We start from the raw sequence: 54,611 nt of genomic DNA on the forward strand, positions 1-54,611 counted from the left end.
TGTTAAAGCTTAAATGCATGGAGACATAGTAGCGTTTAAATGCATGTAGCGTAAGATATATTCTGGAATATTAAAAATATTTAACAATGTAGGAAACATGGTTGATAAACCACATGAAGATAGGTATGGCAACATGTTCAGTGAAATAATAATAATAATAATGGAAAGTGAGCTTTAACTTCGAAATATTAGGTACAGGAGTAAAAGTGGGACCCAGAAGAGAATTTTGTTTTGGGTACAGGAGAAAGACCCTGGAGTGTTGATCCACCAAGAAAACACCAGCAATGATTAACACTATTATTTATTTTGTTTATTGCGTACACACACTTTCCACTTTGCTGAAACCATATCTTATTTACTTATAGGTCACTAGTTGAGTATTGTATTATGAGTTTGTGACTTGGGCGGAATAGAAATTTTATTTCCAAGTCAACTTACTTCCCTCACCAAATCAATTTGGCATTTCTAATTGCAATTTCAAGTTTAAACTGAAAATAGAATATAAATTCTTAATTAAAGAACTCAAGTATCAAACTTGTTTATATCAGCTTCTATATACAATAATGTGATAACTTCGTACATCCATCTCAAAATAATTAACCTAATTATTTTACACAAATTAAGAACAATAAATGTTATTTAATGAAATGATTTTACTGAATTTTTTTACCTCATAAATACAAAACTTTTAGTCTCTGAAGGGAAACATTAGTTTAATTTATTTAAGAACAAATTGAAACAAATGAAAAACTAACGTTTAATTGAAAATTTATAATTTAACCCATTTTACAGATTAAAATTACAATCATTTAGGAATAATGAAGCATTAACTAACAAACTGCAAACCTAACCACCATTGACAATAGACAGATTCACCTTATAAGCCAAAAAAGACTAACTATTACTCGTTGAAAATTACCAATTCTGAAAAATGGGGAATTGATCAATTGCATTCATTATGGGCATGGATTTGGAAACCTCGAATGTATCTTGTTAATTTCATCAATTACTTCAGATGTGAACTCGATTTTGCATGCATCTAGAACCTCCTGGAGTTGCCATGATCTAGTAGCCCCAAAAACAACACTAGCAACAAGTGGGTGTCGCAAAACAAAGGCTGCTCAAAACAAAAGAAGAGAGGATAAAATAGAAAAGAAAATCTGACACGCAACAAGCAAATAAAGTAATGCCCCAAAAGTTCATAACCTCAAACAGATAAACTCAAGGACCACAATCAATAGCATAGACAATGGGGGTTTGAAAAAGAAAATGACAAAGCATTAGTTAAATGTAAACGTGGATAAAACTTCATTATTCGTGGGCATGAATAATAACAACATCCAGCAATGCTAAGATACTACTAAATTAACCATTTTTTGGCATCCTTTTAAAGTAATAAGATAAAAGAAAACCCATTACATTCTTGTTTATTTAGAAGAAGCCAATGCATGGCATCAAACAATATCAAGAAGCGAGAACGCCAACTTCGAAGGCATGCGAGACTTGGAGATGTGAGTTATAATAAGATGAAGGCAACGATGAGAAAATAATGTTAAGGGGTCTACCAAATTTAGAGATAAGAGACAATATTATATGTGCAGGATGTGAGTATGGCAAAGCTCACGAGCTTCCTTATGAAGAGTCAAGATATAGGGAAAAAGCACCATTGGATTAGTGCATTCAGATGTTTTTGAACTTGTGAAACAACTTTCAATCACCAAAATTCGATATATGATAACATTTAGCGACAATTTCTCAAGATATGTGTGGATGAATTTTATTAAAGAAAAGTCAGAAGATGTCACAAAATTCAAAGAGTTTAAATAAGGAAAAGATTGAGAAGGAATTTGGACGTAACATTTGTTGTTTGTGTACTGATAATGGTGGAGAATTCACTTCAAAGGAATTTAAAGAGTATTTGCGTAGGTGTGGAATAAGGTGATAATGAATTGTCCATATACTCGGCAGCAAAACAAAGTAGTTGAAAGGAAGAATCGACATTTAGCATAATTTGTAGGAGCATGTTGCATGCTAAGAATGTGCCGCCTAAATTTTGGGCAGAATGTATAAAGACAGTTGCTTATGTTATTAATAGGCGGCTACCTCATGTTAGGGTTGACTTCATTTCACCATATGAGAAGGTACGAGGTGCAAATCCATCAGTGAGTTAGTTTCGAGTATTCGGATGTGTTTGCTATGTTTTTATACCAAGTCAACAATGTAGCAAATTTGATAAGAAGGCAATTCATTGTATATTTGCTGGCTATGATAGTCAACAAAAAGGATGGAGATGTTGTGACCCAACAACAGGATGTTATGTGTCCAAGAATGTAATATTTGATGAAGCATCCTCTTGGTGGTCTTCTCTAGCAATAATGTTACCAGATTCCAAGGAAATTGAAGAAAAGGTACAAGGGCAACTGAGGAACAACTAGAAACGAAGGAAGATTCCTCAACACGAGAAGAGACGGTAGTTGTTGATCAAGAAGGAGAAAGGTCACTAGATAAATGGAAAATCCCTTGGCAAACAAGAGTGCACACCGAGTCTTTAGAAGAGGAAAGACCAAGCCTAATAAAAAAAATCATAGCGCAAAAAGTCAACGAGAATTCGAAAGCCAAATCCAAAATATGCTATTGTGGCATTAATTGAAGATAATGGTGTTAAAGAGCCAAGTATAGATGAAGAAGCAGCTTAGTCTAAGGAATGGGTACAAGTTATGGAGGAGGAGCTAAAGGACTAAAACAAAATGAAACTTGGGAGTTAATAACAGCTTGTGGAAGTAAAACCCATCTCTAATAAATGGGTATACAAGGTGAATACTCGTCCAAATGGATTGTTGGGAAGGTACAAGGTTCGTTTAGTTGCTCAAGGTTTTTCACACAAGTATGAACTGGACTCCGATGGGAAATTTAGTCCAGCCGCAGAGATAACTACGATATGCACATTGTTAGCATTAACAGCTAGCAATTCTTGGAAGTTATGACAAATGAATGTCAAAAATGCATTTTTACATAATGAGTTAGATCGAGAAATATATATATATATATATATATATATATATATATATATATATATATATATATATATATATATATATGGAACAACTCAAAGGGTTTGAGAGTAACATTCACCCAAGTTATGTGTGTAAGTTGAAAAAAGTATTTTAAGGATTAAAGCAAGCTCCAAGGGCATGGTATGAAAAATGGCCAAAGTTTTAGAACAAAGTGGATATGTAGTGGCATCAGCAGATTCAAGCTAGTTCACAAGAGAATGAGGTGGTAAGTTACCTATAGAGCTAGTTTATGTTGATGATCTCATTGTCACAAGAGATGATGTAGAATAAGTTCACTAGAAAAGATTTTCAAATGAAGGAGCTTGGAGACTTAAAGCACTTTCTAGAACTTGAAATTGAGAGAACTAATGACAAGATATTTTTGTGTCAACAAAAGTATGCTCAAGATTTATTAGAGAAATATGGTTTGTTGGATTGTAAACCATGTCAACTCAATTTGAAAACAATGTTAAATTGTGTTCAATTGAAGGAAAGGATTTAGAAGATAGCACCATGCATAGGAAGCTAGTAGGTAGCTTAATTTACCTTACACTAAGTCGGCTAGATATCATATCCAGTAGGTGTGATAAATCGATTCATGCAAAATCCTAAAAAGATGCATTTTGAAGCTGGGTGCCTAATTTGAGATATGTAAAAGGTACTATGGATAATGGAATATTATTCAAGAAAATTGTGAGTTGTGATGTGATAGGATATTGTTATATGTTTTCACTAGGATCAGGAATTGTGTCTTGGTGTAGCACAAGACAACCAACAATTTGTTTATCTAGTACAAAGGCAGAGTATAAAGCAGAAGCTATGGCAACTCAGTAATGTGCATGGTTGATGCAGTTGCTACAAGATTTACATCAACCAACAGATTATGCAATCAAATCATATTGTGATAATCAATCTGCAATTCATTTGGCAGAGAACCCTATCTTTCATGCCAGAACCAAGCATGTTGAAGTGCACTATCATTTCATTAGAGAACAAGTGTTACAAGGTGAAATCAAAATGAAGTATATCAACACTGAAGGTCAAGTTGCAGATGTTTTTACCAAAGGTCTAAGCAGTTCAAAATTTGAAGAGTTTAGAAAACAACTCGGTATGACAGCAAGGCCTATATTGAAGACAAAATAATCATTGAGGGGGAGTGTTAAGAATAGCAATGATTATTTCCACTATTTACCTCCATTTAAGGAGAAAATTTTATTTTGTCTTTATTATGTTTTTACCATATTTGTTTACGGTAAAAGTATATTTAGTTATAATATTTTTAGAAAGTTTAATTAGTATAAATACTTGTAATGTTTATGTAATACAATCACGTATAAAATACAAGAAGAAATATTTAAGGTGTTGGGCACCAAAATTCTCTCTCTTCCATTATTTGATATTCAACAACCCACCCCATATCACTCAATATTTAAGGTAAGGGAAGATTGGGAGGGGTGATTGCAGTTGCACATGAAGATATAGGAAAAGATTATCAAACCTATAGCCAAAGATACAGGATGAAGACCATATGTTTTTGCAGTATTAAGGTATTCCTGTAAAAGGGGAAACATATGAATATTGAAATTAAAATCAGTAAACAAAATAAATACTACGAAATTCAAAGAATTTTAAGACCTAAGGGGACATTCAAATATAAAGGTAAGTTAAAGTATTAGCATTGTAACAATGTTGAGGATAATCCACTTACCATGGTAGCTGCCTCTATAATTTTATTGGACAAATTGTATCTAGATTCACCTTCTGAATACTTCCCTGTGAATAATAATAATAGTATCAGTTGGATAAACTCATGCATACCATGTCACTTTTCACTTTCCTTCCTTCATGTTGGGAAGGAGGATACGAGATGAAAATGCTTGATAAAACAAAACGTGTCCCAAAAGATGTCAACTGACCTTTAAAAAGATTTAAACGAGCATCTGTTGGACCACCGCCCAGGGAGAAATATTTACCTGAAAGTATACCCATTGCCAGGGGACTGTAGGCTAACAAGCTAATACTGAAAAGAAAAATCAATTATTCAACAATGAGGCTTTCACTGAAAACAGGAAAACGATTTAAGGCTGACAAATGTAGCAAAAGTTATAAAATTTCAAGCATTAAGCTTTTATTGTCCCATCCATCTGAATGAAATGGAATTTTAACACTATGCTTGTATTAAAGCTGATTTATATAACATAAATCTTCTAGTTAATGTTTAACTCATTATGCCATCTTGTTAATCTTCTAGTTAATTCTAGTTAATGTTTAACTCACAACATTTTATATATTTTTCACAAGCTTCTTTAAAGAAGCCCAAATACGATGTTAGAACTTTTATTTTAATAATTGTTATGAACCAACCATCATATAAATTATTGTTGGTTGAAGAAACACAAATTATTTGTACGAAACATGTCCCCCTCTGATACCTTAACCTTTGAGCTTGAAGTGTGGACAATGTACTAGTCCACCTTGTAATGAAATTTTACTTTTATCTAAAAGAATATGGTCAAATATCAAACTCTAAACCACTAAGTCATAGAAGGCTATATGTTTTCATATTAAACGATAAGATTAAATACCTCTCCTGATGGCAGCATTCAGCCATTGCAGAATCAAAAGTTCTACAAAGAAGGCTATATGAATTCTGTCACTAAACAGAAGAAAATTAGTGTCAGGAATACATTTTGCTCCTACGAATTGTTGTATTGAGGATGAGACTTCCATGACGAAAAAAAAAATACAGCAGGAGTTGAACGATCGTAAGTAACCAAACCTGCAGAGATACTATCTTCAGGTGTGAAGCATATTTTTCAGCAACCTGAATAAACTTCATCAAGCCATAAGGTGTTTCATTACTGAGACCAATGTATCTGATCTGCAATTGCGTTCATTTTCATACTCACGGACAACGATTCAGGAATCACAATAGTGACAAGTTGACAATTGAAACTATTTAACAATACCACTTGCCTTCCCAGCTTTCACAGCTGTGCTGAGAGCTTCAAGTTGTTCATCTATACCAACTGAAGCATATTGTCGGACTGGGTCATACTCGGTTTCTCCAAACATTGGAACATAGCTACAATGATTGGTGTAACATTTCAAGAGTTAAGATCCATATATTCATTGGGCAGAAAATGAGAAAGCCTACCAACATGAAATATTCAAAAACAATTTAAACAAACGCCTATATACTTAAACTAACAAAACATACAAACCGATCAGGCCAATGAATTTGATAAAGGTCGATATAATCCATCTGCATCCGCAACAAACTGCACAAACCCAGTTGCATAAGCTATCAGCGTTTATTACTAGACAGAGAATCAAAAGATGCAAAACTTAATATTATCTTATATATCTTCGAAACAGCACCCCTCCTCCCCCCTTCCACCCGGACCCACATATTTCTCACGAGTGTATATTATGAGCCTCAGCAATCTAAATCTCCAGATCATTTTTTTTCTTTCTTATTTGACAGTCCAGCTGAAACTAAACAAGTTAAACGAAAAAGCTTCTATAAAAGTTAAGTGCATGAGTTAATTTTAACCTATGAAAGAAAATCAATTCATTTTAGCTTTGTTAATTTTTAACTTTTCTTTATGGAACAAAAAGACCTAAAAGAGTGTCTATTGGTATTATTTATCCACCATTTACTTATAAACAAGAGACAGTCATTAGGATCGTGACTGTAAGCACTATTACCTTGACTCTGCATATACGATACAAAAATGACTCTGTAGAGAAAGAGTTAAGAGATCAACTAACCTACTATCAATAGCTTCAATAATATTAGCGGCGTCCAAACATTTAGGACCACCTCTAATCCAAGTCATCTGCCCCGATGGTCCAGCAACCTGTTCTTGCGACAACAAACATGAATTAATATGTCACATAACAACTTCAGCAAAACAAATTGTAAAACACCGAGTTTAGTTTCTGGAATTGCAAGCCAATGCCACATTAGTCCTTCAATCAATCAAAAAAAAAAAGAAAAGTCCTTGAATGTTTAAATAAATAAAAGTTAATCCAAAATTCAAAAACCGAGTAACTTTTATATAATTCGGCACGAATAAAACAGTAAGTTTTAGGGCATTATTAGTGATGTTCAGAGTTTTATATAGACTTGATTATACATTTTATTACAAATTTCACCGTTCTAGGTCCGATTTTCAAAATGTGTAATGGAGTGAAATATATTGTGAAAAAGAAAGTTAAAGAAAATTACACAGCACCAATTTGAATACTAATCTAATCGCGCATTCAATTTTAGGAACTACGATGGCTTTTGATGGCGAACAAAAAAGAGACATCAACATGCATAGCGAAGGAGAGAGAAGAACGGAACCTTAGTGGCAATAACGACACTATCCCTGGGGATATTCCGGTGAGCAATCCAACGGCCGAGATACTCCTCGCTCCTGCCGCACGTACGACGACGCTGAGGCACGGGATACATTTCGGCGGAGTCGAAGAAATTGATGCCGGCATGGAAGGCTTGGTCGAGAAGGCGAAAGGATTCGCCCAGCGTGTTCTGCTCCCCAAAAGTCATGGTTCCTAAGCAGAGCCGTGAAACGGTGAGATTGGGAGCGAGGTTGAAGAGAGGAACACCACACATTGCCTTCAATTACAGAATCAGATGGTTAACGGAATTTATCGTGAACGGTTGAGGAAGAAGATGAAGAGTGAGATGATTGAGTTACCTGTGTGAGTGAATGTAGCACAAACGAAAGTGCAAACAAAATCGATGGATGGATAATGTGATAGCTATTCAGCCATTTCAAGCACAATTCAAAATAAAGGATTAAATATATTAATAATTAATTAATCTAACTCCTATTTAATTTTTATTTTAATGTTATTTAATATATCCTACCATTGGATCTTTTATTAAAAAACTACAGTGATATTTATTAAAGTAAAAAAAATATAAATATTATTTTCCAAAACTAATTTTAATATCTTCAAAACTTAAACATATGTATAAATTTAAAATACAAATAACTAAATATATCATATTATATCTTCGTAATAGTCTAAATTATGCCACATTTCTGTTGTGGAAAACGAAATTATACAATATTATCCTTTTGTGGTCGTGAACAAAAAAATATATATATCATTATTAAAGCTATTCAAAATATTCATCAGCGACTATAGCAAATAATTAAGACAAATTAAATAAATATACATTTTATTTTTCATTCTTAATCATTTTCATCGTCGGAAGTTTTAATTTAATAGAGACAAGCCTGAATAAATAAAAAAAACTTGCAAGCCAGAATAGAAAAGGAGGAATTTTTAACTATCAAACAATTCTTACATGCCATCCTTCTTTGATTTGTATTCAAGGTACTTTGTCAGAATTTCATCAACACAGTTGGTGAACGAGGAAGTTTTACAAGCTACAGGGACCAACAAAAGAAAACATTATGGAATGATTCACGCATTAAAATGGACTATGATATTTTGCTTTTTGTCTAGGGCCAACTGTTTCATTACATTCTCTTCTTCTCTTCTGTATGTTTCATTAATCCATTCGTCCCAACGGTTGAAAATACCCATGATAATGATTCTTTGTAACCTTTTGCATGTAATAATAATAATCTATAGCAAATACTTATGGTCAAAAATATGAAGATGATTCTCTTCAAAATTAATAGATTAAACAAAATCCTTCCAACAAATACCTCGTAATCTACTTCCATTGCCATTTAAAATGAGAGCTTCACTCGAAAATTTTGCAAGTACTAACTCTGATTCTCACTTGATGCTTTTTTTCTTAAGCAGTTTTGAGTCACACCATGTACAAAATAAAAATTACAATGTTTTATAATCACACCTTAGCAGCGGCGAAGTTTCCCTTTGTTTCGAAAACCGTAAATATAAAATTCGAAAAGGAAAGAACAAGGAACACTGGAAAAATAAATAAAGAGAACCGTTGAAAAATAAAATTGAAGGAGAAGGTAAGGGGAGAGGTGAACGGTGCGTTGGCTTCGTAGACGCCCTAATTATTGGTTGCAAGATTCATTACTTTTTTTAGTTTTCCCTTTTATTTATTCTTTTTGACATTTTATTCCCAAAGCTTTTTAACAGAATCTAACTTAATCTTTCTGCTAACTTTAGTTCATCATTTGTAGATCTTCCATTATGGTTTGGTAATTCTGATGTGCTGAATTTTTTATCTAATTCACAATGTAAAGTTTTAATGGGTGATGTAAATTAATTGGAGTTAATTTTCAAACCTATTCAACTCAATTAGTGGGTTGGATTCCAATTCATGTATCTAATTAAAATTAAGCTGCATAATAAAATTTTGAATGTTAAACAAGATAAATTTATTTCTTGTAAAAGAGACGATTAGTTTTTAAAAATAAAAAATTAACATAACAAATTTAAGGAATAGTATTTTAAATTGAGAGGAGAATTAGATTTTTCACTATATTATGTTTATTATTATTTGAATAATTTTTATTATTATTATTATTTATTACTATTACTATTATTATGTTAATTATAATTTAATATGTATTAATATATTTAAGATAGGTTATACACTTTTATTTAAGTTTAAAACATTTTATAGTCAACTATAGGAGTATTGGAAGTTGATAAAGTTGTTAAAAGAGGTTATGGGTGGTCTAAAAGTTCTAATTGTGTAGTTTTTAGTGTTGTAGAATTGTGAAGTCTAGTTAGGTGAGCATAATTGGCTAGTTGGGCGACCTAACTCACTTAACTTAAGGAGTTTAATGTTTTGACTCTAGGTGGGCGAGCACAATTGGCTATGTGTATGGTTTTAAAGGATATATTGGTTTGTTGTACGATTTATGGAAATGTGAAGAATTTATGCTTAAATGGAAATAAAATTATGTCTATGATTATGTATATGATTACGTATGATATATGATGAAGATGATGAGTATGTGATTGATCAAGTGAAATGTTTTAACGTGGGTTTTGTTATGATACATAAAGTTGTGTGTGTATGTATTTTTATTGAATGGAAAGTTATGTAAATGAGTTCCAAGGAACTTCTTGGTGATGGTTTTCAAGTATTTAGTATGGATGGTCGGAGTTAAACTAAGGTTTATCCTGACATTCTAATGATTATTCATGTTTAATTAAAGAGTAATAAATCATGTTGTGACATGGGGCTTATCTCTAATTGGCAAAGGGCGTTTAAAGGACCAACCTTGTGTGGTAGCTTGGGGTAGTCTTGTTGTTCCACCACACAGGTGCAAGAACATCTGTAACTCGACATTCCATACAATATCTGGATAGACAGTCTAGGTCATTGCATGTTAAGATGTTTGGGTTAATGTATGTTATATAAATGATTTATGTATGCTATGTTATAAATGTTATATGACTTGTCTTGTATCTAACTTATCATTGCTTTTGTGTTGTCTGTCACTGTGTATGTTTCTATTTTGTGATGATCACTTTGGTGGGAGGTTATGGAGGGGATATCTCTTTGGTCGTTTCAGTGTGAAGAAGAAAATAAAACATTTATATAGATAGGTTCGTTCTTCAAATGTATAATCTCCTTTACTAGAATTTTTTTGTAAATTTTAACTATGACTACTACAATGGCTGGTAATACCAACAAACATATTATGTCGATAACTAACAAATTCTGTCAATAATCTGCATTTATCGATGGATTAGCGACGACCAATAATCTATTGGTAATACAGGTGTCGGTAATCATTACCAATGGATATTAATTGTCGATAATTACCGAAAGATTGTTCACTAGTAATTAGAGAATGATTTATCCACCAATAATTACCGAAGAATATATCCTTAGGTAATTAATGAAAAATTTGTCCATTAGTAATTACCAAATGATATATCCTTCGATAATTAGCGAATAATATATCCTCCATCTACCCAACAATTAAGTAAATGATTGATCTTAATAGAATATATTAAATACAGTTAGTGCAAAATTATTAAATGTTTCACTTATATGTTGTATTTATAGAGCCTTAAATGGTCTTAATAAGAATGTAATAGTAACCTAAATAACCTCATTTATCATGATAATCATCTCATTATTTTTTAACGTTGCTTATATCTATCGGTCAGGTGGTTGGGTACCGATGTACCGTCACATGCTTATCAGTAGTAAACGGTATTTGCTAAAATTAACATATTTCATATGTTAAGGGGAAAAAGTATGGTGAAATGTTTTTTAGAAATGAAATTAAAGGTTTAAACCCTTTAGTTGTTCAAATTTATGTGGGTTTTTTCCATTTTGATCTCATTCTTATTAGAATCCCCAATTGAGTCCTTAAAAGTGCTAACTTGTATCAATGGAGCACCTGCCGTTAAATTTATTTAACGGGGTTAAGTTTGTGCACACGTTGACGTGGCAAGTTTTTGCCACATCACTCATGCTATGTCAGAGTCATCTTTTCCAACAGCACAAACCTAATTACCCTAGCGATCGCAACCACTGCAAAGCCTTTAGTCTCGTCGGCCGTCACCACCTTGCTACGCTGCAACCGTGAAGCCATCGTGAGAATGCAAGTATCGCCTTCGCTGCACCGCCACCTTCTTCACGCATCCACCATCTCACGCCTCAATGTTGAAGGACTTTAGTGGTCTACGATGGTAACCCATGACGCCACATTCGTCACTGTGAGGCCACCGGGATCGCCATTTCCAGCTGCGGAGGAACAAAAACGCCAGCCAAGGTGGCACCGAAGGCGCCATCGCAATCTCGTCGAGGTGGTACGCCACCACCACTCCTCTGACCCTAAGCGACACCACGTCGATGTCGTCGGCCATAGCAGCGTCGATCGCGGCGAGAATGAACCCAAGATACTGTGCAGGGGAGAAACAATAGTAGGCCCAGAGTTCCCATTCGAATCAGAAAAATTTTGTTGTTGGCACAAGGAAGAGATAGCTTGTTGAAGATGAGCCTGAGTTTGTAGTTGAGATTGTGGTGAATGTTGATTCTCTTGATTATTTCCAAAAATCTGATGATGTTGTGGCTGCTGCGACATCTAGGCCTGCACAAAAGCAGCTGTCCTGTTTGGGAAATTCTGCAGTTGTTGAAATTGAAGTATGGAAGCAGAATGCTGTTTGGAAGGATCCAAACCCCTCATCTCCTGAAATTGAGTTTCCATCCACATATAAACGAAAGTCTTTGAAATTAATTAGCTAGGATTTTAATTTGATTCCGGTATCGAATACGCCTATAACGAGATCCGAGTTGAAATCAGTCTCGTGTAGGAACCCGACGCGCCTCAATGAATATTCTTATGGTGGTTCTCATCATCAACAATCCAACAACAAAATCAATATCCATTCTTATTATTTCTCAGTCACTCTACAACACTGAAACTGACATCTTTACCTTCTACCTTAATGCCCTTCAACTTCAAGGTATCATTTTTCGTTTACCTTTGGTTCCAATTTTTCAATCGATTCACTTTAAAGAGGGTATCTTTTTTTTAAATTAGCATTAGTTAAAGAAAATTAAAACAAAGAAGGATAATAGGTATGGTAGGAGATTTGGAACCAATGTGAGTGGATTAAAATATAGATTAGAAGAAAAAAGTTAAATGTTATTATTGAGAATGTCTTGAAGAAGAATAGTTTTGTGGGTTTTGATTTGAATGTTAAATGGGGTTGTTGGATTTTGATTTGAATGTCTTGAAGAAGAACAATTCTGTTGGGGAAGATAATTTTTCTTGATTTACCCACATAAATATTAAATTATTATATTTTACCAAATTTCAGGTCTCACCATGTCACGTTTCAACTCTCACCATGCCACGTCTTAGAAAATAGACACATCAACCTTTCACGTGTGTACAAACTTAATCCTGTTAAGTAAATTTAATGACAGAAGTTTAATTGATTCAAATTAACACTTTTAAGGACTCAATTGGTGATTATAATAAGAAGAAGATCAAAATAGAAAAACTCGATATAAATAAGGACAACTAAAGGGTTTAAACCTAAAATTAAATAAAACAAGAGAGACTAACACGTATATGAAATAATCCAGAAAATTAGGAAGAGGGTTTGCATTGCATATTTGGGTCTTTGGTTCTGTGTTTTCGGGTCTTGGTTAGGAGATGAGAGTGGGATCCACCTATGGATCACGTAACGAGTGACTCTACATGCATTCTTGTAAACAAGTAATGAGCTAATTAAAGAGAAGAGAGCAACACGAACAAATTTCACTAAGAGAATGTGAGTGAAGATGAGTGGCTATCTCTGTCTCAAACTCTCGCCACCGCCATCGCCATCGCCGCCACCCCCTTCAACTCTCTCCAAACATCATCTTCCCCTCCGCAACACTCTCCTCGGCGCCGCCCTCTCCTTCGGCCTCCTCTTCTCCTTCCCCTCCGTCTCCGCACTCCAACTCCCTTCCCAACCGTGTCCTCACCGCCAGCCTCCGCAAGAGACGCTCCAAACCACTCCCGAGGTTGTCACCAACCAGGGCCTCGTCGAGGAAGCGTGGCAGATTGTCAACGACACCTTCCTTGACACTGGTCGCCACCGGTGGTCTCAGGATACGTGGCAGGTAACAAACTTCAACTACTCATACTGATAATACTCTCGCAGAGTCTGTTACTGCGTGATGGTTTGTTGATGCTGATACAGCGCTTCTTTATCGATTCCAGCTGAAGAGAGAAGCTATTTTGAGCAATTCCATTCAGACGAGATCGAAAGCGCACCAAATCATCAAACGAATGCTCTCCAGTTTGGGCGATCCTTATACGCGCTTTCTCTCCCCTGATGAGGTAATCTGTTCTTCAATTTTGCATGGGTCCTTTGTTGGACGCTATTGGATTCAGTTATTGGAGTGCTGCTGCTTATATACTTATATTAGCACGCCTGAACATTTGCATGTATTTTGCTGGAAACGAGTGAGTTGAGCTAAATCAAACTCGATTTAATAAGAATGTATTTAAGTGAAAAACTCAACTCGAGTTCGATATGAACCTCTTTTAGCAAGTAGTTGATTCGATTCAAACTCATGAGTGACTCGGTTAAAATAGTCTGATTCAAAGATTATGGTGCATATTCTTATTTGTATCTTTATTATGTGTTGTGTAAGTATGTTGAGTTGAAGTTGAACTCATTTGAGTCTCATACTAATTTTGAGTTGCTTTGATTATTGTTGGTCTTAGGTGACACAATGAGCCCAACAACAACTACTAGGATGGATATTGATACTATCATAGAATTTGGGTTTGAGCCTAATATAGCCTGAAAAGCTAATCTTATAGGATAAAGATTATTCTCACTGATATGATATGTACGATTTTGTCATATCATTAGTTAGTACGGGTTTTGGAGCAATAGGTGAAAGGGCCACATGTGCAACTTCTATACATGTTGGACAACTTCACTTAATGCAATTAGTTTTAAGATGAAAGCTAATATTTCGTTTAAAGAAAAACTAATACCCACACAAACCACATATTCATCTTCCAAAACATGTAATCATCAAAAATATTGCTTCCCTTGCATTTTGTTGGAGAGAATAAGAAACTAGGGATGTGTTTTTTGTATTATTTTATTATTCACTGCTCTTTGTTTTGATTATGTATGATTATGTAGACTGGTGATTTCTACTGCTGTGCTTCTCATGTTTCTTATTGAATTGCATGCGGACTTTTTCTACTGTTGAAAGTTCTCCAAGATGGCGAGGTATGACATGACTGGTGTTGGAATAAACCTCAAGGAAGTTCCCGATGAAAATGGTAACCTCAGACTGGAAGTACTGGGAATTATATTGGACGGTCCTGCTCATTCTGCTGGTGTTAGACAGGTAGACAGAGTTGATGAACATTCTTCAAAATTTGCGGATCTTCAAATCATCATCTGCACATTCAAAAATCTGCACCTACAGTGCTTGTCTTTGCTTTATGCTTTTTGTCAATGAAATAAATATGTTAAGTTAAGCATTCTATGCATTTATAATTGCTACATAAGCAATCTATCATATTCATTACTTCTACAAACGGAGTTTAATATATATTTTTTTTATTTGCAAGAGTATTTGTAGTCTGTATACTGCTAGATAGAAATAGGTGAACAACTTTTTTGGGTTCTTTTGACCATTCAAAAAATTTCCCTTCCCCACCTTTACCATTTATAAGCATATACTCTGCCTTTCAGCTTATCTCCTGTTGCAAATGGGGTAGGCACAAAGAACTATTTTGGATAATATAATATGTTTATGTTAGACATATAAGTTAACATCTTTTGACATTTGCTACATCTCCTCTGATTTATTTCCTTATTTAATTAGGATCTTTATAATTATAGGAATATCTAATTAGATTAAGGTTTATTAGAATATGATTTATAGACATATCATATCATGTATACAGGAATAAAATATCCCAGAATTATTTGTAGAGCTTATACAAAATGAATTTTGTTGTTTAGTCCATACACAAATTCCTACAGCTTCCTTTATCTTTTTCCTTCTTTGCTAGGGTGATGAAATATTGGCTGTCAATAACATGGAGGTAAAGGGAAAATCAGCATTTGAAGTATCATCCCTGTTGCAAGGCCCTAGTGGAACATCTGTGGCTATTCAGGTTTTGGATTCTAATTCCAAGTTAGTTTGGTACCTGCTCTAGCCTTCATTTTTTGTTGTTAAGAATGTTTTGATGTTCTAGTTTAATATTTGGATTACTACTATCAGGTCAAGCATGGTTACTGTGGACCTGTTGAATCAATAGAAGTTCAACGGCAACTTGTTGCTCGTACACCAGTCTTTTATCGGCTGGAACAATTGGATAGTGGTGGTACTCCTGTTGGGTACATACGCCTCAAAGAGTTCAATGCATTGGCCAGAAAAGATTTAGTCATTGGTCAGTTATTGCTATCTTCATGTCTATTTCTTTTTCAAACTAAAATAATGGTACTTTTTCAATAAGAACATTTTTTTCTTACGTTTATGTATTTTGATTTTAAAAGCAGTGGAGAAATGATTAGCAGTCCTCTGTTACTAAATAGCAACTTTTGCCTAACTAACTTGACATTGATCTTGGAGGGGGTTTTATTTGCGTTATTTTGTTGGTAGCTTAAAAATTTGTTATCTGGGCTATGTAGTTCATGCAAGAATGAACACCATATATTATAAAAAGAAAGTTAAACAGTGAAAGCTGCCACTTTTCTTCATCCTTATATTCACGGGTATTAGAAAAGAATATGGGAGAGAAAGGTAATCATAAAACTGACTCAAAACAGAAAAAGGAAGGAAAACAGAAAATAACTGAATGTTTTTACATCTCTCTAATAATGAGGATGGTACAATTACCTCTGGACTTTCATTAGTTATTTCCAGTTTCTTAAACATGACACCAGACCAAATAATGTATTTTGCAGCAATGAAGCGACTTCAAGACATGGGTGCTTCATATTTCATATTGGATCTTAGAGACAATCTTGGTGGGCTAGTACAGGTTGTTTTTCCATATATCCCTTTTTACCTTTCCTACATGCATGACACTCGTCATACAGGCTGAGTGCTGGCAACTTGTAATCCTCTGTATAGTTTTGTCAATGAAACAGTCAATGAAACATAGAAATCAGTGTTCAGTTTTCAGAAAAATTATTTGCAAATCTGTCATTGTGCGAGTGATTCCATCATTATAATGAGGTATATGGCTTGGTCATATTCCATCATTATAACTTTCAAAAGTTTCACATAACATGATAATCTGGTTAATGTCTATACTAAAATATTTTACTGCATACCTAATAATCAGTAAGCACAAATAATGGATCAAGTAGACAATCATTAAATCATTTCTGTTGTGAAATTGACTCCATTTTTTTAGCAGGGCCCCACATATAGCTTGAACATATATCTGCATATATTTTGAATTTGAGATTTTTAAGTATGTTTACCGTAGAAGATTTAAGAACTGATTTAGAGCTTTGAAGCTCTTTACTTTTGAGTCTGTTAATGTGAACAAAATGAATTTGTATCTTTTCACTTGTAGTGTACATATTTGTCTGTTTACGTATGTAAAACGCATGCTTTTTGCAGGAAGATACTGTGGCACCGTAACACCCTAACAAGAATTTCTGTTCTCTTGTTTTTTAAAATTTAAGTAAATTTGTATTCTTCTCCCATGTTGTGGATATGCTTTGGTTGTTTTAAGATGACACTATAATGATGCCTGCATTCTGTTGATTATAGTTTTTATTTGCCTTAAAATTGCCTAATTTAGTTGCAACTTTTAACTTATTCAGGCTGGAATTGAAATTGCAAAGCTTTTCTTAAATGAAGGAGACACGGTATGTCAGTTTTTGTGCCGTTACAATGTTTTGATTAAGAGTAAATTGTTGCTTACCTCCTTGAACTTATGCTTACTTGATGATTATACCTTAGGGTTTGAAAAGTTGCAAACAAGCTCCTTTCTTCACATTTTATAGGAAAAACACTCTCCCTTAAGAGACAACATCTAATATATAATAGAATTATCATTTGACACCCAAAACAATGACTTTGGACGTTACAAATGAATGAGGTGTTTATTATGTCAGGTATCCACTTAAATGTTGTTTTTCCCAAAAATGATATAATGAGGTTAAACATGTTTTTATCGCTTAACTTTTCTTATTTACTTTTTTTTTATTTTTTATGATTTGTTTTTTTCCTATGATGGTATTGGTGTCATGTGAAAGTCTCATGATAATTTTTCCTTAGATATTTATTGGTTTACAAGTGGGGTCCCATGCCCCACCCCTTTTCTTGCATAATGAGGAGATCACATTTAGGGATTATAGATTTATTTTCAAATTCTAACATCTCATCCAAACATATGTCAAGTTTGAAGGATGTATACTCCAATGTAGCCTATTATTATTATTATTGTAGTTGTTATTATTTTCAGCTTGTCCAAGGTTTGACATTTGCTAATTTTGAATTCTGAAGAAAACATGAACCATAATTGAATTGTGTATGCTTTAATTTTCTCTTTTATTTATTTATTATTGTTATTCTTATAATTATAATTATTATTTTTATTATTATTACTACTATTGTTAATAATAATATAGTCCATCTAGCAGAGCAAAGCACTTGGTTATTCTTGGTGTGATTGTACAATGGTAAAAGGCCTTTTTTGGGCAGTTCAATTGCTTTGGCATCCTTTTCTAATTGCTTCGTTTTCAATAATTTATTTTCTATTGCATGAACTCAGTTCAGAGTAAGAAATTGTATTTATAGCTGTTACTTAATTTTATTATACTGTAGGAAACATTGATCTTAAAAAGGTCTGCTACGTTGTGATACTTAGTCAACTGTTCTTTTGAACATCTTAAAGATTTTTTTTTAATGCCTTCATGACAGGTGATCTACACTGTTGGAAGAGATCCTCAGTTGCAGAAGGCTATTGTTTCAGATACTTCACCATTGATTCAAGCTCCTGTTGTTGTAAAAACATTTTCTACATCTTAATTTTTGTCATTGAATTAACCTTGAATTAAATTATTTTTACTTCTCAATTTCTTTTTTGGTTTATCATCGGGACAGGAATAGTTCAAGGACATTTCTTTGTCTGATTTGACGAAATTATTGATAATTTGACTGATAAATGGTGACTCTAGCTGCCAATTTGATGTACTTTGGTAACATGAACCTTAGAAATTACAAATGTTCCAAAATACAAAGACAGTAAAACACCTACAATTCATTTATTTATTGTGGATTATTTTCTCTTTAAATACAGGAGAAGATAAAACCTTGAGATTTGTTCAATAGGAAAAATAATTTATGTTGTATCTTAACTATTAAGATAAACCGAGATTGCCCAATATTGTTATGGTTTGTTGTGGGAAAATAGATTGAGCTAACTCGGGTCTAGTACTCTAGTTTTCTGGGACATAACGTATGATGAAGCTATATGGTGGATATGCTATATATAATATTGATAGGTAATGATTTGAGTGCAAACACATTGAGGGTATCGGAATTTACTGCTATTGAAAACAATGATGGATGTGTTATGTATGATGGGTCAATGATTTGTTTGAACCATTTGAGTAAATATCTTTCACCTTAGTATTGAAGCTTCATAATTGGCACATTCAGAGACAGTGCTCAGTTTATGCTTTTTTGTAGATTTTGGTAAATAAGCTTTCGAATCCAAGTGTTTTTATTAAGAATACAGAGTTTATTTTAAATTCAAAGGCAAATTTTGTTCAATAGCTACAAGACTCGCCTTGCTTTATGATAGCAAGGGTTGAGCGAAGTGAAAAGAAAAAATAATAAATGTATCACTAAAGGTGATGATGTCTAGGGGACGAGTGACGTCCAAGAAAGTTTAAGAATAAGAATAGAACAAGTGTGTATCTAGTAGAATAGTGGAGCAGAACCCAGTGATGAGATGATAGAAACTCATCTGAGATAATTGTTTTATGTGAGGTCAAAGGAGAAACCCAGCAAGTGACCCTGTGCAAAAAGTGGATCAAATGGGAGATATCTATAATAAATGATAGACAAAGACTAAAGGAAAAATTGATAGGATTGTTAAGGTGGGCTTGGAAATAGGAGAGAGGGCCAAGATATGGAAGGTGTTTGCTTGGAGAAACAAGGATGAGGAGCGAGGGATTGAGCCATAATTATTTTGCCAAAAACTTGAGAGGGGGAATTCAAGGTATTTAGGGGATGTGTGTTAAGTGAGAAGGGGTACCAGAATATCAAAATTCTATTAGGGAAACATTAGCCTTTGTGATGACGGTGAAGCTAATGGAATCCACACCTAAGAAGATGGAAGCTAAGGTTGCAGCACTGGAAACTAGATTGAGGCATTAAGAACACCTTGCAAACGATGTAAATTCGTGTTAAGGAGAACTACAAGAAGTTTATTGAGATGTTGTCTATAGCCATTGGAACCTTGAGTGACATTGTTTCTGCTAGGTAGCCAACAATGACGCTCTTGGATTTAGTGTTGGGTAAGTTCTGTCAATGAATGAAGAAGGTCAAGTTGCTGATGTTCGACAAAAATCCTATAGGTTGGTTTGTGTCTGTTGAAGTATATTTCTAGATTTAGGGAACCCACCCTGACATGAAGGTGAGTTTGGTTAAACTTTTATGACTATGATCCATTAGAATTGGGCCAAGCTTTTGGGATACAGGTTTGACAAGCGCAAATCAGGGCTGGAGAGTAGTGGTGTACAATGAGAATAAGTTGGTATCTATCATTGATGGTTTGAAGAAGGGAAATCTATATAAACTTGGTTCTCTAATCAAGAGAGGTACTCTTTTGTATGAGGGTGTATTTGTGTTGTCTTCAATTTCCTTACGAAGGATTTTGAAGATGATAAAGGAATTTCATGAGATACCACAAAGGGCCCACTCAAGATATACGAGTGTGGAGGAGACACTACCCTCAGAGTTGGATAGGGACAATGTTCTGCCACTTGATCTTGAAATAGTGTGGCTAGGAGGTGCATCAAAGAAGGTGGAGAATCTGTTATTCAATTGCTCATCTAATGGAATGGGTAAAGCATGGAAGATGCAACTTGGAAGAGGGATTCAGCATTAAAAGTCAATTTCCCCAGCCGAGACTTGAGGACAAGTCTAATATTGTTGGATTGGTAGTGCGTGCTTGGAAATAAGAGAGTGGCTCAATGTGGACTGTTCTAGGAGAAACAAGGGTATGTGAGAGGGGTTCATAACTGTTTTACCAAGTATGTGAGAGGGGAGTTAGGGTAGATACGGGAATTGTGATGAGAGAGTAGGGTACCAGAATAATAGAATTTTGTTGTAGACATAGATCATTAGCCTCTTTGATATGTTAGAAATATTATATCTTTTATCTTTCAGTTAGTTTGTTATTATTTATTATTTGTATTTTGGGCTTAGTCCATATTTTTTCAATTATAAATAGAAAACCCTATGTGTGTTTAACACAAGGGAGATTAATCCCATAAATAATTTTCACTATATTTAACATGGTATCAGAGCAGGTTTTCTAATCTCTTCCGGTGGTCTTTGCTGTCTGTCGGCGGTCGGCCATCATGGCCGCCGGTAGCCCCTAAAAATTTCATAAGATTCATTTTCTCTTCTTCTTAAATCTCAGTACCCAGAATTAAAGAGACAAGTCTCCTGGGAACCACTGCCTCCTCTGAACCAGTCGCCGCCTTCTCACCGGCCACGGTCACAGTTTCAACTGGTGACCAGTGGATCTGGACCATCTCTTCAAGCGCGACCTAACCCTGGCGGTCGCCGTCTTTGTCTCATTTGCATGCACTGTCACGCACCTCCACTCTTCGGAAGTAGATCTCGAACGCGTGTTCATCACGCGCCGCCTTCTCGGCGTCAGTATCAAACCGCGCCGCTGCCAGTCGTCTCACCGAACCTCCCTCTCTCTGTTCATACCTTCCAGAGCAGCCATTGCTGCCATTGACGTCTGTCTTCTTCTCGCCGCATGCTTCCGCATCTTCGGACCTCCTTCTTCTTTCTGCGTTTTTTTGTGCTTCGTCTCTGTTGTAGAGGGTTTCGCCTCTGTATTGCTGTTCTTGCCTTGTTCTTCCTTTCTTATTGTATCTGCCGCACAGATCTGCTGCGTTTATTGCCTCCTTCTCCGCTGCTCTTCTTCATCCACTTCTGAAGTTGAAGTGTTTATTGCCTCCTTCTTCGCTGCTCTCCTTCATCCACTTCTGAAGTTGAAGTGTTTATTGCCTCCTTCTCCGCTGCTCTTCTTCATCCACTTCTGAAGTTGAAGTGTTTATTGCCTCCTTCTCCGCTGCTCTCCTTCATCCACTTTTGAAGTTGAAGTGTTTACTGCCTCCTTCTCCGCTGCTCTCCTTCATCCACTTCTGAAGTTGAAGTGTTTATTGCCTCCTTCTCCGCTGCTCTCCTTCATCCACTTCTGAAGTTGAAGTGTTTATTGCCTCCTTCTCCGCTGCTCTCCTTCATCCACTTCTGAAGTTGAAGTGTTTATTGCCTCCTTCTCCGCTGCTCTCCTTCATCCACTTTTGAAGTTGAAGTGTTTATTTCACACTCTTGAAGACAAATCATCTAGTTCAAAACCAAGTTAAATTATTTCAAGCTTGGTTCATACAATTTGTATGCTCCAGCTTGAGGGGGAGTGTTAGAAATATTATATCTTTTATCTTTCAGTTAGTTTGTTATTATTTATTATTTGTATTTTGGGCTTAGCCCATATTTTTTCAATTATAAATAGATAATCCTATGTGTGTTTAACGCAAGGGAGATTAATCCCATAAATAATTTTCACTATATTTAACAGGAGCTCAGCTCTCAGTGGGATCATCTCCTGTAATTTCTTTTTGTCAGTGATTAATACTAACATTCCCTTAATTACTATTCCATCGTTATTTTTGTTTGTTTGGACCCTAAGAAAATACTTAGGAAATTGTTCGAAAGGGATGTATTGAAAAAATGGGTTTTAATTGGATCCAATACTTCAATGACATCATTTGGTCAAAAACATCTTACTTGCTCAGAGATGGCTTGATTGTTAAAACGTTCCACAAATTCATTATAAATTGTGGGAAATCAAATAGTATTTTAGGAAAGAATAAATTAGGAAATTTGTGTATTTCATAACAAGTATATATTTTATTGTAATCAGTACAGATTTGAATAAATAGGGACAATCCCATAAATCAAGGGATTCTAGAATAGAATATAGTTATTATATTTCCTAAAATAGCTTAGGTCTCCCGTATATATCTTGTATGATCTCTTTGTAATAAACATATCAATTTCCATTTAACCTAATTTCCAGATGGTATCAGAGCTTCCGATCTAGGAAGCTCTGTCTGCGCATTGTAAACCCTAAGACGGCAGCCTGCATTGCTGCTGCATTTTTCTTAACCCTAAGACGGCAGCCTGCATTGCTGCTGCATCTCTCATAACCCTAAGACGGCAGCCTGCATTGCTGCTGCATCTTTTCCTATATTCATTACATTTTTTTTCCCTTGCTATTGCAACCTTCTCTATCGCTCAATCTTCTGTTGCTGCTGTCTTCTCTGTGCCTTAATTGCACAGCCTTTCCTTTTTTCCGCTCAGCCATCTTCTTGCTATGATGTCAAGGGAAGCGGAAGTTGTGAACCCAACCCCAGAAACAGGGAATTCCCATTCCCAGCTTCCTGGAGAACTGCAGAATATCCATTCTGCATATCGACTCAATGGAAGAAATTATTTGAAGTGGGCCCAACTTGTTCGTACAGTGCTGAAGGGAAAGGGGAAGTTGAGTCACCTGATGGAGTCTGGACCCAAACAGGAGGATCCCAAGTTTACTACATGGGATGAGGAAGATTCAATGATCATGGCGTGGCTGTGGAATTCAATGATTCCAGAAATCAGCGACACATGCATGTTCCTTAATTCGGCAAAAGAGATTTGGGATGCTGTAGAGCAAACCTACTCTAAAGCCAAAGATGCTGCTCAAGTATATGACGTAAAGGTGAAAACTTTGGCAGCAAAACAAGGGAACAAGACTGTTACAGAATATGCCAATCAGTTGAAATCATTATGGATGGAGCTAGACCATTATAGAGTCATAAAAGCCAAATGTACTGAAGATTCAGCACTTCTCAAGGAATATATCGAACAAGACAGAGTTTATGATTTCCTTGTTGGTTTGAATCCTGAATTTGATCAAGTTAGGATTCAAATATTGGGGAAGCAAAAGGTACCATGCTTCAATGAAGTGGTGGCTATTGTGAGAAGTGAAGAAAGCAGAAGGGGTCTCATGTTGGAGAGTCCAGCAGTAGTAGAGAACTCAGCAATGGTGGCTGACCATAAAGGAGAACAGACGTTGGCCATGGTAGCCGAACAGAAGAAAGGAGGATCAGCAAATGTGGAGAAAAAAGGTGATGGTCTCTGGTGTACCTACTGCAATAAGCCTCGTCATACCCGAGAGAAGTGCTGGAAGTTGCATGGGAAGCCTTTAAATCGAGATCGAGAAGGGGGACACAGAGGAGGCCCCTCAAGGAAAGGAGGACAAGTTTATGTTGCTGCTGGAACAAATGAAGGAAATAATCCAGAAGCTGCTGCCCATCTTAATCAAGAGGAGATAGAAAGGGTGAGAACCTTTCTTAGTAAGCTGGAAAAACCTACAGGTGTGTGTTCTTTGGCATATTCAGGTAAGTTTCCACTTTCTTTTGGATTAAATGTCTCAGATACACCCTTTAACAATTACTGGATATTGGACTCTGGAGCCACAGACCACATGACACCATTAGCCAAATACTTCTCCACATATTCCCCATGTCCCAGCAACAAGAAAATTGCCACAGCAGATGGAACCCTTATAACTGCAGCTGGTCAAGGAAATATCCAAATCAATTCTTTAATAACCTTAAAAGATGTTCTCCATGTCCCAAAGCTGTCCACCAACCTAGTCTCTATACGAAAACTTATAAAGGATTTGTCATGTAAGGTTGTTTTTTACAACGATCATTGTGTATTTCAGGACAAGGATTCGGGGAGGATGATTGGACATGCTAGAGAATGGAATGGCCTTTATTATCTTGAAGATCCAAATCTGTCCAACAAAAACAGAATCTCTCATTCCTTCATATCTGAATCTTTGATGACCAACAGAGAAAAAATCATGCTTTATCATTGTCGGTTGGGACATCCCTCCTTTGGAGTGATCAAAATTATGTTTCCCTCTCTGTTTACAAAGTTAGATGTTGAGAGTCTTCATTGTGAGGTGTGTGAACTTGCTAAGCACAAGCGTGTATCTTTTCCAATAAGTAATAAAATTAGCAATTTCCCCTTTTATCTTGTTCATACTGATGTATGGGGACCTTCTAATGTTTCAAATGTGTCTGGTGCTCGATGGTTTGTCACCTTTATAGATGATTGTACAAGGGTCACTTGGGTTTTCCTACTTAAACAAAAATCAGAAGTCAGTTCTGTCTTCCTAAACTTCCACTCCCTGATAAAAGGTCAGTTTGGTGTTAATATTAAGAGGCTTAGGTCAGATAATGCCAAAGATTACTTCAATCATGTCCTTAATTCTTTTTGTCAAAAAGAAGGTATAATTCATGAGTCCTCTTGTGTCAAAACACCACAGCAGAATGGGGTCGCAGAAAGAAAAAATGGGCATCTATTAAATCAGACTCGGGCATTGTTGTTCCAACATAGTGTTCCAAAAAATCTCTGGGGGGAAGCTGTTCTTACAGCAACACACCTTATCAATAGACTACCCTCTAGAGTCTTAGGATCAAAAAGCCCTATGGAAGCTTTGTCGTCTTTCTATCCAAACCTATCCACTACAAATAATCTTAAACCAAGAGTTTTTGGGTGCATCTCATATGTCCATATTCATAATACAGACAGGGGGAAACTTGATCCTAGAGCCTTAAAGTGTGTCTTTGTTGGTTACTCACTCACTCAGAAAGGGTATAAATGCTACCACCCCCCATCCAAAAAATTCTTTGTGTCTAGGGATGTTACCTTCAATGAACAAGAGGGCTATTTCCATCAACCTTATCTTCCGGGGGAGAGTTTCAGGGAAGATAAGGAAAGTAGTAATTCTGGTTTTCCCATTCTTCCAGACCTGATATTTGAACCTAAACTAGATCAAATTGAAGCTGTACCAAGTGAAATTAATTGTGAAGCTGATCAAGGAGATGTTGAAGCTGGAAAATTTGGTAAGAAGCTGGTATACTCAAGAAAGACTAAGGCCATTCCAGGATCAAGCAATGTTCAAGAATCCAACTCAAATCCACAAAAAGAGGTAACAATTTTTTCTCCAGCTGTGCAGGCTGAAATTGAAACCCAAAATGATCTTGAAATTGAAACCCAAAATGATCTTGACCTCCCAATTGCCATTAGAAAAGGGCCAAGAAAATGCACCAAACAGCCAATCTACCCTCTCTCAAATTACCTGTCCTTTGAAAATTTCTCTCCTACCCATAAAGCCTTCCTAGTAAACCTAAACACTACACTCCTACCTAATACCCTATCTGAGGCATTGTCTGACAGAAAATGGAGGCAAGCCATGGATGTAGAGATGGAGGCGTTAGAGAAGAACAACACCTGGGAGTTAGTCACCTTACCAATAGGAAAGAGGCCAGTTGGATGTAAGTGGGTTTATACAGTGAAATACAAGGCTGATGGATCAATTGAGAGATATAAGGCAAGACTAGTTGCCAAAGGGTTCACCCAAACCTATGGAGTTGATTATTTGGAGACCTTTGCTCCGGTTGCCAAAATGAACACAGTTAGGGTGATATTGTCTCTTGCTGCCAATTATGGCTGGAACTTGGAACAATTTGATGTTAAGAATGCTTTCCTACATGGAGACCTTGAAGAAGAAATTTATATGGAGATACCTCCGGGATACGGTAGAGACGTTGTAACCAACACTGTTTGCAAGCTGAAAAAGGCATTATATGGGCTAAAACAGTCCCCCCGTGCATGGTTTGGCAGGTTTACTAAAGTTATGACAGGTCTAGGTTACAAACAAAGTCAAGGGGACCATACTTTGTTCTTTAAACATTCCAAGTCAGGGGGAGTAACAATATTATTGGTGTATGTGGATGACATAATATTAACTGGAGATGATAAAGAAGAGCAGCGATTGTTGAGCCAATGCTTGGGCAAGGAATTTGAGATCAAGACCTTGGGAAAACTAAAATATTTTTTGGGAATTGAAGTTGCCCACTCCAAGAATGGGATATTTATATCCCAGCAGAAGTATATCACTGATTTGCTCAAGGAAACTGGCAAGGCAGCGTGCAAACCTGCTAGTACCCCATTAGAACCAAACATAAAGCTTGGAAATGCAGAAGAAGACGTTGCTGTTGAAAAAGAGATGTACCAGCGATTAGTGGGCAGACTTATATATTTGTCTCATACCAGGCCAGATATTGCCTATGCAGTGAGTTTAATTAGCCAATTTATGCATAGCCCAAAGGAGACCCATTTACAAGCTGCCCACAGAATTTTACAGTACCTTAAAGGAACTCCAGGAAGAGGGATTCTATTCAAAAGGAATGGTAATGTGAAGCTTGAAGCCTATACTGATGCTGATTATGCAGGGTCAATTGTGGATAGGAGGTCAACTACAGGTTATTGCACCTTTCTTGGAGGAAATCTTGTGACTTGGAGAAGTAAAAAGCAGGGTGTAGTGGCTCGGTCCAGTGCTGAAGCGGAATTCCGAGCCATGGCACAAGGTATATGTGAGTTGCTATGGCTTAAAATCATCTTAGAAGACTTGAGGATAAAATGGGAAGAACCTATGAAGCTCTATTGTGATAATAAGTCAGCAATCAGCATAGCCCACAATCCAGTGCAGCATGATAGAACAAAGCATATTGAAGTGGACAGACACTTCATCAAAGAAAAGCTTGATAGTGGCTTGATATGCACTCCATATGTGTCCTCTCAAGATCAAATTGCAGACATTCTTACCAAGGGGCTGGGCTGCCACAATTTTGAGAAGATTGTATCCAAGCTGGGAATGGAAAACATCTATTCACCAGCTTGAGGGGGAGTGTGGGAAATCAAATAGTATTTTAGGAAAGAATAAATTAGGAAATTTGTGTATTTCATAACAAGTATATATTTTATTGTAATCAGTACAGATTTGAATAAATAGGGACAATCCCATAAATCAAGGGATTCTAGAATAGAATATAGTTATTATATTTCCTAAAATAGCTTAGGTCTCCCGTATATATCTTGTATGATCTCTTTGTAATAAACATATCAATTTCCATTTAACCTAATTTCCAGATAAATAAAATAAGTTAAAGAGCATCTGAGATTTGAGATTATGCTCTAGTTTTGTGGACATTTTCATTACCCCTTGCACTTAACTAGATAAAAGTGTCAAATAAGTTGAGATCTTATATGTTTGAGTGTGTAATTACATGTTTTCCCGTCATATTGAGCAAGGCCATGTAAGCTAACATCAGATTAAGTCTCCTTTTGAATGGCCATAATATAATGTTTTACATGATGGCAAGGCTTATGATTCTTTTTGGTTTGAACCCTTGCAGGTTTTAGTAAATGACAAAACTGCCAGCGCAAGTGAAATAGTACGAAGCTCAGTTTCTTAATGCATTTGTTTTATTTTTCACTGTTCTTGTGATGACACAATTGGTGTTGTGCTTATTTCAGGTTGCTTCTGCACTTCATGATAATTGTAGAGCTGTTCTAGTTGGAAAACGGACATACGGCAAGGTTCATAAATCTATGATTTTTTTTCCATCGCTGCTGTATGGTTCAAACCCTGTAGACTTTGATCTGCATGCTTCTGAGAATCCCATTTGCATCTGAATGCATTTTCTATTGAACACGTTAGCTTTCTTTTAAGGTGTATATCTTTTTGAAGGAGCACCACGAAGACAGTGCAATGTTTTATTTGCTTCCATAAACGGGTTTCTTTTTTGGTTCTGCTTCTCTTACTAAAGGGAAGATAATAGAAAAAAAAAATCGTATAGATATCTATAACTGACTTGTCATATTTGCAATGGTTTTGCTCTCACACAACCTCTTCTTGACAATTTAATGTGCAATACTTTAAACAGGGTTTAATCCAATCTGTATTTGAGCTTGACGATGGATCTGGTGTGGTTATCACTGTCGGGAAGTATGTAACACCACATCACAAGGACATAAATGGCAATGGAATAGAGCCTGACTTCCAGAAACTTCGAGGTACAATTTTTTTCCTGTCTTTTCTCTTTCACCTGCATAGTCAAAAATTGTAATATGGAACGTGATCAGAGCTCCATTGTTGCAGCATGGGATGATATCAGCCAATATATTAAAAAATGCAGTATGCCACAACAGGGATAAATCAGTTTCTTTGGTATTCCATGCAATCTTTTGCTTTGGTTTATCATTTAATTTGAAACTTTTGAAGAATCTGCTTCTGGAAGTTGCCATGTATATCTCAAGAGTTTCAGATTAATATGGATATATATATGCATGAAAGATCTACCTAGCCTTTTTGGCTACATGGACATTTAATTTAACATACATTGGCTTAACACCCAAGATTGGCTTGGAACATTTGTAAGTGTTCCGTTCAAGATGAAGCGTATAGTGGATTTGACATGAGAAGAAATGACGTAGGAAGCATGCAAGAGTTTGCATTAAAGCAGCCAGTGCAGCATTGAAGTGACTTGGGTTTAATACATACTAACAAAGAGAAACTTTGTTATCAATTTCTATAAATCTTTTCATACCATGTTTCTATTTTTGCCTTAACTCTCGATATTAAATTGTATCAGAATCAATTAGTGCATGGAAAATGCCATTTCATTGATAAAGAAACTCATTACATATTGACAATGATGAAAATAGAAATTGCGAATTACTTATGCTTCTTCTTTCACTATCCTCAGTTATCATATTTGATTTTGCTAATTTCTTATATTGAGACAGCTTTGAAAATTGTATTGAAAGGTCTGTCTCTGTGTTTATAAATAATTTATTTAATTTTAAAAAATAAATTTAAATGTTAAAAAGATGTAATGATAAAATATTTATTTTAATTTAAAAAATAACTAAATTTAACTTTTTAGTTATTTAAAATATAAAAATAATAAAGTAATTATTTTAATTTAAAAATATTACTTAAAAAGGTGAAATTGAAAAAAAAAAATTGTAGGAGAATCTCTTATGGTATAAATGAATTTACATGCCATTTCAAATCAAATCTCAGAAGTGCCACATCTACATGACAAAAACGGATATCATATTGTCTCCATTGATGATTCAATTCAATTGAAATTGATAACCCATAACTGATAAAACACTAGAAACTAAATAATTGGATTGATAAAGCACTTAAAATTGATTTTTTTATATTTGTGTTTTAATTAAGAACAATTTGAAAGTGTTTTAGTCATAAATTTGTCATTTAATTATAGTAATAATGATTTGAGCATATAAATCTCACGTTCTTAGTGAAAATGTGGACACAACACTCCCAAGGTTTAAGCAAAAACAACTTCAGTGTCTCCTCTCCTCTGCGTTTGCAGTATCTTCCCATTCTTAAACAAGTTTTTTAACTTTTTCTTTTATAGAAAATCTCTGTTTTACTCTCAAAAAATGTTTATAATTTTATATTAATTCTTCTACGTTTGTAAAGATATGTTTTAAAAAAATCCTCCTTCTAAAGTCTAAGTATATAGCATTTTTGTATTCATCGAGGATAAAAAAGATACCATGGTATTTAGTAGACACGTTAATAAAACACAACTCCTCTATTTTTTTATTATTATGAAGTAACTTGTTCCTTTTCTTTATTTATTGATAACTAGAGTGTTTCAATTTAGATGATCCCCAACAATTTCCTTTTCATTTTTTCAATTTATACGACTATATTTAATTCCAATTTTATATACTTGATAAATATCATATTCTTAGAGTAACTATTTAAAATTTGTTAAAAGGACAAATTTTAATAGGTTGAATGTATAGTTTTTGTTTAATATTAAAGGTGGATCAAAGTTAAAATAAAATATCATATGTGTTGTACTTTTCCTATTATTTTTATTTCAGAGTTTATCTTCATTATTTCATAAATGATATTTTTTTAGTGAATAAAACACAATGACATTATATGATGGTATATAATCTTAATTATTTTGTTTTTAAATTCATAAAATACTGTGTTGCAGAGAATCCCTATCCCTATCCTGTTAACATACCTAATCAATACTCTACATTTTCCTTTTTATTATTATTAATATTATTATATTTTTGTTGTTGTGCTTTTCACTTGTTTTTCTTTTGTGATTCAGGCTTCTTCATGGATGTTGTAAAAACTATTGCTTTAGTAGTACAATATCAGTAGATGTAATATTTGTCAATTTTTTTAATTATTTATAAAATGCATGTTTATAAAATTAAATAATGTTATTCGTGCAGAAACTTATATTTTATTAGATTCTTAATAATTTAATATAATATACTCAGCTGTAAATATTATATATATAACAAAAGCACCAAACGTGAAATAAAACATATTCCAAAACCAGTATATAGGACATCATTTGACATTTTGTTATTGACTTCCTACTTACACAATTCATACCCTGAATGAATTCTTTGCTGATATAGTAATAATGTAGTCTTTATGAAATTTCCCTTGTCATTTTTTGGAAATTAATGTTTCCATATATAATTCTTTCTCATAATAATCAGGGGCTGATCGTACTGATACTTAGTTGCAAATTCCTAACACAAATCTTCTCTTCAATGTTTTTATTATTGCGTGGATAACAAGAAAAATGCTAAAGATGACAGACATTTTACGAAATCTTACACAATTCTACGTATAAATTTTTAATAAACCATTTCTGATAAAACCGTTGGTTACATTTTTGGTAGCCCTTATTTAATAAAGGTGTGCTTTGTAGCATAATTCATTCGATTCTTTTACTGTGTCTGGTTAAACTTGATAGCGTTACAACCATACTTCTCTCTAATTCATGATTATGGCAAATGTGAGTCGTTAATACTGTTATATGTTGGGAATTTGACATACTCGTGCAGCATTGTTTTAAACAGTATTTTTTTATTATTATTTAACTGCGTGAAATAATAGAAGTTATGCGATAGAGAATTTGATTGGGTAAGAATAGGCAACATAAGCATGACAAGAGTATTCAGAGTTCCTGTTGGAGAAGGCAGCAGAAGCAGCAGCATAATAGCTTAGAGTTTCTTAGGAAAGGAATCGTACTTGGAAAACATAATAGATGAGTTTTGTGTTGAGCGGTGAAGAAAAAAACAATAGAAGGGAGACAACTTTCTTCATTACAAACCTGAAAGGCAAAACCACTTGTTCAGGCTTTACTTTTGGGTTCAGTCCCATGAAACAGTAGAAAAGAGTCGCATAAAAGACAAAGGACGTTGCAGAGATGTCACCGTCACATTAGTTATATAAATATTGCACCTCTTAAGCATCTGATCACCCTTTCACCTTTTTCCTTACCCATGCACCTTTCCCCCCCTCAGTTTGCACCTTCTCTTGCTTGCTTATTTCAACTATCCCATGTCTCCTTTCTCAAGTTTGCTTATATTCTTCCTTCTCTCTTTGATCCAAGAAAGCTATGATTCTTCAACATTTTCTCATTTTTAAAATATAAAAAGATGTAATCAAATTCCTCTTCACAGGAACAGACAAGGTGCTGGCCTAGTTTAATAAGTCTTAGCACGTAAACATTTCCCCAGAACAAGAAGGAAACACCCGCAATCTAAAGCACAACCCAACCTGCAGTAATGGGTACTAGAAGCTGCCACTTCGTGTTATTCTCCTTGTGTCTTTTCTATGGTTCAGGTAACATTAATAAGGAATGGCATTTTACTTTGCTTTTCTCCTTCACGCAAAAACCAACTTTTCATTATTAAGAGCCGTTTAGTTTTGAAGATAGAATTTACCAATCGAAAACATGATCGAAGTTTATCTTCAGGCACAAATGATGACAGTTTCCAAACCTAAGAGATGGTAGTCATGCATGCACTCTTATTAGGCCCTACTGTATGAGCTTGACTAGGCGCACTTTGCAAATTGACAGTAGCTTTAGAAAAGGCTATATACCTGTAGCTCATGTGCATCACAAAATTATTGAATGAACGTGAGTCCAAGAATCACATCAGTTCATCTAACCCCGTCACCTTCAGTGGCAAATATAGAGAAAAAAAGAAAACATTGGGGTTATCTTATATCAATTGACCAGTTCAGTTTCAGCATGGTTATCTGATATCAATTACCATTCCTTTTTCAGGTTTAGGAACAGCAAATATATTAACGAATAACAAAAACCAGGAAATATTCTCATCATCGGAATTGGGCACTCAATTGGATGATGTTCCTATCGTCAATCCCACAAATCCAGACACAGGAAATCCGTATATGGGAAACCCTACAAATCCTCAACCACCTGACATGTCAGGACAAAACCCCACAACCCCAAACACAAATCCAACCACTCCAAACACAAACCCAACCACACCAACCACAACCCCCACAACACCAACCACGACTACTCCTACATCATCAGGTGGCCAATGGTGTGTCGCTAACCAAGGAGCTTCGGACACTGCTCTACAGGTTGCTCTTGACTATGCTTGTGGATATGGAGGTGCAGACTGCTCAGCAATACAACCAGGAGCAAGCTGTTATAACCCCAACACTGTCCGTGATCATGCTTCCTATGCATTCAACGACTACTACCAGAAGAATCCAGTACCTACTAGTTGTGTATTCGGAGGGACGGCATCGCTTACAAGCAATGATCCAAGTAAGAATTGCTTCCAACTTAAAAGCACAATTATCCTCTTGCGATCATTTTCTTGCCTGTGGTTATGATATTTAAAATGTTTTACGTTCTTAAAATGGACAAATAAAATTTGCATACAAAATTTTCGAGTCTGCACAGCAAGGATAACATGTCGATTCTGGTACATATCAAGTATCTATCCAATGAATACCATCAGACAACCAATATCTCAGATCCGTTGGGAACTTCGGGTACAGCTGGATAGCTGAAATCACTATTTTTTCATATAAAATGCGGATTCTTATGGAAACTTTCTAGAACACGAGAGCCAGTTTAAGGACTTCAACAAGCACCTATAACCCACTAGTTGGGTTACCCCATCTCCAGCTCTAGGTTTAAAAAATTAAACTAAACATCTTGACATGCCTATAATAATATTTTCTAAATAACAGTATCTTCGTACGCATAACTTACCGGGCCAGGAACTAACACTTTCATTTCACAAAATCTTTAGTTTTATTTATTAGAAGTAATGAATACCCTTCCAAGTAACCAACTAGAGTAATGGCTCTTCTTTCAGTTGCTGCTGAAGGTCCAGCCACTGTGTTGAACCCCTTTCTCCGCAAGGGATAAATCATGAATGTCTTCAGAATTTCATCCGTGTGCTTAGCTTATTGTTTTCGCATTAATTTGGACTCCAAGAATTGCGGGCTTCATTTATTTCGTTGTTTTTTTTAAGGGGATTAGACTTTGTCTGTATACAATTTCTACTTTATTCTATGTCTGTTATTTTTTCTTCTCCAAATAAATATAGAAAATAACATCTAACCCATCACAGGTAATGGGAATTGCAAATTCGGGTCACCCAAGGCAACAAGGTGAGAATGTTTGCAGCACCTATATCTCTTTTATCACCACATAATGGAGGTGAAATCGTAATGCATCCTAATATATTATCTTATAAATGCAGCATTAGTCCACCACCACCAATATTTGTCAGTCCACCAAGTCCACCAACTCCAATGCCTCCTACTCAACCAGGCTTGACAGTTCCTGGTGGTGACGGAACAACTGTCTTTGGTTCAGAACCAACAGGAAGCCCCAACACTGCCACATCTGCCTTTTATTCCCTGCCGCTGTTGCTCACATGTGGCTTGTTGGCTTCCCTTCAAATAGCAAATTAAATCTAGATGATGAACAAGTTACTGTCATTCTTTACGTGACGTGTTGGAATTCAATCAGTCTTCCAGCAGTTTTTGCAAAATTTCAAGGAGTCAGAGTCCACAAGTCTTGCAATTAAAATTACCTCTACCTTTCATCTATGTATGGCTGTTAGTTGATCAAGCCAAAAGGATTTATAGGTAGTAGACAGTTTTTCTACAGTATTAGCTACTCTTCCATAGAAAATCCTTGTAATTAATATCAGCCAGCATGCCATTTTATTTACTAAACAGAATAAAATACATTAAAGAACTTGAAATCATCGCGTTTGGACTAAAGCAGGTTATTGTTGAGATTTGATACCACGACGCTCAGAGGGTTCCTTTGGAAAAATCTACCTCACAATAGTGATATTCGAGCAGGGTATGTGATCACACAACACAAACGTGGCTTGATGGTGTTAGTTGCAGTTTTTATCAAACGACTTTGATTTTAAATAAGACATAACAAATTCAACATGTTTACACTTAAATGTGCTCATTCAATATAAATGAATGCTTAACTTGCCACAGTTCAAATGCAATATTCATTTTATTACACATTTTAAACACAGTTCTTTAGTATTTTATGCTTCAACAGGTTAAACTGATTAGTCTAATTTGGTTCTGATAAATATGACAATAAACATGTTCTAAAAACAATTTCTATGACAAATTCCAAATACTGATTCCAACTTCATTATTTGAATTAACAAGTGAACAGTAAAAGATGGAGTATCAAACATAATCCATAAATTTTTTATATCAACATTCTAACAAGGATTGCTCTTATTTACAGCATATTAGGGCGTATCATTTAAAATCCAACTCAGACCAGAAGTAACAAAGATACAACAGCGATAGAAATGACAGCTAAGGTGGCAACAATTGAACCTTGGTCAAATGATTGCTGTAAGCTTGTTCTTGAGAAGTGCTGGAAAGCCAAATACACCGCAATCAACAATGAAACCACGGCACCTTCTTTTGTGTGCCTGACAAAGAAAGATGTTGAAGAATTTTATTTTACCTTTTTGCAAAATGTGGAAGACACAACAGCCCAAAGTCCTAAAAAATATGGACTTGCTTACCTTAATTTCATAGCCTCATAAGGAGCTATCATCACCAAGAGTAATGCCAGAAACGGCAATTCAAGCTCACCTAGAAATTAAAAAGACGCAGAAAATAATTTTTCCTTCTTTCAATCAATATTCAACAAGTATGAAACACGAAATGCACAACTTATTTGTAGTATTTATTACACTCCACTATCAGGATTTTATTTCTCGTGTTTCATAATTTATACAAAGAGAAGATATAAAGCCGACCCTGAGGTTACTAGAAACAATGCATACATTTATAATAACTTCAAAGAGGGCTATACAAGGTGTTCTTTCCTCTTTACCCTTCAGGTACGTAGTATCCACTGTCTCCTATGATGCACCCGCACCGCACCGATGCATCAATTTGCGTCACATTTCACTATCTCAATATATGATACTTTAGTGATACTTTTAAGATGACAATAATTTATAATTTTATTTTGAATGTCTAAAATGTGATTTATATATATATATATATATATATATATATATATATATATATATATATATATATATATATATATATATATATATACTATATTAGAACAATTTTTATATATTTTTCAATATGTATACGTTATGTATCATATCCTCTTATCCTATTATTTTTTAAAATAAGTATAGCGTTATCGGATACACATCATACCCAAAACACGGATTGTATCCCTGGATCATAAATTGTCTCTCTTTCAACATTTCCGTAATCACGCAAGATGAATAAGAGAACATACCAGGAATATAGAAGAATAGACGAATCAGAAGTGCCAAGAATGCCGTCCACACACCATATCTACCTCTGTATGTCCAATTGGCAATTGGTGACGAAAATAGACCAATTTTGAAAAAAAAAACGTTGATAAGAAGAAGAATACGCAACAAATTTTGGTTGAACAAATAAAAGAATGTCGAACATTCCACCATATCAACTATCTAAGAAAACACAAGAGAACGAGCAACATACTTGATCCAGGAAACGACACCAGCAGGAGCTTGCAACGCAAACAGCGGAACAATATACGATTTCGGTACCGCAGTGCCTTTTGCCAGTATTAAAACACTACAAAGAATGTCCCGAACACCCATAAGCCACATATAAATTTAGCATAATTACGCATAGAAAGAAAGCACATCAACCGAATCACAGCTTTCCATCACACGATTAAGATACACACACGAAAAATTACCGCCAGCGAGAACAAACAATTCCATTTGGAAAATCAATCGAAGATTAGAAAGAAAGAAAGAATTATCCGATAATACGTTTCTTTTAGTCGGTAGAAAGCGGAACAAAAAAAATCACAAGAATTAACATAATACTATATAAAAATGCTAATATTATATACATAACTTCATGAAATTCAATTTCCGAAAATATAATAAATGATAAATAAGTAAGGCGAATGAAGAAGTAAAGGAAGTGCACGAACATTGACGAAACGGTAGAGATCCATTGGAGATTGGGAGTAGTGAGAGGAGCGGGAGCATAACAAAGGATGCGAAACGCTGCGTTTCGGTTACCGGTATTGGATTTGGCGAAGCTTGTGATTCCATGGTGACCGATGAAGGACCTTAAATCAGAAAAGCGAAGTGAGAAAGAAGAAAAGTGTGAGAAAGATTGAGATGAGAATGACGGTAGGGTATACCTGAGGGGATTGAAGGTGTGTGAGAGCGATGGCGGTGAAGAGCGAGAGAGAGAAGGTAGATGAATGCATGAAATTGAAGATTGCTGCTGGCGGTTGAGGTGAGAGAGTGCAGTTGGCGGTGAAGCTGAAGCTGGAGAAGACAGAAGCATTGCCATCGCCATTGCTGACGTTTCTTCTTTCTCTTGTTCGTTTCTATGGTTAGTTCCAAAATTTGGATCGGTTCGGTTCACCCACTTCGCCTTCACTTCGATAGACCGGAGTAAAGTTCAGTCTTTTATTTTATAAATAATAGTTATTATGAAGTAGTGATTTTAAGTAATTAGTTTTTGATTAATTTATAATTTGCACAAGTATGGATGTGTAATTATTAATGTTAATTGTATTAATTATTCATTATTTAACAGATTGAATAAATTAGATTACCATACTGAAGTCTATTTAAATGCGTGTTATACTAGCTTATATATTGTACAATTGATTTATATAGTAACCTACTTGTTTGTCTATGTAGGCAACTCTAGTATATTATTATTTAGGCTTTTGCTTCTGCACCCCATCTTTATTAAATGCACTCTACACTAATAGAAAAAATAAAAAATAAAATACTCTCTTTTGTTGTATCTTATTATCTTGTTGTAGTTACTATTTCTATTGCTATCATTGTTGCCACTACAAAGGTTGCTGAAGAGAAGTTGAGAAAAAGTTCGTTCTGCTATAATGCATTTCATGTATAGGTTTCCGGATAAAATAAACCAGTCTTTAAATTTCAATTTTTTAATTGTTATTGAAAACAAATATTGAATGATATATTTAAATCAAAATAATTAACGACATTAATGTATTATATATGCATTTCCAAATGTTGACTGTATAGTATGTATTATTACGTTATTAATAATAAATATATTATTTGGAAAAATAAGTATTTACGTTATTATTAGGTTAAGAAAAAAAAACGTCCCACCAGGTGGAAAAGAAAGAGCAATCAGTGCTCACATGTCTCCTCCAGAATGACCCACGTGGAAGACCACGATGAATATTAAATTTCCATATCTGGGTAATTTTATTCTGTTTTTTTATTTTTCCTCCAGATGACACGTGTAATAATTTTATGTTTGTGTATTGTTGGTTTGTATAATTTATAGATAGATTGGTAAATTGATAAATTTGTAGTTAAGTGATCAATTTGTAACTAACTAGTAAATTTGTATTAGTTGGTATTTTTTTTTCAATTTTTTTTGAATGATATTATTATTGATTGTTGGAAATTTAAAATTATTATTGCAATTCAACTATTATTGTAATTGAGTAATTATCATTGATTTGTAGCAAACGTATTATCCATATTGCAAAAATCCTATGTAATTTAAATTATGGAGTTTCTGTTTAAATTATTAATAGAAATTATTAATATTAGTATAATTAATAAAATATAAGTTAATTATGTATAAAATTTATGAAATCTATAAAATATTTATATACACAATTAACATTTTATGTAATATGATGTAATTTCTAATGTAATGTAATATTTTATGTAATCTAATGTAGTGTAAAGTAATAAAGGATTGCTTGTGTAATGCGTAGGAAAAATAGATTATTTTTTTTCGAAATTGTAAGTTTTTACATTTTCTCGTTTGATAGAGATGCTATATTTATAGATGTAAGGGAAACAAAGGAATGTCCCACCAGATGATATTAATCTGATCTTGATTGAAAAATTTACATTATTATTATTAAAATAATATTATTTGGGAAAAACTATTTTATATTTAGGTTATGGAAAAAGAATTTCCCACCAAGTGAAAAAAGAAGAGGCAATCGGTGCTCACGTGTCTCCTCCAGGATGAACCACGTGTAAGAAAGTGTAAGAAGAGAAAGCCATGATGAATATTAAATTTCCAGATACAAGTAACTTTATTTTGTTTTTTTTCAACTTTTTCTCCGGATGACACGTGTAATAAGTTTATGTTTGTGGATTTTTTATTTGTATGATGTATAGATAGATTGATAAATTGGTCAATTTGTAGTTATAAGTGATAAATTTGTAGTTAATTGATAAATTTGTAGCTAACTGGTACATTAATAATAATTTTTTTTTCAGTTTTTCCTTTGAATGAAATTACTATTGATTTGATGGAAATTTAAAATTATTATTTATATTCTCTATTATCTTGTAATTCAACAATTATTGCAGTTAAGTAATTATCATTGATTTGTAGCAAACATTCACTACCCAAAAAAAATCCTATGTAATTTAAGTGATGAAGTTTCTGTTTAAATTATTAGTTGAAATTATTATTATTAGAATAATAATAATAATTAATAAAATATAAGTTAATAATGTATAAAATCTATGAAATGTATAAAATATTTATGTATAAGACGTAATATATAATGTGATGTAATGCAATATCCAATGTAAAATAGACTTATTTAAGCTTATGAATTTAAGTTTGTTTAGAAGAAAACAAAGTTAAAAAAGGTGCGTGGTAGTTTGGTAAATAAAAATTAGTTATTGAAGTCTGTTGTTGAATAATGGATTTAAATAAATATAGTTTTATATTTGTTAATTTTTTAACTGACTAAAATTATTATTTTTACATTTTTTATTTTTCTAACCTACTTAAAAAAAGTGTTATTTCTATTTGTTTTACTTTTCTAAGAGACATAAATGAATATTTTTACATTAATAACTTTTTTAAGAGACTTAAAAAGGTATTTTAACCTAAAAGTGCATTCACATTTTCACTTTTAACTCTTCAAACATTTTTCACTTTTCAACCTTTACACTCGTGCACATGAACCTTAACCCATGATGGTTGCAAGAACGTTTTTCCAACTATAACAACATTATTCCAATAACATATAGGTACGATGAACTAATTTTTTTTATACATGAAGGATGTGTGTACTCTATTTTAAATAATAGATCTTCTTAGGAAAGTGAAATGGTGGGTGATTGGAGTAGACACATAGAAGTTGGAATGATGAGAAAAAGGACAAACTTTATATTATTTGGTGATAAAACAAAAGGTATTTTGGACTATAGTTAAATTCACGAGAAATGCGATAAGCAAGTAGAGTTTGGTATGATAGGAAATGGAAAATGGGATGTAAATAATAGCAATGTTAGTGAGGAAAAATGAAAATGAGATCTTCAAAGAGGGTGGGAATGTCTACCTTGACGGTGATGATGTTGCGAGCAGTGAAGATATTGGTATGGATTTGAACAATCTCATATGGTTGATGAGCTTGTTCCCCATTTTTTGATCTTTTCTCTTTCTATTGTTCTCTCTCCCATCAAAACCAGACTTGCTCTGATATAGATTTGTATTAGCTTAATTTCTTTGCACGAAAAGATATTTTAAAAAAAATCCAACTTTCATATCATTTATAACTAGGTAATTTCATATTTGTTTTAGTAAAAATTAAAAAATATTTTTTACTCAAATTCATTTTTTTATATTACCAAAATCATGATAAAGATCAAGATGTCCTAGGTATTATATGGACACAATGAGTGTGGAGCAAAGTCTGTCATAATGAGTGTGTATTTCTTTGGCTAAGGCTATGCTTTGATTAATGATTAATAATAGCAGATAAAATAAAAATCATCACATTAACATAATACAATGTAATGAAATCAAATGCTAGTAAAATGTTGACAATAAGAAGAAACAAATTGTGGCTTTGCAAACGCCCAAAGGCGACGATGAACGGTACTTGGCGACGACGAACGACCTGAGACAGCGACGAACAACCGGTGGTGGCAACGAACAACTCAGTTCACGAGATAGAGATAGAGCAACCTTCGAGCGACAAGAATGGAGACCACATCACAACCTTCGCACGAGAGAAATGGAGGCCACACCATGAGTTTCGACTTCGCTTGAGAGAAAAAAATGGATGCGCAAAGGAAGAAGAAGAAGGAAACAACAATTCTCGTGAGGAAGAAGAAGGAACAAGTTACTTTTTTTTGTTTTTGAGAAGTAACTAACGAAAGAATTTATGCATAAAATAAATAAAATAAAATTAACGTTTGCTAATTTAAAATTAATTTATGCATAGATTTAATTTATATTTTACAGCTTAAAAATAAATATTAAATTAATATTATAAATTACTTTTAGTTTTCATTCATTATTATATTTATAATATATTTATTGAAAAATATGAAAAGATATACATTTGTTTCAAGTTTTAAATCGACTAAAAATAAAATCAATTTATATATATATATATTATATATATATATATATATAAATAAATAAATAAATAAATAAATAAATAAATAAATAAATAAATAAATAAATAAATAAATAAATGATCGTATAAACTTCACCGTACAAATCACATTTATAAGATTTAATTAGACTTAAATCCACTTTTTATTTGGTTTTATTTAAAAAAAAATAGATTATGTTCTCGTATTAAAAGAAATAAAATTTGATTTCTGTAACACCCCGATTTAGGCGTTACAATTTATTTTCCACAAAATACATATGTAATTCGTCTTTAACAAATTTCAACACCCATAAAATATTAAGTTCTTTATTACAGCACAAGTCTTCTGAAGATAAAATTCCACACAGTTCATAGACTTCTGAAATTTAAAATTTCTCACAGTTCGGAAATTCAAACACAGATTTATTTTAGAAATTCCCCATGTCTCCTTTTCCCCACAGATCTCTCATCTTCTAAGCGAGTCCAGAACCATCTGCTAATTCATCTGATATAGTTTCTGCTCCCGTATAATATCACACATTATACGATCATCGCATTCACATGCACAAACACAAACACAAACAGTAGGGTGAGCTAACCGATTCAAGAAATATACATCATCCACAATCTTACTAACATCACAAGTATGGCAATCAGTCAAATACATGCATCTCAAACATACTCAAAAACCAACTATTACACTGATACTTTATAATATTTCTCCAGTCAAAATCATCAGTCGATTCACTATAGTCAATACAACATATTATTAATCTGCCTACTTACCAAAGCACAATAGTCAACAATCCTTCTGTCTACTTACCAAAGTAGTATAACCATGATATACTGATTACTTACCAAAGTAATCTAACAAGGTGATTTTTATTATCTACTTACCAAAGTAGCACAAACCAAGTTCTTCTGCCTACTTACCAAAGTAGCGCAGCAAGATAATACTGTCTACTTACCAAAGCAGCACAGTATAGTTAATCTGCCTACTCATCAAAGTAGCCCGATTTATATCATTCTCTTTATCTCTTCATTCATCATCTCATCCTGCCTACTTATCAAAGTAGCGCAAATCACCCTGCTTACTTACCAAAGTAACGCAGACCCAACATCTTCTCGCCTACTTACCAAAGTAGTGCAAACCAAGTTCTTCTGCCTACTTACCAAAGTAGCGCAGCAAGACAATACTGTCTACTTACCAAAGTAGCTCAAATTAACCAAATTACATTTTCCTAACATATCATTCATAACCAATCACATTCCATCTCAACCACTAATCCCAAACCAATCATGTTCAACAAGCACATAATAACCAATTAACATATCCCAGTTTCAATTCTGCCTAATTACCAAAGTAGCACAAATTAACCAAATTACCTTTCTCAACATATTATTTATCAACGATCTGAACCAATCAAACTAATCAACAACATGTTTAGATCATATGGTAAGATTTTCAGTCCAATCCAACGGGTAATGAGGCGGAAATCATCAATTTTGTATAAATGATCCAAAAACATAAATTAAGCAATATTAAGATCCCTGAGAAGATACGAAATTAATATCTCTAAATCTGTAACTCCGATCTAAAATCCGAACGGTCTAAGTATGCCACTATCTCTTAGGAACAACATACTAAAAGTTCAGATTAATCTAACGGTTATCTAAGTAGATATGGAGATTTTACCGAGGTAACTCAGAGACAGAAATTTAAGTGGTTCTCGGTTAAACTCAAAATGCGGAATGAATTACTCTAAGCACAGACATCTAATTCCAAATCTGAACGGTCAAGATCACCTAATATGTCTTATGAACTACATACTAAAGTTTGGGCTCAATCTAACGGTAAATGGAATATATATGAAATATTTACCATTATAACTTAAGAACAGAATTGCAGTGTTCATCAAATATTTCAAACTTTCGAAATTTCTTTCTCTAAACAGAGACCTTCAATTCCAAATCCGATCGGTCAAATTGTAATAATGTATTCTAAGAATCATATATCCAATTTTCAAGTTGATCTAACAGTCCCATAAGTCAGAATCTATACTTTACCAAGGGAACTCAGTAATAGAACTGCAAGGGTAATTAATTCACTCAAACATGCAGGATATATATCTCCAAGTACAGAATACTAATTACAAATCCGAACGGTCAAAGTGTATTAATATGTCTTAGGGATCATATATCAAATTTTGAGGTTGATCTAACGGTGCAATAGGTCAGAATCTATATTATACCGAGACAACTCAGTAACAGAACTACAGGGGCAACTAATTTACTCAAACTTGCAGGATTTATTTCTCCAATTACAGACTTCTATTTTCAAATCCGAACGGTCAAAGTTTAGTAATAGGTCTTAGGATTCACATACTAAAATTTTAGCTAAATCCAACGGTGAAAACAATTAATAGAAATTTTTCACCACAGTAACTCGAAAATAAGAAATTATAATCATGAAACCCAAATTTTTCACAAGTCAATAGATAACTACCATTACCAAATTTTAACACATTCATACTCATATTCATGATCATAATCAAGAAAGGATTAGCTCCCCTACCTCTTCTCCTTGCAAGAAATTCTTCACTCTTGATACCTCTAGACCACCACCTTTGCTTGTTTTCACTTTCAATTTCAAGGAAAATTCTAACTTAAATCTCTCTTCTTCCAAGAGAGCAATTCTTCTCCTCCTTGCTAGACCAAGTCAGTCTCCACACTTAGAACACTTAGGATTTTCGTTCACCTCCCACCAAGGACCTCTCTACTCTCCCCCAAAACTCCAAATCTGATTTGGAATTAAAGAAGATGCCTTAGACAACAAAGGACCTATGCACTTGGTACTTAGCAATAATAAACAACCAATGAACCATCCTAAACCATTTTTTTTTCAGCCCTAAAACATGGTAGGAAAGTCTCCAAAGGTTCCAAAATGTTCTCCTAGTTCAGAACACAACCTACCCACTCCAAAAAAATCGCAACTTGTAAAAATGTACCTAAAATTAAGGTTGGACGCTAGCCCCTGGACAGCAACACTGTCACGTTTTCCCCAGCTCAGTTAGACACCTTCCCGAAGTCCAAAATATGCGTATGAGTAGTCAAATTGAAGCTCTTTGAGTCTAGTTTCCAATGAAACAAGAATCAACTCAATTGGAGTTCGGTAGAGAAAGTAATAAGCAAAACAGTCATCATAGGTCAAAACTGAACATACCTGAGCGTGATTAACGTTTCCGAGTTTTAATAATTTTACTGCAGCTAGCCCGGTAGTCCAAAAATTTATATTTATATGTCCAATTAAAGATATTTGAGTCTAGTTTCCAATAAAACAAGAATCAACTCAATTGATATTTTCTACAAAAAGTTATAATTAAAATAGTAAACCATGTCAAACCTGACAGCATTCCATTTTACATTATAACTTGAACTTTTTACAACTTGGTAAATTCTTGAGGTTCTAGGGTCTTACATTCTACCCCCCTTAAAAAATTTTCGTCCTCGAAAATTAAGATGTTACTCAAACAAATGAGGGTATTCTTTTATCATATAATCCTCTAGCTCCCATGTCATCTCTTGGGTTTCCTCGTTCCAAAGCACCTTCACTGTATGAATTTCCTTTCCTCGTAACTTCTTTGTTTGAACTTCTAACACCCTTACTGGCATCACTTCGATAGTAAGATCTTCACGCACTTGAATGTCATCTGTTTCCAAAACATGAGTCGGATCAGAGACATACTTCCTCAGCTGCGACACGTGGAACACATTATGCAAGTTCGCCAACTGTGGTGGTAACGCTACCTCATATGCTACTGGTCCAATCCTCCTAAGAATATCGTAAGGACCAAGAAACTTTGGTGACAACTTCCTTGATTTAATAGCCCTACCTATGCCGGTAATTGGTGTCACACGTAGAAACACATGATCTCCTTCGTTGAACTCAAGAGGTCTTCTTCTCTTGTCTGCATAAGATTTTTGTCGACTTTGTGTTGCACGCATCCGGTCTTGTATCAACTTGACTTTTTCTGTTGTTTGCTGCAATAACTCGGGACCTACTGAAATTGTTTCTCCATCCTGAAACCAGCACAAAGGTGTCCTGCACCTTCTCCCATACAATGCTTCATACGGTGCCATTCCAATGCTCGCATGAAAGCTGTTGTTGTATGTGAATTCCACCAAAGGCAAAACCTCACTCCAACCTCCCAAATGATCCAATACACACGTTCTCAGCAGATCTTCCAATGACTGAATAGTCCTTTCAGTTTGTCCATCTGTTTGAGGATGATATGCTGAACTCATTCTTAACTTTGAACCCAAAGCCTCTTGCAATTGCTGCCAGAACCTTGACGTAAACCTTGGATCCCGATCTGAAACAATGCTATTTGGTACACCATGCAATCTCACTATTTCCTGAATATACAACTCTGCCAACTTCTGCATTGACATTCTCAGGTTGATTGGCAAAAAGTGAGCACTTTTCGTCAATCGATCAACTATCACCCAAATGGAATCATGACCCTTCAATGATCTTGGTAAGTGAGTTACAAAGTCCATCGAGATGCTGTCCCATTTCCATTGGGGAATATCCAACTGTTGTAACATTCCACCTGGCCTTTGATGTTCTATCTTAGCCTTCTGACATACCAAACAAGAAGATACAAACTTTGCCACATCCTTTTTCATCCCACTCCACCAGAAAGATTCTTTCAAGTCTTTGTACATCTTAGTCATACCAGGATGTATGCTAAGACGACTCTTGTGTCCTTCTTCTAGAATCATCTTCTTCAACTCATCCTTTGCTGGAATGCAGACTCTATTCTTAAAACGAATAATACCATCTAATCCCAAACTGAAGTCTTTAGCTTGATCCGTTCCCAACAACTCCACTGTATCTTGTAGACTTGTGTCTTCCTTTTGTCCCAATTTGATCTTTCCAAGAAATCATTTGTGATCTTTAAATGACAACACCAAAGGTGATCTTGGCTCAACTTCAATCCCAAGTTCATATCTCTGAACTTCTCTATTAACTCAAACTCCTTCACCATCAAAGCTGACATATGCATTCGCTTCCTACTCAAAGCATCGGCTACAACATTTGCCTTCCCTGGATGGTACTGTAACTCAAAATAAAGTCCTTCAATACTCCATCCATCTTCTCTGCCTCATGTTCAACTCCTTCTGATCGAAGAGATACTTCAAACTCTTGTGATCACTAAAGATTTGAAAATGTGATCCGTACAAATATGCCTCCAAGTCTTAAAGCAAAAACCACAGCCGCTAACTCGATGTCGTGCGTGGATAGTTCCTTTCATGTACCTTCAACTGTCTCGATGCATAAGCTACTGGTCGCTTCTCCTGCATCAATACACAACCGAGCCCATGGTATGAGCATCACAAAACACTTCAAAACTTTAGAAGTATCAGGAACTGCTAATACTGGAGCACTTGTCAACCGTTTCTTCATCTCTTCAAAACTTGTTTCACACTTGTCGGTCCATAAGAAAGGTTGTTCTTTACGAGTCAACTGTCAAAGGACCCACTATCTTGGAGAAACCTTCGACAAACTTCCTGTAATACCAGCTAGGCCCACAAAACTTCTTACTTCTGTTACCGTCTTTGGACGTTCCCATTTTAGCACTGCCTCCACCTTCGTTGGATCTACAGAAATCCTTTGGCAGAAATCACGTGGCCAAGGAATTGTATTTCCTCCAACCAAAATTCACATTTAGATAATTTCCCAAACAATTGATGCTCCTAAGAGTCTCCAACACAATCCTCAAATGTTCAGCATGTTCTTCACGATCCCTTGAATATATAAGAATATCGTCTATGAACACAACAACGAATTTATCTAGCCACGGTCGAAATATTCGATTCATGTAATCCATGAATATAGCAGGAGCATTGGTCACTCCAAACGGCATCACCACATACTCGTAGTGACCATAACGTGACCTGAAAGCCGTCTTCTGACTATCCTCTGGCTTGACCAAGATCTGATGGTAACCAGACCTCAGGTCAATTTTGAAAACACACCAGCTCCTCGCAACTGATCCAACAAGTCATCAATTCTTGGCAGTGGGTACTTGTTCTTAATCGTCAACTTGTTCAGCTGTCGATAGTCGATGCACAACCTTGAACTACCATCTTTCTTCTTTACTAACAAGACTGGAGCTCCCCATGGTGACACACTCGGCCTGATAAACCTCTTCTTCAGTAGTTCCTCAATTTGTCTCTTCAGCTCTGCTAGCTCTGTCGGAGCCATCCTATACGGAGCCATAGACACTGGTCCAGCTCCTGGTACCAAGTCTATAGAGAACTCCACTTCCCTGCTTGGTGGCAACCCTGGTACTTCATCTGGAAAGACATCCTCGAACTCTTCCACTACTGGGATACCCATCGTCTGAACCTCAAAACTCTTCTTCTCTTGAGCTACCAGTACAAAACACATGGCCCCATCACTAACATCCTTTAGAACTTCTTTGGTTGAGATCAGTTCTAAACCATCCGAGTCTGGAAAAACCAATCGTTGTTGTCCACAGTCAAGAAGAACGTGATTGGCGGTCAACCAATCCATTCCCAGAATTACATCTAAGCCTTCGAGAGGTAAGGAAATCAAGTTCACTTTGAACTTGCGTCCGAAGACTACAATCGGGCATCCAACACAGATTGAACTGGTTGAGATCTGACCCGATGTTGGTGTCGAAACCACCAATTCATACCTTAGATTACTCACCGGTATACTGAAGTCTTTCAAACAAGTAGAAGAAACAAAGGAGTGCGTAGCTCCGGAATCAAACAATACATGCACACATTTACCAAACAAAAGGCATGTGTCAAGGATGAGATTACCTGGCTTTGCAGCCTCTTCACCGGTCAAAGCGAAAACTCTTCCAGCTATTTGGGCTTCACGCCTGAAGAACTTGGTTGTTGTGGTGCATATGCTATCTTCTTCTCAGGACAAACATGAGCGAAATGTCCTGGCTTGTTACACACAAAGCACCTCTTCTCTTCAACCTTCACTCCAGAGAGCTTAGGACAATCCTTCTTGTAGTGCGCACCACCGCATTCAAAACATTTCACGGCTGTTCGCATAAGCGGTTGGGGTCGCTGATATGGCTTCTTCCATGGCTTTCCTCTAATAAACTTGTCCTTCTGAGTCTTGTCAACTCGGTTTCGGTTCATTTCCAGTAACTCCACCTTTTTTGTCTTCTCAACTAAGGCTGGAAACTTCTTGATTTCAAGAGGTACAATCATTCTCCTCAGGTCATACCTCAGACCCTGCTCAAATCTTTGACACTTCCACCCTTCCGTCATGTGCTGACTATAAAAACGGATAAGATACTCAAACCTGTCGATGTACTCTTGCACTGACATCCCACTTTGACGCAAGGCCAAGAACTCTTGCTCCCTTTCGATCTTGGCACTAGTCGGGAAGTACTTTTCCAAAAACTTGTCCTTGAAACTGTTCCAAGTAATAGCCTCTTCATCAATTCCATCAGTCGCTTCATACCATCCCACCAGTACTCTGCTTCCTCTTTCAGTATGAAGGTTGCGTAATCTAGTTTTTCCTCATCTGTGCACTTGATCACATGAAAGATCTTCTCAATGTCCTTGATCCAAGCATCTGCTTTATCTGGCGTAGCTCTTCCATTGAACCTTGTTGGGTCGTGCCTCAAAAAGTCATTCAGCCTCGAATAAGTCCTCGGTTCCTGAGTGGTATGCTGCCTCTCCATTGCGTTGATCATCCGATCAACAGCCCGATTAAAATCATCAATTGGAGGTGTTTGACCAACATTGTTAGATCGACGTGCCATGTTCTACCATATACGTCAAAAGAAATTAATTTAAACACAAGTCAAAACAATGCATATCTCTACCTTTCAAACCAACGCTCTCCAAAAGAGCTACAAAATAATCACAACAAATCACAGAGTCACACAACAGAAGTTAACGAGCTCACTTCCCAAAAGCCCCAAAAGATTTTTGAAAACCATGGCTCTGATACCAAACAGTGTAACACCCCGATTTAGGCGTTACAATTTATTTTCCACAAAATACATATGTAATTCGTCTTTAACAAATTTCAACACCCATAAAATATTAAGTTCTTTATTACAGCACAAGTCTTCTGAAGATAAAATTCCACACAGTTCATAGACTTCTGAAATTTAAAATTTCTCACAGTTCGGAAATTCAAACACAGATTTATTTTAGAAATTCCCCATGTCTCCTTTTCCCCACAGATCTCTCATCTTCTAAGCGAGTCCAGAACCATCTGCTAATTCATCTGATATAGTTTCTGCTCCCGTATAATATCACACATTATACGATCATCGCATTCACATGCACAAACACAAACACAAACAGTAGGGTGAGCTAACCGATTCAAGAAATATACATCATCCACAATCTTACTAACATCACAAGTATGGCAATCAGTCAAATACATGCATCTCAAACATACTCAAAAACCAACTATTACACTGATACTTTATAATATTTCTCCAGTCAAAATCATCAGTCGATTCACTATAGTCAATACAACATATTATTAATCTGCCTACTTACCAAAGCACAATAGTCAACAATCCTTCTGTCTACTTACCAAAGTAGTATAACCATGATATACTGATTACTTACCAAAGTAATCTAACAAGGTGATTTTTATTATCTACTTACCAAAGTAGCACAAACCAAGTTCTTCTGCCTACTTACCAAAGTAGCGCAGCAAGATAATACTGTCTACTTACCAAAGCAGCACAGTATAGTTAATCTGCCTACTCATCAAAGTAGCCCGATTTATATCATTCTCTTTATCTCTTCATTCATCATCTCATCCTGCCTACTTATCAAAGTAGCGCAAATCACCCTGCTTACTTACCAAAGTAACGCAGACCCAACATCTTCTCGCCTACTTACCAAAGTAGTGCAAACCAAGTTCTTCTGCCTACTTACCAAAGTAGCGCAGCAAGACAATACTGTCTACTTACCAAAGTAGCTCAAATTAACCAAATTACATTTTCCTAACATATCATTCATAACCAATCACATTCCATCTCAACCACTAATCCCAAACCAATCATGTTCAACAAGCACATAATAACCAATTAACATATCCCAGTTTCAATTCTGCCTAATTACCAAAGTAGCACAAATTAACCAAATTACCTTTCTCAACATATTATTTATCAACGATCTGAACCAATCAAACTAATCAACAACATGTTTAGATCATATGGTAAGATTTTCAGTCCAATCCAACGGGTAATGAGGCGGAAATCATCAATTTTGTATAAATGATCCAAAAACATAAATTAAGCAATATTAAGATCCCTGAGAAGATACGAAATTAATATCTCTAAATCTGTAACTCCGATCTAAAATCCGAACGGTCTAAGTATGCCACTATCTCTTAGGAACAACATACTAAAAGTTCAGATTAATCTAACGGTTATCTAAGTAGATATGGAGATTTTACCGAGGTAACTCAGAGACAGAAATTTAAGTGGTTCTCGGTTAAACTCAAAATGCGGAATGAATTACTCTAAGCACAGACATCTAATTCCAAATCTGAACGGTCAAGATCACCTAATATGTCTTATGAACTACATACTAAAGTTTGGGCTCAATCTAACGGTAAATGGAATATATATGAAATATTTACCATTATAACTTAAGAACAGAATTGCAGTGTTCATCAAATATTTCAAACTTTCGAAATTTCTTTCTCTAAACAGAGACCTTCAATTCCAAATCCGATCGGTCAAATTGTAATAATGTATTCTAAGAATCATATATCCAATTTTCAAGTTGATCTAACAGTCCCATAAGTCAGAATCTATACTTTACCAAGGGAACTCAGTAATAGAACTGCAAGGGTAATTAATTCACTCAAACATGCAGGATATATATCTCCAAGTACAGAATACTAATTACAAATCCGAACGGTCAAAGTGTATTAATATGTCTTAGGGATCATATATCAAATTTTGAGGTTGATCTAACGGTGCAATAGGTCAGAATCTATATTATACCGAGACAACTCAGTAACAGAACTACAGGGGCAACTAATTTACTCAAACTTGCAGGATTTATTTCTCCAATTACAGACTTCTATTTTCAAATCCGAACGGTCAAAGTTTAGTAATAGGTCTTAGGATTCACATACTAAAATTTTAGCTAAATCCAACGGTGAAAACAATTAATAGAAATTTTTCACCACAGTAACTCGAAAATAAGAAATTATAATCATGAAACCCAAATTTTTCACAAGTCAATAGATAACTACCATTACCAAATTTTAACACATTCATACTCATATTCATGATCATAATCAAGAAAGGATTAGCTCCCCTACCTCTTCTCCTTGCAAGAAATTCTTCACTCTTGATACCTCTAGACCACCACCTTTGCTTGTTTTCACTTTCAATTTCAAGGAAAATTCTAACTTAAATCTCTCTTCTTCCAAGAGAGCAATTCTTCTCCTCCTTGCTAGACCAAGTCAGTCTCCACACTTAGAACACTTAGGATTTTCGTTCACCTCCCACCAAGGACCTCTCTACTCTCCCCCAAAACTCCAAATCTGATTTGGAATTAAAGAAGATGCCTTAGACAACAAAGGACCTATGCACTTGGTACTTAGCAATAATAAACAACCAATGAACCATCCTAAACCATTTTTTTTTCAGCCCTAAAACATGGTAGGAAAGTCTCCAAAGGTTCCAAAATGTTCTCCTAGTTCAGAACACAACCTACCCACTCCAAAAAAAATCGCAACTTGTAAAAATGTACCTAAAATTAAGGTTGGACGCTAGCCCCTGGACAGCAACACTGTCACGTTTTCCCCAGCTCAGTTAGACACCTTCCCGAAGTCCAAAATATGCGTATGAGTAGTCAAATTGAAGCTCTTTGAGTCTAGTTTCCAATGAAACAAGAATCAACTCAATTGGAGTTCGGTAGAGAAAGTAATAAGCAAAACAGTCATCATAGGTCAAAACTGAACATACCTGAGCGTGATTAACGTTTCCGAGTTTTAATAATTTTACTGCAGCTAGCCCGGTAGTCCAAAAATTTATATTTATATGTCCAATTAAAGATATTTGAGTCTAGTTTCCAATAAAACAAGAATCAACTCAATTGATATTTTCTACAAAAAGTTATAATTAAAATAGTAAACCATGTCAAACCTGACAGCATTCCATTTTACATTATAACTTGAACTTTTTACAACTTGGTAAATTCTTGAGGTTCTAGGGTCTTACAATTTCTGTTCACATTATTATTATTATTATTATTATTATTATTATTATTATTATTATTATTATTATTATTATTATTATTATTATTATTATTATTACTTTTTCATATATATTTTTGAATATCTTATGGTTAAATAAGTTTCTTCAAAACTCACCAAAAGTTCCATTTACATACATGATGATATCCGTATAATTGCCACATCCTTTTATCAATTTTACGTTTTTTTAGAGTGCACTTCTTTTATCAGATTGGCATGCACTTAAAGCGGAAGTTAAAACCAGAATTTCTTTTTATCTGAAAATATGTTCGCTTTCGAAAATAAGAACATAATTTACATCTCATTAAAGATTATAAAATACGTACACACAAAGGATGCTTTAAGTATTGTAATTAAAACAAGAGAAATGACAGGTTAATTAACAGATTTTTTTTATAATATTTTGATATAATATACATATTATTTTTTATTTAAATACAATAATAAATAAATAATAAACCATAAAATATAACATGTATGTTATGTAAAAATATTGTCTAAATATCTTTTTATTTTTAAATAATGAAATTTGTTTCTGACAATCACTTGGTTCGAAGAGGAAGATTTTAAATTTGTCTTGAGGCTAATTAGTTACAGTATTTACTTAATTGGTTTGTTTTGGTAGTTAACATGTACATGGTTTTTGTGTTGTTGAATTTTGGAGCTACACATTTTGTTGTTTAATGTATTATTGTAGACAATGTTCACATATGCTTGTGTTGAGAGTGCGACACAATTGTCCATTTTCATTTTTCATAAGTTGAAAAAGTATTCCTCTCATCACTGATATTTGAATAAATTGACGTGAATGATAGAGAAAACTAACAAGGAGACGAAGACCATCTTAACCACTAAGAAAAGATAAAACCAAATGAGGAAAAAAAAATTACCAAGTTAAAATCATGTAGTATAACACTTTCTGTAGAAAAGGATGTCTCATGTAAAAAAAATATTATTTAGATAAACGTAGAAAAGGACATGCTTATATATATATAAAATATTATTTACATAAATTTATATGAGACGATTTTTAAAAATAAAATTATAATAAATTTTAGGTCTAAATTGTTTTTATCACACCTAATTACCTTATATCGCTTAGTCAAAATTGATCAGAGTTTAATTTTTTTTCTTTTTTCATCTTCCTAAATTTCTTTTAAAATCAAAATTATAATATAACTTCAGTTCCAAACATACTTGAAATTGATAGATGATTTATATGTAGGATAATTTATTTTAATAATTTAAAGACTTAATATGTTAAAAGCAATAAGGAGACAAAAAAAAGTAAATTTAAATATTTATATGTCACTTAAAAGTTCACATCAATAACAATTTAAATACATTTTTCATATCAAAATAATTTTTTTTAAAAATAAACTATGCTGAAGTTTTAATGCAGATAATATTTGATAATTAATTCTAACAGGACTGTCCTAATTAATCAACTTGAGATCAAAAGAACGAGAGAAATTTCTTTTTAAGACTCCATGAGGGTATGAAAGATATTTTTTTCTCTCTCTATATATTATATAAATTAATAAAAGGAGCATATGAGTTTTTTTTTATACATTATATAGAAATGGTAAATAAATAATATATTAGAGACAAATTTAAAATTAATGAAATATATGATCCATATTACGTTACGGGGTTCTCACGGAGCAAGAAAGTGACATTATTTGATTGAAACCACACAAAAAAAGTGAGATGGATGAAGGCTCCATGCTTGCAGCTTAAAGAGGAAGTTAGTAAAAAAAAAGAAAAGAAATTGAAAATAGTATAATAGTAATTATATTAAATATAGTAAAAAAATTAAAAAAGAAAACTGGTGGAGTATTAGGTACATA

The 54,611-nt window shown here is 34.5% G+C and overlaps 4 protein-coding genes across 5 annotated transcripts; 2 read left to right on the top strand and 2 right to left on the bottom strand.

Moving 5' to 3' along the window:
• Positions 1 to 733: 733 nt before the first annotated feature.
• Positions 734 to 7,828, bottom strand: LOC124845321 (uncharacterized). Its single transcript, XM_047322399.2, has 11 exons — positions 7,763 to 7,828; positions 7,408 to 7,680; positions 6,828 to 6,916; positions 6,278 to 6,334; positions 6,030 to 6,138; positions 5,833 to 5,934; positions 5,639 to 5,703; positions 4,970 to 5,073; positions 4,762 to 4,826; positions 4,552 to 4,606; positions 734 to 1,117 (listed from the first exon to the last, which is right to left on the bottom strand). The coding sequence occupies exons 2-11, from the start codon at positions 7,675 to 7,677 to the stop codon at positions 957 to 959; spliced, it is 1,077 nt and encodes a 358-aa protein (XP_047178355.1). The 5' UTR covers positions 7,678 to 7,680; positions 7,763 to 7,828; the 3' UTR covers positions 734 to 956.
• A 5,310-nt stretch (positions 7,829 to 13,138) lies between these two features.
• On the top strand, positions 13,139 to 29,378 carry LOC124845308 (carboxyl-terminal-processing peptidase 1, chloroplastic). 2 transcript variants are annotated; one of them, XR_015783303.1, is made up of 12 exons: positions 13,139 to 13,605; positions 13,706 to 13,825; positions 14,722 to 14,859; positions 15,533 to 15,637; positions 15,745 to 15,913; positions 16,431 to 16,507; positions 17,304 to 17,348; positions 18,406 to 18,489; positions 28,050 to 28,088; positions 28,171 to 28,268; positions 28,581 to 28,710; positions 28,796 to 28,815. XR_015783303.1 is itself a non-coding variant. In XM_047322381.2 (12 exons), the coding sequence occupies exons 1-12, from the start codon at positions 13,282 to 13,284 to the stop codon at positions 28,849 to 28,851; spliced, it is 1,350 nt and encodes a 449-aa protein (XP_047178337.2). In that variant the 5' UTR covers positions 13,142 to 13,281; the 3' UTR covers positions 28,852 to 29,378. The 2 variants fall into 2 exon arrangements, 1 of the variants encoding a protein (XP_047178337.2); XM_047322381.2 differs by having other exon boundaries at positions 13,142 to 13,605; positions 28,171 to 28,233; positions 28,796 to 29,378.
• Positions 29,379 to 31,845: 2,467 nt separating this feature from the next.
• On the top strand, positions 31,846 to 34,948 carry LOC148205582 (uncharacterized). Its single transcript, XM_088103552.1, has 4 exons — positions 31,846 to 32,344; positions 32,793 to 33,308; positions 34,126 to 34,165; positions 34,258 to 34,948. The coding sequence occupies exons 1-4, from the start codon at positions 32,287 to 32,289 to the stop codon at positions 34,469 to 34,471; spliced, it is 828 nt and encodes a 275-aa protein (XP_087959678.1). The 5' UTR covers positions 31,846 to 32,286; the 3' UTR covers positions 34,472 to 34,948.
• Positions 34,949 to 35,219: 271 nt separating this feature from the next.
• Positions 35,220 to 37,486, bottom strand: LOC148205583 (cold-regulated 413 inner membrane protein 2, chloroplastic-like). The gene is made up of 6 exons (XM_088103553.1): positions 37,230 to 37,486; positions 37,014 to 37,154; positions 36,548 to 36,643; positions 36,318 to 36,382; positions 35,575 to 35,644; positions 35,220 to 35,478 (listed from the first exon to the last, which is right to left on the bottom strand). Exons 1-6 carry the CDS (start codon positions 37,388 to 37,390, stop codon positions 35,316 to 35,318), a joined length of 696 nt encoding a protein of 231 aa, XP_087959679.1. The 5' UTR covers positions 37,391 to 37,486; the 3' UTR covers positions 35,220 to 35,315.
• Positions 37,487 to 54,611: the final 17,125 nt, after the last annotated feature.

This window comes from Vigna umbellata, chromosome 1, assembly GCF_029865625.1.
Source record: "Vigna umbellata cultivar VRB3 chromosome 1, Vumbellata_1.0, whole genome shotgun sequence".
Lineage (NCBI taxonomy): Eukaryota > Viridiplantae > Streptophyta > Magnoliopsida > Fabales > Fabaceae > Vigna > Vigna umbellata.

Coding starts and splice junctions, on each gene's coding strand:
- LOC148205583 (XM_088103553.1), bottom strand. CDS start 37,390: ATGGCGATGGCAATGCTTCTGTCTTCTCCAGCTTCAGCTTCACCGCCA. Junction 37,155..37,229: donor CACACCTTCAATCCCCTCAG/GTATACCCTACC, acceptor TTCTGATTTAAG/GTCCTTCATCGGTCACCATG. Junction 36,644..37,013: donor ATCTCTACCGTTTCGTCAAT/GTTCGTGCACTT, acceptor CATTCTTTGTAG/TGTTTTAATACTGGCAAAAG.
- LOC148205582 (XM_088103552.1), top strand. CDS start 32,287: ATGGGTACTAGAAGCTGCCACTTCGTGTTATTCTCCTTGTGTCTTTTC. Junction 32,345..32,792: donor GTGTCTTTTCTATGGTTCAG/GTAACATTAATA, acceptor TTCCTTTTTCAG/GTTTAGGAACAGCAAATATA. Junction 34,166..34,257: donor GGGTCACCCAAGGCAACAAG/GTGAGAATGTTT, acceptor TTATAAATGCAG/CATTAGTCCACCACCACCAA.
- LOC124845321 (XM_047322399.2), bottom strand. CDS start 7,677: ATGTGTGGTGTTCCTCTCTTCAACCTCGCTCCCAATCTCACCGTTTCA. Junction 5,935..6,029: donor CAGCTGTGAAAGCTGGGAAG/GCAAGTGGTATT, acceptor ACGCAATTGCAG/ATCAGATACATTGGTCTCAG. Junction 4,827..4,969: donor TCGTTTAAATCTTTTTAAAG/GTCAGTTGACAT, acceptor TATTATTCACAG/GGAAGTATTCAGAAGGTGAA.
- LOC124845308 (XM_047322381.2), top strand. CDS start 13,282: ATGAGTGGCTATCTCTGTCTCAAACTCTCGCCACCGCCATCGCCATCG. Junction 13,826..14,721: donor GCTTTCTCTCCCCTGATGAG/GTAATCTGTTCT, acceptor TACTGTTGAAAG/TTCTCCAAGATGGCGAGGTA. Junction 15,638..15,744: donor GAACATCTGTGGCTATTCAG/GTTTTGGATTCT, acceptor TACTACTATCAG/GTCAAGCATGGTTACTGTGG.